Source organism: Apium graveolens, chromosome 7, assembly GCF_009905375.1.
Source record: "Apium graveolens cultivar Ventura chromosome 7, ASM990537v1, whole genome shotgun sequence".
In the NCBI taxonomy this organism is placed as follows: Eukaryota; Viridiplantae; Streptophyta; class Magnoliopsida; order Apiales; family Apiaceae; genus Apium; species Apium graveolens.
The window spans coordinates 190,183,673-190,255,433 of NC_133653.1; the positions used below are offsets into that span (position 1 = coordinate 190,183,673).

Below are 71,761 nucleotides of genomic sequence, written 5' to 3' on the forward strand. Positions count from 1 at the left end.
TTTTGTTAACACAGGGGGTTGAGAAAGGTACCTTTTGATTTCTTCAAATGCGCTTTGGCATTCCGGGCTCCAATTAACTTCTTTCTTATTGGTTGCTCCTTTTAACAGGTCAAAAAAGGGTAGACATCTTTCAGCTAGCTTGGAGATGAATCTTCTGAGTGCTGCTAGTGATCCTGCTAGCTTCTGCACATCTTTTTGTGTTCTGGGGGCCTTCATCTCTTGGATTGCCTTTATCTTTTCTGGGTTGGCCTCAATCCCTCGGTTTCTTATCATGAATCCGAGGAATTTTCCTGCCCCTACTCCGAATGTACATTTTTCTGGATTGAGTCTGAGAGAGTATTTTCTCAAGTTTTCGAAGCATTCTCTCAGGTCTCCTATGTGCCCGGGGATGCTTGTGGATTTTGCAATCATGTCGTCCACATAGGATTCCAGGTTCCTTCCAATCTGGTCCTTGAAGATTTTGTTCATTGCCCTTTGATATGTTGTTCCCGCATTAGTCAATCCGAACGACAGCATTATATAGGCATAGACCGCCCTGTGGGTGATGAAGGCTGTCTTTAGAATGTCTCTGGGATTCATCTTGATCTGGTTGTACCCCGAGTAGGCGTCCATGAAACTTAGCATCACATGCCCAGAGGTTGCATCGATCAATTGATCAATATTTGGCAAGGGGTAGGGGTCTTTGGGGCATGCACTGTTCAAGTCTGTGTAATCGATACACATTCTCCATTTTCCGTTTGGTTTTTTCACCATCACTATATTTGCCAGCCATTCTGGGTACTTGACTTCGCATATTATTCCAGCTTTCAGTAGTTTCTCAATTTCTTCATCGATTGCTTTCTGCCTTTCCGGGGCAAAATTTCTTCTCTTTTGCTTGACTGGCTTTCTCTCTGGGTTGACGTCCAAGCTATGCATTGCTATGGATTCATCCAACCCGGGCATTTCTTTCGGGGTCCAAGCGAATATATCAGAGTACCCTTGGAGTAGTGACACCAGGTCTTTTCTGAAATTAGCCTCGAGCCCGGATCCTATCTTTATCTTTTTTGAAGGATCGCTTGTGCTGATCAGAATTGTTTCTGTTTCAACAGCGGCCTCTATCTTGGATTGATCCGTATCTGATACCATCTTTTGGATCCGAGCCTCTGTGTTCTTTTTCATATAAATCTGAGCCTGGGCTGTCATCTCTTTATTGTTTCTTTCTTCAGTCATTTCTGGGTTGGTTGCTTGCACAGTAGGGTTGGTTTGGTCAATGCCTAGGCCCAATTCAATCCCTTCTGTGACTTGGTTGCTTTTTTGCTCTTCTGAGCCTTGTTTGGTCGCTTTTGGATCTGAGAGGGTCTCTATGACCTGAACTTCTTTTCTCCCATCATCCCTTGATTGTTGGCGATGTTTCTTAATACTTTGCTATTTCCGGAGCACGACAGCCTTTCTCTTGTTGTCTTGATGGGTCTCAGCCATTACCAGAGCCTGGCTATAATATCTTTCAGCTACCTCATAGTCTCCCTTGATTTCTCCTACCCCGGTTGGGGTTGGGAACTTGATTTTCAAATGTGATATGGAGGTTATTGCTTGGATCCGGGTCAAGGCTGAGCGCCCGATTATGCCGTTGTAAGATGAGGGAGTATTGATCACGTAGAACTTAATCACATGGATAACTTGGTTTGGGGCCGATCCAAATATCACTGACAAGTACAAAGTTCCTTGGATCGGGACCAAGTTGTTCCCGAACCCAGACAGAGGGTCCTCTCGGCATTCATTTGAGCGCACGCTCCCTAGCTTCATCCGGTCCACAGTATGCTTGAAGAGTATGTTTACTGAAGATCCATTATCAATCAGCATCCTTCTCACTTCATTGTCAAAGATATCAAGTGTTACCACCAAGGCTTCGTTGTGATTTGGGTTGACCCCTTCATAATCCTTGCTGCTGAATGAGATCATCATCTCCGGGTAGGACTGAATTGAGAATACCTCATCTCCTGAGCCCGGGCTCCTAGGGGGAGAGTGTGAGCCTCCCAGGACCACATTTACCATATTCTTACCTTTTCTTTGCCTTTCCTCTCTCTGATTTTTCTCCCTTGAGATGTATTGATTCAGGTTGCCTTTCTTGACTTGATCTTCAATGAAGTATTTTAGAGAGAGACAATTCTCAGTCTTGTGCCCATGGGTTTCATGATAGTCGCACTGCCTGTTGTAAGGCCTGCTCTCTGGGGGAGTCTGCATTGGCTTTGGAGGATAGTAGAATGGCTTTCCCTTGATCTCCTTCAGTATCTCTTCCCGGGTCATGTTTAGTTGTGTCCACTCTGGCTCTTGCCTAGGCTCCCTTTGCTGCCTAGGGGGACCGGGATCACTTTTGGACTCTGTTTTAGGGCCCAATCTTTGGAATATTGGGGTATTTTGTACAACATTTGTTTGCTGGGTTTGGTTGCTTTGTTTGAACTTTTTCTCCTGATGGTAACCCCCTTTCGGTCGGTCATCAGAAGATTTGTTCCTGTTTCCTCCATTCCGAGTCATTCTCATTGCCTGAAGAACATCCGTTTCTTTTATGAACCGGGCTGCCATAGAATAAGCAGCGGCCAGGCTTTGGGGTTCCTTGTTTATCAATTCCACAATATATCTCTCGTTGTGTTCTGGATCCAGGTTTCTTCGAAATATGCTTAGAGCCTCCTTTTCATCGAGATTCGAAACTTTGTTGATGGCTTCCTGGAACCTCCGCATGTAGGCTGAGAGTGCTTCGTTATCATACTGGCGGATTGTCTCCAGGTGGCACATGTGCATTTCATGTGTTTTATTGGCTCTGAATCTTCTAAGGAAGGCTTCTCTGAATTCTTTCCAGGAGTGGATGCTTCTTGATGGGATTCTGCTGAACCATCTTTGAGCCCCCCCTTTGAGGGTCGAGGCGAAGAATCTGGATTTCGTCAAGTCATTGTAATAATATATCTGAGCTATCTGTTCGAAGTAGTTGAGGTGCTCTTCCAGATCCCCCAGCCCATCGAAAGAATTGAAGTTGTAGTGTTTGAGATTTTTCTATCGGGGGATGGCTTCTAGGGAGTGGCTGAAGGGCGTTAAGGTCTCCCCAACTTCCATCCCGGATTCTTTCTCCATTTTTCTCTAGAGCTCGTAGATCATTTCCTTGAGGTCTTTCTGACCCTCCTCTTCGTCGTCGGAAATGAGTTTTGGGGTAGGGTCCCTCCGAGTTCTTTTTCCTTTTGTTTTAGCTAGGAGCCTCTCCTCCTCCATCTGCATTCTTTTCTGAATTTTTTGCTCCAGCTTTTCCTCCTCTTCTTTTCTTATCTTTTTTCTGATTTCTTCTAACTTTTTCTATCTGGCTGCTTCTGTCTCCTTCTTATTAGGCTCTTTTTGATTCTTTTTTGCCTTAGCCCCAATTCGGTCGAAGACAGATCTCCTGGATTGCTGAGAGTCCCCGGACTCTTCTTGCTCATCATCTTGTTCAAATTCCATCTGAGCCCGGGCTTGTTCATCTCTGTAGAGCCTGATTGCTTCAGCAAGTTCATGGCTTGTTAAGTTAGCCATATGCTCCTCTGCAACTGGAACATTGGTGTACTTGTACTGATTTAGCTCTATGACATTTCTAGCATCCCTGATTGGAGTATGCTGTGTCAGTGGTTGCTCCTGGAAGGTCTCCCTGTCTCCTCCAGGTTCTTGAACTTGAGAGGGGTCTTGATCCTGAATGTGGGTACTGGCGGAGGGCCTACCAGCTGTACTTTTTCCTGCTCTTACCATTACCACAATTGTACAAACAACTGACTAAGATTTGAGGCTACAAATGTGGATCTGAGGTTGCTTTTTTGAATGTTACAAAAATTTTCCAGAATAACAGCAAGCAAACTTTCTGGGTTTTGCTAACAATAATACCAAACAAGAACAGCAGGCTCTTGAACACAAAAGAAAATATGCAAGCTAAAATAGTTCTGGGTTTTAAATCACCAAGACTATTAAACCCCAGGCTTCGAGATTACCAAGATTATCAAACCCTAAACAACTAAAACTTAACAAACAAGAGCGGGCTCACACAAACACGGCCTAAAGCAAGAAGCTCATACAAACATGGCTAAAATGAAAACTCATATTCAAGAAAGGGTTTGGTTGTTTATGTTCTTACAGGTTTGAAAGTGGACTCTCTCAAGAGTTTGCTGATGAAGATGAATCCAGGGGCACCGAGACCCAAGGATGGAGCCCCCTCCTTCTAGCGCCAAATGATAACTCCGGTGAGCGGGCGGCTCCGTCCGACGGCGTTCCTGGATCTTCTGTGCGGGGGTGAGGTGTAGCTGCTGGTTGGGCGCCTTCAAAACAATACCGGAAGGGGGGTTTGGCTCCCACGGCGCCTCCGGTGTGAGAATGAGAACAGGCTTTGGAGAAGATGAAGGGATATATGTTTATGTAATTTAGAGGCTGCTGTGTGTGTATGTTTATATGTGACGGCTACTGTATGTTTTTGAGTATATGAGAGTGTGTGAGTGTAAGAGTAAAAATATTTTCCCACCCCTAAACCCTTCAGTCTTGAGGGTATATATAGCCCCAAGGTAGGGTTTAGGGGTAGTTACCTCTAAATCTGGGCCGTTGGATCTTGGGAGCGGAGGACGCCTGGCTTGGGCGGATTGCTTACACGTGTCCAGGGGAGGACCACCTCCAGAGTGTCCTAACGGCCTCTGACACGCGTCGTGCTTGTCTGGGGTGTTGGTTGTTGATAGCTGTCATAGTCACGTGCCAACGTACCCCTCCTTGGCGGGTTGTGGGATGTGATGTGTTTGCTGAGACCCCCCTTATGGTTGCTGAGATCCGGATCCGGGTATGCAGGTGGATCCGGATCCAGGTACGCAGGTCGATCCGGATCCGGTCAACAGGATAGACCCGGGCCTGGGAGAGGGGGGTCTTGGTAGGTCAGTCGAGCCTGGTATCTTTTAGATCCAGGTTGGATCCTAGCTGGTCTCTTATACCCTATCAGACACCTCTTTTTATTTAATGGAGATTGCTCGGATGCTACTTCATGCAAAAGAAAAGTAAAGCCATTTCATGGTAATAATAACAAAAAAATCATAATTATCTGGTTTCATGAAAGTATAAGTTATTGGCTTCTTAGCATTTATTTGTGTATATTATCAAATGAATCATTATTTTTAAACTCATTTTGACTCCGGAGTTTCAAATAAATTCAAGCAAATATTTTTATTAACATGTAAATTTGTCTCTAACTGCAATAATAATGTCAATTATCATCTTATAGTGCCCAATATATGGTGCTCTTATAATGTTTTTCCAAGCTAAACAAATACAGCCTCCTGAACCAAGGTAAACCGTGTTTAAGCGACAGGCTCTGATTCAGGAGGCATAATCATAAATTCTCCTCCCGTGGGATTCGAACCTGTGACCAAGAGGATAGTTTTCCTCTCTTTAACCAGCTGAGCCAACCCTTACGGGTGCTTATATATTTAAATACAACTGTAAAGTTTAAGATCTAAATTAGTGCGAAAGTTTATACGAACCTAAATTAAAATTTAGTACAAAAAGAAATATATCTTATTTTATAGAGATGTACCAATCATTTCGGTATCACATATCTCAAATAATTTCGTACAAAAAATATAAGTCATGAGACAAACTCTTGACCTCCCGCAAGGTGATAAGAGCTCTATGCATGTCGATTTTAATTTTTTCTTATATTAACATTGTCAAAGCGCAACGGGCAACATCATTAGTTTATTATATATTTTATAATAGAATAATTGGGGGGTTCAATAAGACAATGTATTTCAGTAAAATGACAATTATACCTTTTAATCTATATAAAGACAATTTAACCCTTATCAATTATGTACCCATTTATAACTAAACTTCATTAAAATATAATAATTATTTTATAATAGTACATATATGTCATTCTAAGAAATATATCGGGTGGAGGCTCTCTATAACCAATTCGAGTGTGTAGTGGCCCGATGTACCGAACACGAGAATGTGGTCCAAATTTCCGGCAAGTCATGCCACATGAAAAAGCATATTATTTGATACGATGGACACATATGCATATCACGATTACACGTATCACAGAGCAACGTGTTAGTCAAAGACGATGTATAAGAAGGTGTATCGTGATGTCTTATTTAACAAAGAGAAAAAAGAACAACGTGTTGGATGAGCACAACGACCTAAAAATTCACATTGCCCTTATGTTACGGTTTATCTATTCCTCCTTATTTTTTCCCCCAACCAAATCAAGAAGGTGACTGACTGAATGTTGCATATATATGTCTACATTGATTAAACATAACTGCATACATACATACATATACATCTTCTTCTTTATACATACTTATTTATTTCTATGATATCAGGCATTTAAATTCCTCAATTTCCTATGTGTAATCAACTTTGTGTTTTCGTTTAAATGAACTGTCCCAACGGCAACTTATAAGTTCATCCCTGGAGACCTCGAGCAAAGCAGCAACTGAGCAAGATTTTATATTCTAGAGTAAAGTAGCAGAGTAGCGGGATTAGTACTACTATTGCTTTAGGCACTATTTAGTTTATTTTTTGAATATAAAGTTATCAAGCAATTTTGCAATGTAACTTTAGGTGTGATGATGTTGGTAGTTGTTTATTATTGAAAGTAATTTATGTTATTTTGAATAACGTTAGATATGTTATTGAATGAAATCATGATTTAATTAATTTTTAATTTTTATTTTGCTAGAAATTGTAATTTTTAAATATCATATTTTCATTTGATTCTCATTTTTGAAAATCAGAAAATCTATCGCAAAATAGCAAACTATGTTGTTGTAGGTTGCTATTACAATATCAATATTGATCTTTTATAACAAATAAAGATATGTTAATTTAGAGATATTTTGATTTAGCAATAAATACCTATACTGACTAGTTATGACTCAACATAACTTCGGTATTGCTATACCCTTTTTTTAGCCTATAATAACATCAAATGGGGTCTATAAAGGCACATTTTTCATGTTTCAAGAAGCCATTCATAACGTAGTACCATACACGGCCCATATTTATGAAGAGAATGATTTTGTGTACACCTTATTGACACAACAAAATAATCAAAGGGAGGTTAAAGTAATTGAAGCTACCGGTAAAAGAGATACGCCACGCTAGTTATGAAGGCGTATTGAGTAGATAAGGAGAGCCTTCATTCCACGAAAAGGAAAACAGGGCAAAATACTTCAAATTCTTGACATTTTGATCTCTGATATATCATATAAAAAAATAACAAAATATAATAGTAAATTAATGACATTCAAATAATTATAAGAACAACATAATTTTTTGATATCAAATTTTTTGTGATATGGTATTTTTGTTATCATGTTAATTAATGTAGGTGGTTAATGAAAATAAAAAAATTATCAACAATTAATTGAAGTACATGTAAAGACATATCGAGTAAAGAATATACTATGTTGTATCAAATACTAACTCACAAATTTAGTCACATACAAATCACACATGTGTCTTAAATTTCTACCAAATAAACAAAATACAAAAAAATATTAGATGTTAACCTCAAAACAATTTTGCTTACTTAATTTTTTTAAATCACTCACAAATATGCGAATATTAATGAAAAATTCTTAAAATATTCTAGAACATGCACATAACTCACCCATACTATAAAAATAGTTTTTTTATTGAATGTTAGTGCAATCAAATAAAAAATTATGAATTTTAGTATTTTATGATAATATATCTAGATTTTATAAAGTCTATATACCAATTATTTTTATTTAAATAAATAAAATAACTATCAATTAATAATAAGTAGTGAATAAATTTTTAAAAATCTAAATATATTATCTAAAATAGTAGAATTTAAAATTTTTCATTTGCTTGTGGTATCATTCACGAAAAATGGATACAACTCTTTGAAACTAATTTTTAATCCTTTAAGTACACAATTAGTGATATATGTTTGATATTTATCGAGAGTTTATTTATTAAAATGATATATGCTAAGATTAATGACTAAAGTGATAATATGACCTTCTAACCACTTTATATTTTAATTTCTAATTCAGTTTTAACATATTCTATTGATTGAGAATAATCTTCATTGGCAGTTTATTATAGTGAATATTATTATAAATTTCTTGTAATAAATATATTTTAAGATTTTGTTCATCTTTTTAGGTGAGTGGGCAGTTTCTATTATTGTGGAAATGTGAAAATTTTATGCCATACACGTGTAAAAGTGAGATGGACCTCTTTTCCATAAATCAGATAAGTTTTTTTTATTAGTTTTTATCGGGATATTTCTTTTTCGGCTTTAAAATTTATTTCTAAACTTCCGGGGCATCAATATATAATATTAAGTTTGATGATAAATTTTAACGGAAGCATTCTTTTTGCTACATCGTATTTCAATAAAATTTATTTCACGAGAACACTTTAATATTTAACTCTACTTTTAACATAAATGTACAAGAGAAATTGTAATTGCAGCACGTGATTTAAAAAAATTACACACTTTTTTTTGCTAATGCTGGAAATTATCTTTAAATAGGGAAAAATGATACATACGTATTGGGTAGGAGTATTTGAGCTTACAAAAGTTCATAACCTATAATTGCATACCAATTCATAGCTTTATGTAGCTAGACACAAAGGATTAAGAGTACACATAATGGGTACTGATACAAATTGATTATTGGAAGAAAGGATCTCACTCAAACTCACACAAGACAATTTAGGAGAAGAAATGTATTACTTAAAAAATTACTTGATTACAAATGACTTGGTACAAGGATTTATATAGGACTCCATAGAAAGATCTAGATAACTCTTAGACTCCAATAGACAACACTTGACCAAGATACATGTATCTAGAGATTACATGTACCTACACCAATACATTGAACATAGAAAAATACTAATACATGTACCAAGATTATTCTAGAGACTCCCACACAATTCTATTATTTTAATAGTCAAAAATATATTATTTATTTTTAACACCCCCCTTAATTTTGACTATCCCAAGTAGACTTCGGAATTTGTTGAAGGCGTCACTTTTGAGAGGCTTTGTAAATATGTCACTAATTTGATCTTGGGACTTCACATAATTCAACTCCACTTCACGCCTTTCGATGCATTCCCGAATAAAGTGATATTTTGTATCAATGTGCTTGCTCCGTTCATGAAACACCGGATTTTTGGCCAAAGCTATTGCCGACTTGTTATCAACCAATACTTCCGTGGACTCATTTTGTGGCATGTGGAGCTCTTCCAAAACTCTCCTTAGCCATATAGCTTGACAAACACAAGAACACGCCGCCACATACTCCGCCTCACAAGTGGACAGGGTAACAATGGGTTGTTTCTTTGAACTCCATGAAAAAGATGTGTCACCAATAAAGAATACATATCCGGTGGTACTCTTTCGATCATCAATGTCACCGGCCCAATCACTATCACAATAACCAACAAGTTTGAACTCATTTGAGTAATCATACAACAATCCATAATCCATTGTGCCTTTGAGATAACGAAGAATTCTCTTGGTCGCCTTCATGTGTGTTGTTGTTGGAGCCTCCATATAGCGACTAATAAGTCCAACACTATAGAGTATGTCGGGCCTCGTGCATGTCAAATATCTCAAACTTCCCACAAGACTTTTGAAATATGTAGGATCCACCTTCTCACATTCTTCAAATTTCGACAACTTCGTTCCACATTCAATGGGGATGCTTACGGCTTGACAATTTTCCATCTTGAATTTCTTCAAAATCTCCCTTGTATAGCTTCCTTGTGATATTAGTATTCCATCATCCATTTGCTTTACTTCAATGCCAAGATAATATGACATAAGCCCAATATCGGTCATCTCAAATTCTCTTATCATGTCTTGTTTAAATTTCTCAAATATTCTTGGACTATTTCCCGTGAATATTAAGTCATCCACATACAAGCACGCAAGAAGAAATTCTCCATTTTTAGCAACCTTGGCATATAGAGCATGTTCATGAGGACACTTGTAAAATCCTTGAGCTTGAAAGTATTTATCAAGTCTACTATTCCAAGCCCTCGGCGCTTGTTTCAATCCATACAAGGCCTTCTTTAACTTTAACACTTTTCCTTCTTGTCCTTTTATGATGTATCCCAATCGTTGCTCCACATACACGGTTTCTTCAAGAACACCATTCAAGAAAGCGAACTTCACATCCATTTGATGAATTTTCCATCCATTTTGAGCCGTTAATGAGATGATTAGCCTTATAGTGTCCATTCTTGCAACCGGGGCAAAAACTTCGTCATAATCAACTCCATGTCTTTGATTGTAGCCTTTGGCCACCAATCTTGCCTTATATTTTTCCACCTTACCTTGGACATTCTTCTTCACCTTATAAATCCACTTTACACCAATAGCTTTTTGTCCTTTTGGAAGTGTTGCTAACTCCCATGTGTCATTCTTCTTTATAGACTCAATCTCGTCGTCCATTGCTTTCTTCCACCTTTCATCTTGCACGGCTTCTTTGAAGCTTGTTGGTTCGGTTTCCGCTAGAAGACAAAGAAGTGTTAAGTCGGAAATAGCGGGAACCTCTTCCGTTTCATCGTATATTTCTCCAAGACTTCTATAATGTCTTGGTGGTGTCTCGTCATCATCACTTGAAAAAGATAATGGAGTTTGTCCATCACTTGTTGCTCGTGGTGATGTAGGAGGAGTGATATTTTCTTCACTTTCTTCATCAACAAATGGGAAGAAATTATAATCTTCTTGTGTGTTGCTCCAATCCCATGAGCTCTTTTCGTCAAATACAACATCTCGACTAATAACAATCTTTCCATTGATGGGGTTGTAAAGTTTGTACCCCTTTGCTCTTGCATCATATCCAACAAACACATACTTTTCACTCTTGTAATCCAACTTTGTTCTTAGCTCATCATCGACGTGTGCATAAGCTATGCTTCCAAAAACTCTTAAGTGAGCAATAGATGGTCTCTTTCCTTTCCATGCTTGTTGCGGAGTTATGTCTTTAACACTTCTCGTGGGACATCTATTTGACAAGTAGACGACATAATCTACCGCTTCGGCCCAAAATTCCTTAGGCATATTCTTGCTCTTTAGCATGCTTCGAGCCATGTTAAGAATGCTCCTATTTTTTCTTTCAGCAACTCCATTTTGTTGCGGTGATCTTGGAACCGTTGCGGGTCGTCTAATACCATGAGCTTCACAAAATTGCAAGAACTCCTTTGAATTGAATTCACCTCCTCGATCCGAACGAATGGCTTTTATTTGATACTTGGTCTCTTTTTCAACTTGGGCTTTGAACTTTTTGAAGCATTCAAAAACTTGAGACTTCTCTTTGAGAAAATACACCCATGTCTTGCGGCTAAAATCATCAATGAATAACAAGAAATAGCGATTATTACTAAAAGATAGAGGATTAAAAGGCCCACATACATCGGAGTGAATGAGTTCAAGTGGCTCATTTGCTCTTGACATAGATTCCTTTGGAAAGCTCTTTCTTGATTATTTTCCGAAAAGACATCCTTCACAAATTTGGTTTGGATGGTTGATGTGAGGCAATCTATTCACCATATGCTTCTTTGATAGTGAATTTAGTCCATCAAAGTTCAAGTGCCCAAACCTAAGATGCCAAAGCCAAGAAGAATCTCCAATACAAGCCTTAAGACATTTTGCAACATCATTTTGAATTTTGAGAATAAACATACGATTCTTGGTCATAGGCACCTTTGCAATTAAATTATCATTAGAATCTCTCAAATTGAGAAATCCATCTTTCATGGTGATGGTATAGCCTTTCTCCATTAGTTGCCCCAAACTCATTATATTATTTTTCATGCTAGGCACATAATAAACACTTGAAATAAAATTATGATCTCCATTTTTCAAGCGAATTAAGATGTTACCTTTGCCTTTGATGGGCACTCCCGAAGAGTCTCCAAAAGTGACTTTTCCATTCACTTTCTCATCAAGATCCACGAACAAATTTTTATTGCCACACATATGATAACTTGCGCCGCTATCAAGATACCACAAATTATCTTCAAATTTTACTTCTCCTTTATGCGCTAGAAGCAAAGTGGGCTCATCAACATTGCCTTTATCTTCAACAAAATTAGATTTCTCCTCCACTTGATTTTTTGAAGCGTGACACTCAGAAGCATAATGACCAAATTTTTGACAATTATAGCATTTAACATTTGACTTGCCATACCTTGGTGTAACTCTTCCTCTTCCACGGCCTCTTGAATTTCTTGTCTCGTACAATCTTTCATACTTTTGACTTTCCTCCCTTTGTTGGCCACGACCTCTTCCTTGTCCATATAGAAATCATCTTCCACGTCCTTGTCCAAGACCTCTTTGGCTCCTCATATACCTTCCATTATTATCTTTAAAAGATAACTTTGATTGTAAGGCTTGTTCAATTGGCTCCTTCTTTAACATTTTTTCTTCATGGGCTTGTAATGATCCCATAAGCTCATCAATAGTCATTTCATCTATATCTTTAGCCTCCTCAATTGCCACAACTTTGTAATCAAATTTAGAGTCAAGTGAACGAAGAACTTTTTCAATAACACGAACATCACTTACCTCTTCTCCATTGCTTTTCATTTGATTGACAACGGTCAAGACCCTTGAAAAATAATCCGAGATTGATTCGGATTCTTTCATTCGCAAAGCCTCAAACTCGCCACGAAGTGTTTGTAGCCGAACTCTCTTTACTTTAGCATCGCCACTAAAAGAAGATTTGAAAGTATCCCAAACTTTCTTTGATGTTGTTGCGGAAGCCACTTTTTGTAACATAGAATCATCCAAACATTGATGAATGATCATGATCGCCTTTTGATCCTTCTTTATTTGGGCTTGAAGTTGATCTTTTTGAACTTGATTCAAATTTGCTTCATTTTCGGGCACCTCCAATCCTTTCTCCACAATTTCCCACACATCATTTGCTCTAAGGATCGCCTTCATACGAATGCACCAATTCTCATAATTATCTTTGGTGAACTTTGGCATTTGCCATTGAGACATTCCATTTGCCATGATCTCCTTCTTCTTTACACCACACAAGCCTTCTTTGAAGACAAGTAGAAGTAGAACCTTTGGCTCTGATACCACTTTATTGGAAGAAAGGATCTCACTCAAACTCACACAAGACAATTTAGGAGAAGAAATGTATTACTTGAAAAATTACTTGATTACAAATGACTTGGTACAAGGCTTTATATAGGACTCTATAGAAAAATCTAAATAACTCTTAGACTACAATAGACAACACTTGATCAAAATACATGTATCTAGAGATTACATATACCTACACCAATACATTGAACATAGAAAAATACTAATACATGTACCAAGATTATTCTAGAAACTCCCACACAATTTTATTATTTTAATAGTCAAAAATATATTATTTATTTTTAACATTGATGCTAAAATAGACTGTGAGCACATGCTGCTAAATTAGAGCCCCCGGTTCCTTTCTTGCTCATCAAAATAAAGCCATTTCCGCAGAACCTTCTCCACCTCCACGTTCATAAGTTGATACACTTCTCCCATATTTATGTATTAATTATGATCCATTTGCTTAATTGCTATGACCCCTGACCAATCCCGAAACTGTTAGTCTCTAGAATGTCTTTTGCACCTTGAAAATATTTATTCCTTCCAGACGTGAGATTTACCAAGTTCATAGTGTATTTTTCTCTTTTTTTTTCTTTTTATATAATAGTACGAGTTTAATAATTTTACATAATCTTTTTTATTAAATTATATTATAGAGATAATTTTTTAAACCCCTGAAAATTTTAGAAAAATAGAGAATGTATACAAGTTTAACAAATAGCCATTTTAAAAATACAGTTTTTCATGATAATTTTTGGGAATCGTTATTTCCAGATCAAATTTTTTATTTTCAGAACTCAAAATGTATGAAAAGACAAAAATATCCTGGTATTATTTTTCTTTCTTTATTTTTATTGTCTATGCCTGTCATTTCATGCTTTGATACCTCTGTAAACAAAAAAAATGTGCTCTGGAAATACTGTTTCCCATAGTCCCTATTTTTTTTTGCTTTATTTATAAGTTGTATTATAATATTTGAGTATAAATTAAAAATATTGTTTTTTTATAGAAATATGATTTTTAGCCCCTCTGAAAATGGTTAAAAGAATGCGAATTTTAAATATAATTTATACATCACATTAAATAAATACTATAGATTTATGTCTTTTTCAAAAATTATAAATTTCAATGCTTCTACAATTATTTTTTCAATAATTCAATACATTTAATTAGTTGCATTTATCACATTTAAAATTGATAATATATATATATTAATATTCAAATATAATTTTTTTCATATCAAATCAATATTATAAATTTATATTCTTTTTAGATTATTTATTATTTATTGAAGTAATTTATAGTAGATATTTAGTAATTATTTTGAGAGATATTTATAATATTATGTTTTTTTTAAGTTGATAATTTTGTATTGCATTTGTGCTCTTCACGCCTACACTGCTGCTACCCCACTGATCTCCCTCAACAATGGCGACCCACATCACCAAAAAGCTCATTTCACAACCCCTTTTCACAACCAACTCATACTCCACAACATCAGCAAGCTATGTAGCTTCAAGATTCAGAGACCCAGCTTTCGAAAAACTCATGGACAAATACAAAAACCTCCTCAAAATCTACTCTATTCAAGACCTCATTCTTGCAAACCCCACCATAAACCCACCTTCAATCTCCATTGATTTCCTCACAAGACTCTCCCAAAAGCTCCATCTCAACCGTGGCCCCACAGCTTTTCTCAGAAAATACCCCCACATTTTTGAAATCTTTTATGACCCTGCAAAGTCACAACCTTTATGCAAATTAACACCAAAGGCTGTAGCTTTATATCAAGAAGAGGGGTTTTCTATTGAGGGTTGTTTGTCTGTTGTGATTGATAGGTTGATTAGGATTCTTTCGATGTCTGTGTCGAAAAGGGTGCCTCTTAGAGCTGTTTTTAAGGTTTGGAGGGAGCTTGGATTGCCTGATGATTTCGAGGACTCGGTAATTTCCAAACACCCTCATATTTTTAGGCTTTCGAATAACGTTAGTGAAGTTAATACTCATATGCTTGAACTTGTTAGTGTAGTTGAGAATGGTAGTTTAGTTAGTGCTGTTGAGAATTGGAGAATTTTGGAGGTTTGTAAAGAGGATTGTAGTGTTGATAGGAGTGATATTAGGTTTAGTTTTAAACACGGGTATCCTCCGGGGATGAAGTTGAAGAAGAATTTTAGGGCTAAAGTTAGGGAATGGCAGAGTTTGGAGTATATAGGACCGTATGAGGAAATGGGGGTGAAATCGAAGAGTAAGAGGGGAATCAAGGGTTTGGAGAAGCGGGCGGTTGGGATTGTTCATGAGTTTTTGAGTTTGACGGTTGAGAAAATGGTCGAGGTGGAGAAGATTAGTCATTTTAGGAGTTGGTTTGGGATTGAGTTGAATATAAGGGATTTGTTTTTGGATCATCCGGGGATGTTTTATTTGTCTACAAAAGGGAAGAGACATACTGTTTTTCTGAGAGAAGCGTACGAAAGAGGTTGCTTGATTGATCCTAATCCGGTTTATGTTGTTAGAAGGAAGCTACTTGAACTTGTAGCAATGGGAAAGCGAGGTTTTTCCGGAAATAGTGCAATGTTGAGGACTGGCTATGGGAATGAGAGTGAATCGGACGAGGAAGATAGTGATTGAGTTAAGTACTCTACATTTGAGGAAAATGGCTACAATTTTGATGGTAATAGTTGTTATTTCGCCATATGGCCATTGGTATACTAAGTTTAATTATGTCAGCAGTCTTTGACCAGCTTTCAGCAGCATGTAATCAGCTATTAAGTTGGATGAACAGTACATTGCTGATTGTAAAATCAGTGTCTTGTGTGTTGGTCTGGATATGATCTATAAACAAATTAGCAAATTAAGTTGCAGAGCTCAGGAGAACAGAGTGAAGGCTGTTCAGAGGTTATTAGCTCTCTCTTCCAACCTCTCACATTCTCTTGTTTGTATGCCTGTTTGTCTGGTATATTATGGATGTTGGCATTTAAGGTTTTTTTTTTAATCTTATTTAGTTATTGCGTAGTTGAATTTTTCAAGTAATGACTTTACTCTGCAAAAATTGGCACACCTGCAAGTGAAGTTAGGCATTAATCTGCAGTATGATGCAATTTTGTTTGTTTATTTTGAGCCATAATGAATAAGGATCTTCCTTTTGATTTATTTGCTAAACTTGATTAACTTTGATAAGTATAACCTTGGGTAAAGAAAATGTACGTAAAGTGGACATCATCAAGTTGAAGGACATACATTAGTAATTTGATTGAAATACCCAATTAAGAATCCTATTACATAAATCTGATCCCCTTATTTGGGAGATTTCTCTGCCTTTTATCCATTTAGAAGAAAAGTACGGCAATTTGTACCACTAATGACCTGTTAAGAAAGATACCCAAGAAGCTTATTTCGAGAAAGTGAAAGTCCACAATACAGGACCCAGCTGGAGTGTTACAAGTAATACACCTGGTCAACAACAAAGTGTCCAGGTGGTTCCTTTTCGTCATTATTACAAGAGACGCAGTCAAAATAAGCAAGCCAGAATTATGGGAGAAGATTCTGTTTGATTGCAGATTTTTAGTTGGGCTAATTACAGATTTCTAGCTTCATAAAAGTAGCAGATTTATTGCTAATTGATGCAGATTTTCAGGCTATTTGTTAGAAGCAGAATTATTGCTAGCATTAGTTTTTTCCTTGTAAGTATTTAAAGGTTCATTGAGAAATAAGAAAGAGGGGAAAAATATTCCTTATCAAATATCAAATGAGATCAGTGAGCTCTCTCTAATTGAGCTCTCAGTATTTTCCTATTCTTTGCAATTAAGCAAACATAGGGAGAGGTAGGAAGAATAAGAATAACACCCCCTTAAGGGAAAGAATCGACCAAGACTTCACTGTAAAAGGTCCCGTAACTCGATCCAGAACTCAGGCGCCTATCAAATTGGTATCAGAGCCAGTAGTTATGGGGGAACAACGCACTTTGCAACAACAATTTGAGGAATTCCTTAATGTCTACAAATCAGAGCAAGTAGCGCACCAAGCAAGACATCAGCACATGACTGCTCAACTGGAACAACTTGCGAAGACTGTGCATTCTCGTGGACATGACCGAGAATCAACTGGAGGAAGCTCCCAACGAACACCTCGAGAACCCAGAAATCAATCTGACAAGACCAACACAGATGGAAACAACTTCGTGCCTAGATATACAAAACTAGATTTTCCTCGTTATGATGGCACTGTTGATCCGTTGGTGTGGCTAAGCTGTTGCGATAACTTTTTTCACCATCAGAGGACTATAGAAGAGGACAAAGTAGTGTTGGCTTCGTTCCACCTTGAAGGAGATGCACAATTGTGGTATCTGAAGCTAAAAAGAGATCGACCAAATATATTTTGGGATGATTTCAAGAACCAATGTCACTTGAGGTTTGGGCCTCCAATCAGAAGCAGTAAACTGGGAGAGCTATCTAAATTAAAACAAACAGAAACAGTTAAGGCATATCAGAGGCAATTTGAAAGACTTTCTGCGCAAACCACATCTCTGACCATTGAACAGGAGAAAGAGATATTCATTAGCGGTTTGAGGGAAGCCATAGCAGTTGAAGTTGAGCTTCACAACCCACCAGATTTGACCACAGCCATGAGCCTGGCCCGACTTTATGAGCGGCGTACTGGAAAGGGGAAGGAAGATGTTGCCCAACCTCGTAAAAGTCATGTCACTTTTTCTGGTGCAGGAGGTCCTAAAACTCCTTTTATTAAAAGGCTCTCGCGAGTAGAAATGGAGGAACGCAGGTCTAAGGGATTGTGTTTTAACTGTGATGAACAATATGAAGTTGGACACAAGTGTAAACAGTTGTTTTGGTTAGAAGGTTTTGACGAGGAAGGTGTACCGGAAACTGACCCAAAAATCTCATTCCACGCAATTTCAGGAACACTGAACAATCAGACGATGCAAGTAGAGGGAAGCATAAATGGGCACCCCTCGGTGGTCCTCATTGATTCAGGATCTACTCATAGTTTTGTGAACGAATCTCAAATGCATCAGCTTCAAATCAAAGTTGAACCCAAGGAAAACCTTCGAGTCATGGTAGCAAATGGAGAGAAATTGAATAGCCCGGGATTTTGCAGAGAGCTTCCAATACAAGTGGGTAATCAAAAATTTTCTTTTGATTTATTTTTACTTCCTTTATGTGGGTTTGGTGCTGTATTAGGTGTCAATTGGCTCAAGACATTGGGGCCAATATGTTGGGATTTTGCAACAATGAAGATGAAATTTAATTGGAACGGTAAACAAGTAGAGTTGCATGGTCTTATGGATCCCGCTCAAAAGTCAGAACCATCTCTCTCAACTATGAAATTAGAAGCGGAACGAGAGCTGAATTTGAAGCAATTGTGCTCAGAATTTCATGGCATATTTAAGACACCAGTTGGTCTACCCCCTCCTCGTGTATGTGATCACAGAATATCACTGGAACCCGGATCAGGCCCAGTAGTGGTGAGACCTTACCGCTACCCACATATGCAGAAAGATGAAATTGAAGTGCAGTGCGAAGAGATGCTAAAACAGGGAATAATCAGACCAAGCAATTCTCCTTATTCATCTCCAGTTTTGCTTGTTAAGAAGGCAGACAATTCGTGGCGATTTTGTGTTGATTATCGTGTCTTGAATGCTCAAACAATTAAGGATAAATTCCCAATCCCAGTCATTGATGAACTTCTTGAAGAATTATACGGCTCAACATACTTCTCAAAGCTGGATTTAAAATCTGGATACCACCAAGTTCGCATGCACCTACCTGATGTGGAGGAAACAGCATTTCGGACGCATCATGGGCATTTTGAGTTTCCGGTGTTGCCATTTGGACTTACCAATGCGCCCTCTACATTCCAAGCTTTAATGAATGAAGTATTCCAGCCTTATCTTCGTAAGTTTGTTCTTGTTTTCTTCGACGACATACTCGTCTATAGCCGCACATGGGCTGACCATTTAAACCATTTACGAATGGTTTTTTCTGTCTTACAACAAAATGAGTTGTTTTTAAAGGAATCTAAATGCTCATTGGCTCAATCTAAGATCTCTTATCTTGGCCATATTATATCAGCAGAGGGAGTGATGGCAGATGCTGAAAAGATTGAGGCTATGACTCAATGGCCTAAACCAACAACTATTCGAGCTCTTAGAGGATTCCTCGGCCTAACCGGTTACTTTAGAAAGTTCGTACATAATTATGGCTTGATTGCAGCACCTTTAACCAATATGTTGCGGAAGAACTCCTTCACCTGGACTAGAGAATCAATGGCTGCATTTGAACACTTAAAGCGTGCCATGACAACGACCCCGGTATTGGCATTACCCAATTTTGAAAAAGACTTTTTTGTTGAATGTGATGCTTCTGATTATGGAATGGGGGCGGTGTTACAACAAGAAGGCAGACCCATTGCCTTTTACAGCAAACCAATGGCTCAACGACACATCAAGCTCCCGGCTTATGAAAAGGAACTCATTGCGCTTTCACAAGCTATTCGGCATTGGAGACCTTATTTATGGGGAAGAAAATTCATAATCCGTACAGATCATTTCAGTCTCAAATATCTACTTGATCAACGAATCAGTACATCCCCTCAACAACACTGGATAAGCAAACTCTTGGGTTACGATTTTCAAGTGGAGTATAAGGCAGGCAGGGAGAATCGAGTGGCAGTTGCCTTGTCGCGAAGAGATGACAATGTCGGACTGATTGCAGCAATTTCTGGGCCACAACTAGAACTTTTCAAAGCCTTGATGGAGGAGGTAGAAACTACCCAACCATTGCAGTCCATTATCAACAATATCAAGTTGGGAAAATTGCCACCACAATGGTCATATAATAATGGACTGATATTCTACAAAAAGAGAGCATATTTGGATTCTAATTCCCCTCTCATCCAAGTTGTTATTTCAGCGCTGCATAACCAAGGCCACGAAGGATACCAAAAGACTCTATTTCGCATAGCATCTGACTTTTATTGGTCTGGAATGAAGAAAAATATCCAAGATTTCATCAGGTGTTGTGCAATTTGTCAAAAGAACAAATCTGAGCATTTACAACCAGCTGGTTTGCTACAACCTTTGCAAGTTCCCTTGCAAGTATGGGCTGATATTTCAATGGATTTCATTGATGCCTTGCCTCCTTCATTTGGGAAATCTGTTTTGCTAGTCGTGGTGGATCGCTTTTCAAAGTATGCGCACTTTATTCCCATGTCTCACCCATATTCTGCAATCTCAGTGGCAAAAATGTTTTTTGATCATATATTCAAGTTGCATGGCCTGCCAGAAACAATTGTGAGTGATAGAGATGTCATTTTTACAAGCTCCTTTTGGACAGAACTCTTCAAATTGAGTGGAACAAAGTTAACTTTTAGTTCAGCCTATCACCCACAGAGTGACGGGCAAACAGAAGTCGTTAATCGCACCATTGAAGTCTACTTACGCTGTTTTACCAGTGATCAGCCCCGCAAATGGATGCAATGGATTTCTTGGGCTGAGTATTGCTATAATACTAGCTATCATTCTTCTCTGAAAACAACTCCTTTTGAAGTCGTTTATGGGAGAGCACCACCTCGCCTTCTAAATTATTGTTCTGGGCTAAGTCGAGTGGAAGCTGTGGAGCAGGAACTCAAAACTCGAGACCAGATTGTATCGGGAATTCGTGATAGACTATTGCAAGCCCAAGATATCATGAAGAATAACTATGATAAATCTCACAGAGAAGTGCACTTTGAAGTCCGTGATCTGGTGTTGCTGAAGTTACAACCTTATCGACAACTATCTCTAGCGTCTAACAGGAACAAAAAACTCTCTCCTCGATATTATGGCCCATTTACCATACAAGCAAAAATTGGGACTGTAGCTTATCGTCTTCAACTTCCTCAAGCAGTCAAAATACACCCAGTTTTTCATGTCTCCTGTTTAAAAAAATTTCAAGGATCTATTGATGAGACATCACTTACGTATCCAGATATTCACGAAGGGGAAGTTCTGCCAAGCCCAAAAGCTGTACTGGACAAAAAGATTATTGCAGGAGAGTATCATATTCTAATTCATTGGGATGGCTTATCTCCTTCTGAAGCGTCATGGGAATCAGCTCAACTTATTGAGAAACAATATCCAACATTCGCGCTTGAGGTCAAACGCTTTTTGGAGGAAAGGAGTAATGTTACAAGTAATACACCTGGTCAACAACAAAGTGTCCAGGTGGTTCCTTTTCGTCATTATTACAAGAGACGCAGTCAAAATAAGCAAGCTAGAATTATGGGAGAAGATTCTGTTTGATTGCAGATTTTTAGTTGGGCTAATTACAGATTTCTAGCTTCATAAAAGTAGCAGATTTATTGCTAATTGATGCAGATTTTCAGGCTATTTGTTAGAAGCAGAATTATTGCTAGTAGCTGCTGATTATTAGTTTTTTCCTTGTAAGTATTTAAAGGTTCATTGAGAAATAAGAAAGAGGGGAAAAATATTCCTTATCAAATATCAAATGAGATCAGTGAGCTCTCTCTAACTGAGCTCTCAGTATTTTCCTATTGTTTGCAATTAAGCAAACATAGGGAGAGGTAGGAAGAATAAGAATAACACCCCCTTAAGGGAAAGAATCGACCAAGACTTCACTGTAAAAGGTCCCGTAACTCGATCCAGAACTCAGGCGCCTATCATGGAGCTTCCGCACCAATAATCCTCTTTAAGAAAATCTACATGCATAGCTTTTTATCTCGCTTTAGGCACACTACTGAATAACTCTATTCAGACTCTATTGCAGCAAGTACAACAAGTAATTGAAGTAAGACAGACTTTTCTAAATGCCTAGAAACATTGATGTTATGTTAGCTCTTGATAGCTATTCCAAGACCAGTTGCATGGGCATTGGGCTACTTGATATGATTGAAAACTTTAACCATGGTTTGTGTTATCTCATTGATTCTCACTACAATGAAGAATGCTTCGTATTTATAATAATTGATTATATGACTAAACAATAGACATCCCACCACCTCTAACAATTCCTTGTAGTAGCCAGTTAGCCACTGACTGCACTGCCCTTGCTCAATCTTGATAGTCTGTATTTCAGAGTACTCTCAAAAGAAAAGATATAATGTGAAGTTCAATTAACCTAAAAAGTTCGATGCATAGAATATTCACTTTTAAATGAACCAAATCTGGCTGAGAAAAATAACCCGATAACTATAAGGTACCAGATCAGAGCAACGGATGCATAGTATTCACAAGTTCTTTTTAATTTTTTCAATGCATCAGATTACAAGTATGGAGAGGGGGAATTGAGAGGGTGGGGGGATTAAATTCTAGATCTCATATAGCACTACAATAAACTGCACTCGATTAATGGTGTATTTATGTGTTAACTTCTTGTGCTCGGATATAAGTATTAAAGTTCTTCCATTTAATTTTTTTATTGTTATAAATGTTTCTCCATCTTCATTTCTATAGTTGAAGTTTGATATTGGTTCGTATTCAAGTTGAATTTTGAAATTTAATATCCAAAATGTCTTTATCCGAAGAACTTAATACCCAACTCATATCAAATGCGGTAATAAATGAATGAACCAATGAACAATACCTGAGCATGTTGCCTTCATTTTTTACTCTTGCATATAGGCTTTGCCTGCATGCGGTGATTCTTTATCACCTATTTTGAGGGCCTTCCCCCCCCCCCCCCCCCCCCATTGTCTATCTTTTTAAGATTCCCCTCCTGTTTTCACCACATACATCCTATATGTAATATGATAGAAGGAAATTTATCATTTATTGCTAAGGACCTTTTTCTATCACTAGAGATTATGGTGCAATGCATATATTATAGCTTTTATAACTGCCAAGATTAATTTCATCTTTCAACTGCATTAATGGTTCTTGCCTAATTTTGTTTTGTGGACGATGAAAGTTTTGTATTGTGGAAAAAGAAAGTTAAAACTTAATTTTGAATCATTTTATATATCAAGTAATGTTTACTAGATTTTGTGTAGCAAGAGAAAATTAAAACCAAGAAGCTTTCCTGATTGAAATCAAACAGCTTTTTTTTTTGTACATTTCTGCTCAAACAGTACTCTACTTTTGCAAGAAACAAATCACCATGCCTTATGGTAACCGCTTACCAAATACATTTCAGTACTATAGTTATAACTTGTAAACTATAACTCTGTCACTCTGTGTGTGTAAGGATTGAAAGGATAGCACAATTAGCAAATTTTGCCTATTGGCTATTAGACTTCTGTTACAATCTCAAATTTGTAAATTAAAATATCGAAATTTTAAATCAGTGTTGATACTTGATTTGATTTAATTTTTTAATTTGATAAATGAGTAAGCTGCTATGTTTGATCCTGGTGAATATTTTAGGTTTTTTTCTATTCCTTGTAATTATAATTTTATAATATTTTGCATCTTCAGGGAAAAGTGGACTCAGGGGAACCCGTAGCCCTGGCAGAGGAAACTGAACAATGAAAGAATTGTAGTTTCAGTCTTTCAGAGTTCAGCTGAACTGTAAAACAAAATTTCTCTGGTATGGATGCAGTCAAGACGGACATATATCCCTTTTTTTTAATTTGTGTGTGGGCGAAAGATGGCCAGTTTTGCTTGTATTGGTCTACCTATCTGGGCTAGTTTAAGTATTGAACAGACTTCAACGAACTAATCAGGCGGGTTATCTGCATGCAGTATCACAGACCATGTAATAGGCGACCATTTCGTGTTGTTTTCGATCATGTACCTTGTAAACCAACTCGACCATGTTTGTGTTGAGAAAAACTCACTAACAAGTATAGCAACATAGAGGCAAGTGTATAAAGAATTTAACAAGTTTAGGTCAAGATCACAGTTAACAAAACAAAACATGCAGGTAAACAAAATCAGTAACTGAAATAACGTAGAGAGAAAGAAAGATGTACCCGAAACCATAGCTTTCAACAGTGACTGAAATAAAGGTTTACAGATACAAAACGCCAAGAAAATGATTACAGCTGAGTCACCAGGCCTTGCTCGAAGTCCTGGCTGCTCTTGAAGAGATTATTGCCCCCTACCTGCTGCGTTTGGGATGTGCGCAATATCTCCACTAGGATAAAACAGCTCGGAGTTTATGTTAACAGCAGCAACAAAACCTCCACTTCGACCAGCACCTCAGTCGCCGGAAAATATCAGCACTTCAGTTCTTGTGGGAGAGAAATGCAGAGAGGTTGAAGAGAAGAGATGAGAATGTAGTATGTTGTCTATTTTTATTCATTCAGTTTAGCCTCTATTTATAGGAGAGGAAAAATGAAACTGTCAACACACTTAATGTCTGAATTAAACTGCTTCATTAATAAAAAAATAAAAACTGATCAGATTTTGAATTCATAAACTGATCAGCTTTTGAATTTAAATTATTTGTAACAGCTTTTCACATTAACACCCACATTATTATCAGAACTTAAGTTAAGTTCTGATTTAACTCATCAGTACTTAAGTTCTGATTCTGATATCAGAACTTGTTAAGTTCTGATTTTATTCATCAGTTCTTAAGTTCTGATTCTAATATCAGAACTTGTTACAGATCAGATTATTTGCAAGTTCAATATATTTAGACTACTTAGCCTATTTCAGAACCCATCCCAATAATCCAATCACCGATAAATAAATTCGAATTAAAATAATTCTCAAATAAATAAAATCCTCGCCCAGGTCGCCTCGCGTACGCGAGACGCCGAGACATTCGCCCTCCGACCCGACCCGGTCCGGTCCGGTCCGGTGCGGTGCGGTGCGTGGCGGGGCGGGGCGGGCGCGTGTGTGTGTGTGCGCGCGTGAAGCACACAACAACACAATGGACCATCACACACCTTAGTAGTTGTATACTACTCATGTGGGTAATACCATATAAAGCACACAACCCCCTTTATTTATTTCAATGTGGGACAAACATTCTCAAATTTTCCAAGCTTTTCCAAGCTACTTTCAACTCTCATTTCATATGGATTTCATTAAGAAAATTCTTAAAACCATACATGAAAATTTAAGTTCAAATATCATTGAACAATTTCCAATCATTAGATTTTAGGATTAATATCAAGAACATAATTTAATTAAGCTCTAAAATCCTAATTTTCTAACAATCCCCCACAAATCCATACAGAAATGTGATCAATTTCCCATCATGACTTGTTTTTCAGAGTCGGTACCCTTCCGGGTTTGAACCCTCCTAATTCCTCTACTTCAATGGCTATCGGACTCAGATGGAATGTTTCACCTTGAATCTTAATCCGTTTAGTATAACCAAATTCCATAGACGACGACAAGTCAAAGGTTATGGTGCCAATCTACGGCTTTGAGACATTAATGGTCATGTCTCGATCCTGTTCGTCGAATGCTTCAAGGATTAACCCTATCCTCTAATTGCGACCACACAATTACATTCGCTTAGCTGGGCATCTCCAGAGATATACTGCCTCTATCTCGTCAAATGACTTGATCCCATTCAGATTTTCAACACTCTTGCTTTTCTGGCAGTGTCAGTACCTTCTAGGTTTACAGGGGATAGACTCAGATACTATAGTATCATCTATGTAGCAAAGGTACTACCAACTCATCCTTACAGCTTGTTATTACCCATTGAATACACTTCGAGGGATCTCCTCTCATGTGTATTGGGTTCCCACTGTTGATGAATTATGATGGGTTGACAATCCCATCCCCAACCTTGACTTAAGGACCACTGCAGGTTCCAGTCCTTTAGTAAGAGGATCAGCTATATTATTCTGAGTTCCTATGAACTCTATAGCTATGATCCTATCAGTCACTAAACCCCTTATAGACTTGAGTCTAACTTGGATGTGTCTCTTAGTTTTAGCATTATGCTTTTTACTGCTAATCTTGTCGATAGTTGTTCGACTATCACAGTGAATAGCAATAGCAGGGAGCGGTCTGCTTACTACAGGTATTGCAGACATAAGTCCGTGTAACCATTCAGCCTCCGTCCCTGTGGCATCAAGTGCACACAACTCAGCCTCAAAAGTAGACCGAGTAACAATAGTCTGTCTGCTTGACTTCCAGGATATTGCTCCACCAGCCAAGGTGAACACGTATCCAGTCACTCCATTGGAACCAGACTTCTTAGCTATCCAACTTGCATCACTGTACCCTTCAAGCACACCAGGAAATCTCCTGTAGTGTAAACTAAGGTACATTGTGCCTTTTAGATATCTAAGTACTCTATCAAGAGCATCCCAATGAGTTCTGTTTGGACAGCTTGTATATCTCGCCAATTTAGACACAGAATATGAAATATCTGGTCTAGTACAGTTAGCAAGATACTGCAAGCTCCCAATAATCTGAGAATACCTTAACTGAGACACAGGCACTCCTGAAGTATTCTTGACAAGGGCAACTTTCGAATCATAAGGTGTACTAGCGATTCTACACTGTGAATAACCATATTTCTCAAGTATAGATTTCTCTATATAATGAGATTGAGTCAAGGTTATTCCTTCAGTGGACTGAATCAATTTGATTCCAAGAATCACACTTGCCTCACCCATATCCTTCATTTCAAAATGCCTTTTCAAGAATTCTTTAGTCTCGTTAATAATCTCAATATTGGTTCCAAACAATAAAATATCATCCACATATAGGCACAAGATAACACACTCATTACCTTTAACTTTAGTGTAGACACACTTATCACTTTCATTAATCTTATAACTGAAAGGCAATATAGTTTCATCAAATTTTTTATGCCAATCTCTGGGAGCTTGTTTCAAGCCATAGATGGACTTGATCAACTTACATACTTTCCTTTCATTGCCTGATGCAACAAATCCATCAGGCTGATCCATATAAATCTCTTCCTCAAGTTCACCATGAAGAAAAGCCGTCTTTACATCCATCTGATGAATGATAAGACCATGGACTGAAGCCAATGCTATAAGCATTCGGATTGTTACAATTCTTGCAACCGGAGAGTATATATCAAAATAATCAATTCCTTCCTTTTGCTTAAAACCCTTAGCTACCAGTCTAGCTTTGTACTTATCTATTGAGCCGTCAGGGTTCAATTTCCTTTTAAAGACCCATTTGCACCCAATAGTAGAACACCCAGGAGGGAGATCAACCAACTCCCATGTTCCATTGGAAACAATAGAGTCAATTTCACTCTTGACAGCGCCCTTCCAGTGCCTTGACTCAGAAGAATCCATAGCTTGCCGGAAAGTTAAAGGTTCGTCCTCGATATTGTAAGTGATGAAATCACCTCCAAAATCCTTGACTATTTTTGCACGCTTACTTCTCCTTGGTTCCTCTAATTCCTTAGGAATAGAGCAACTACTAGGTTCCGCCCCCACATTTGTCATCTTTTTCACATGATCAGGAATAGAACTTGATGTGTGAGTAGGATCTTCCTCAGAAGTCGTTTCAGGTATTCCAGTCTTCATAGGGTAGACATCCTCAAAGAATGCCGCATCTCGAAATTCAACTATCGTGTTTGCCACTATACCATCTATGTCAGATTTTAACACTAAAAATCTCATAGCTGTAGTGGTTTCAAGATAGCCCAGAAAGATACAGTCAACAGTCTTTGGACCTAGTTTATTTCTCTTGTGTTCAGGAACAAGCACCTTAGCAAGGCACCCCCACACACGAAGATACTTAAGACTAGTCATCCTGCCTTTCCATAACTCCAAGGGTGTTTTATCCATGTGTTTCAGAGGGACTCTATTCAAAATATGGCAAGCCGTATTTAGAGCCTCTCCCCACATGTATTTAGGTAACCCAGAGTTAATAAGCATACTATTAATCATATCTTTAAATGTTCTGTTCTTTCGCTCAGCAACCCCATTAGACTCAGGTGTGTATGGTGGAGTAACTTCATGAACTATACCATTGTTTGCACAAAATTCATTAAAAGCATTACTCGTATACTCACCACCTCTATCAGATCTCAATCTTTTAAGTAACTTACTAGTTTGTTTTTCTACTTCAGTTTTATATATAATGAATTTACTAAGTGCTTCATCCTTATGTCTAAGTAAATAAACATAACAATATCTACTACTATCATCTATAAAAGTAATGAAGTATCTAAACTGGTCCTTGGTCAACACACCACCAAATTCACAAATATCAGTGTGTACTAAATCTAACAAGTCTGAATCCCTAACAACGTTATGAAAAGGTTTCCTTATCTGTTTAGCAGACACACATACTTGACATTTAGAATTCTTTTCTATGGTATATTTTGGAATCAACTCTAAGTTCATCATGTTCTTAAGAGCACCAAAGTTTAAATGACCTAGTCTAGCATGCCATATATTTGAGGATTCAATACAATTAACAGTAGGAATAACATTATTATTCAAACTTCCCAAAACGGGATCCGCATTAATAACAAATAAACTATTTGACAAGTAACCCTTGCCAAAGAATGTACCAGTGTGAATAAGAACTACTTTATTACACTTGAACGAAATTTCAAAACCACTAGAAACTAAACAGCTTCCACTTATTATATTTCTACGCATGTCGGGAACATGATGCACTCTCGTCAGAGATAGAATACGTCCTGAAGGGAACTTCAGATCCACGTTTCCAACTCCATGTACTTGAGCAGCACTAGCATTCCCCATCTTCACAGTCAGGCTATGACTCTGTTGATAAGATACAAATAAACTAATATCAGCACAAATATGTACATTAGCTCCAGTATCTATCAACCATTCATTTGACAGATAGGTAGAAAATATCACAGGGTTGTAGGATACATACCGGTCAACGTTGGTTTCAGAAGCCGTAGCCTCACCAACAACCATGTTCACTACAGGCCCACTTGCGGTTCCAAGCACAACATTTGCTTGTGCTACCTCGGTTTTCTTCGCTTTCTTCGTCGAGCAGTCCTTACTCCAGTGCCCAACCTGCCCACAAGACCAGCATGGTTTGTTTGCCTTGGGTTTCTTGGCCTTGTCCTTGTCACTCTTAGGTTTATTACTATTAGCTTTCTTAGCAAAAGCCTTCCTTTTTTGTCCTACAGTTGCTATGTTTACCTTCGAGGTACCGTGTTCAGTTGGCATCACATGTCCCTGTTTGGACTTGTGTTGTTCTTGTACCGAGATGTCCAGCATAAGGTTGGTCCAGGTGATCTCTCCTTTCTGTCTTTTCAGGGAGAGAGAGAACTCTTCCCAAGACTTCGGGAGTTTTTCAATCACACTCATCACCTTGAACTTCTCCGGGAGATTCATTCCAGACTCCTTCAAAGCATGCACTATCATCTCGAACTCATGCACCTGCTCAGTCATGGACTTATTGTCCACCAGCTTGAACTCGAGGAACCTTGCCACAGAATACTTTTCTAGACCTTGTGAGTCAGTATTATGTGTCTGGTCCAGCTTCTCCCATAAGAGTTTTGCAGAGTAGGCATCAGAAGAATAGATATCAAACAAAGTGTTTGTTAGTGCCGCAAGAATGGCCGCTCTAGCCACTCCATCCTTCTCAGCCCACTTCGCAAAAGCCTTAACTGTGTCAGCCTTCTCTTGATCCACTACTGGTTTCTCATATTCCACAACCGACCACAGACCCTTTATAGTCAACCACAGCTTCATCCTTTTCTGCCAGCGAGAAAAGCCAATGCCACCATTGAATTTCTCCGGTAAACCGGTTAGTTCAACAGCCTGTGGGAAACTATAGGTGGTCCAATCAATGGCCCCAGCAGTTACACCCGAACTGCTACCACCACCAACGATAACCTCACTTTCGTTAACCATTATGCTAAATTCTAAATAACTAATAATCTCTTCAAGAATGTTGAGAAAAACTCACTAACAAGTATAGCAACATAGAGGCAAGTGTATAAAGAATTTAACAAGTTTAGGCCAAGACCACAGTTAACAAAACAAAACATGCAGGTAAACAAAATCAGTAACTGAAATAACGTAGAGAGAAAGAAAGATGTACCCGAAACCATAGCTTTCAACAGTGACTGAAATAAAGGTTTACAGATACAAAACGCCAAGAAAATGATTACAGCTGAGTCACCAGGCCTTGCTCGAAGTCCTGGCTGCTCTTGAAGAGATTATTGCCCCCTACCTGCTGCGTTTGGGATGTGCGCAATATCTCCACCAGGATAAAACAGCTCGGAGTTTATGTTAACAGCAGCAACAAAACCTCCACTTCGACCAGCACCTCAGTCGCCGGAAAATATCAGCACTTCAGTTCTTGTGGGAGAGAAATGCAGAGAGGTTGAAGAGAAGAGATGAGAATGTAGTGTGCGCAATATCTCCACCAGGATAAAACAGCTCGGAGTTTATGTTAACAGCAGCAACAAAACCTCCACTTCGACCAGCACCTCAGTCGCCGGAAAATATCAGCACTTCAGTTCTTGTGGGAGAGAAATGCAGAGAGGTTGAAGAGAAGAGATGAGAATGTAGTGTGTTGTCTATTTCTATTCATTCAGTTTAGCCTCTATTTATAGGAGAGGAAAAATGAAACTGTCAACACACTTAATGTCTGAATTAAACTGCTTCATTAATAAAAAAATAAAAACTGATCAGATTTTGAATTTAAATTATTTGTAACAGTTTTTCACATTAACACCCACATTATTATCAGAACTTAAGTTAAGTTCTGATTTAACTCATCAGTACTTAAGTTCTGACAACAACACAATGGACCATCACACACCTTAGTAGTTGTATACTACTCATGTGGGTAATACCATATAAAGCACACAACCCCCTTTATTTATTTCAATGTGGGACAAACATTCTCAAATTTTCCAAACTTTTCCAAGCTACTTTCAACTCTCATTTCATATGGATTTCATTAAGAAAATTCTTAAAACCATACATGAAAATTTAAGTTCAAATATCATTGAACAATTTCCAATCATTAGATTTTAGGATTAACATTAAGAACATAATTTAATTAAGCTCTAAAATCCTAATTTTCTAACGGTTTGTACCGAATATAAATATATCAACATCTGAGAGTTGTTTATTAGAGACATTTGAACTTCTGTGTTTCTTCTGGAAGCGCTGCATCTGCAAGCTAGGAACTCTCTGGTCGAAATACGACTCCTTCGTCAAAGTTGATATCCAGTAAAATCATTGCCCAGTCCAGTGATGAAGTGTATTCTTGGTTAAAACTCGCTGGAAATCGCCAATAAGTGGAAAATTAATGGATGTGCATATGAATGTGATGTGGCTCTGAACTCTATGGCCATTAAAACTAGTTAACAACTCCATTTTTCATACTTTCTAAGTTTATTACTCGAATAAAATATATAATCATGTTGAAAGGCAAGTTATTATTGAGAAAATAAGCGTAAAAGTGATATCCAAGTTGCAACATATTAATTTTGATATCAATAAATAATTAACTTCGAGAGCTCAACCTGGGAAATATAATTCATTTTCTACCATAATTCCGTTACATGTCAAAAGTTTGTTAACCATCACAAACTAGAAAGATAACGTAGGAGTTACTAATTATATCTCACTTTTTTTTTATTAATTAGACTTATATGCCTATAATTGAGTATTTGTTCTTAATCTAATAAATCTAGCGATAATCCCCATCTCATCATGCTCAATCATGGCCATGGCCTTCTTAGGATTTATAGAATGCCTGTGCTTGCTCTAGAGCATTCAGGAACTCAAATGTCATACCAGCATAGTATAAAAGACAAACTGGCAACGGAAGCATTACTGGAACCATCTCATGCATCCCTTTTCTTTTCTTGAAACATCTTCAAATAATTCATTTCCCACCATTTAAATTAAAATTTGATTCAATCATCCCCTACAGTTTAATCCCTACCATCAGCCAAGACACTGGCATTTTCAAGCCATATAACTATAAACCAGTGATCAAACATTCTTAATACAAACATGTCCCCTGCTCTTTCTCTGTTCCAGCCTTGCTTTCCCATATGCACAATTCATGGCCTTACAGATAATTCCCATGCATCACCAACACCCAACAGCAAGAACAGATATCCCGGTTTACACATTAACACGAAACTCAACCGGAGAGATCTTTTGAATCGAGTCGGTCTCACATTTATTGGTGGAGCTATAGTTCAGCAGCCTGCAAGAGCTCAAGTAGAGAACACGAAGGATGCTACTTCAAGTAGAATGTCATATTCAAGATTTTTGCAGTACCTTGATGCTGGTGCTGTCAATAAAGTGGACTTGTTTGAGAATGGGACTGTGGTGATCGCGGAGATAATGATTCCTGAACTCAATAAGAGTCAGAGAGTTAAGATACAGTTACCTGGATTGCCGCAAGAGTTGTTGAGGAAACTCAAAGACAAAGATGTTGATTTTGCAGCTCATCCCATGGAAATGAATGTATCAGCTGTGTTTCTTGACTTGTTAGGGAATTTGGCTTTTCCCTTGTATTTGATTGGCAGCTTACTGATCAGAACTCCTATGAATTCACCTGGAGGAGGTCCTAACTTTCCGTTGGATTAGGAAGGTATGACAATCACACACACACGCACTCACATTTGTATGGGATTTGCATTCCATGAGATTGTTAAACCACAGAAGGTACATCAGATGACAGTAAAGACTTATGCAACTTCAACTTTTTCAACTGCAAAACACCAAACATACATGTCAAGTTGGCAGTTGCTACGTCTGGCACAACTCCGTCGGATACAGAACCTTTCGCACTAAAGAATGGATATGATACACTTAACTAACAGAATTTTGTTTGCCTATGCCAACAGAAGTAAAGCTAAATTTGAGATGGAACCCAACACTAGGGTGGCCTTTGATGATGTAGCTGGAGTTGAAGAAGCAAAGCAAGATTTACAAGAAATTGTCGAGTTCCTTAAAATTCCAGAAAAGTTTGCTGCAGTTAGTGCAAAGATTCCAAAAGGAGTACTTTTAGTTGGGCCAGCTGGGACTGGCAAGACATTGCTGGCTCGAGCCATAGCTGGAGAAGCAGGAGTGCCATTCTTTTCACTTTCAGGTTCTGAGTTTGTTGAGATGTTTGTAGGAGTGGGGGCTTCCAGGGTAAGAGACTTATTCAATAAGGCAAAAATGAACAGTCCTTGCTTGGTTTTTATAGATGAGATAGATGCTGTTGGAAGGCAAAGAGGAACTGGCATTGGCGGGGGTAACGACGAGAGAGAGCAAACCTTAAATCAGTTGCTCACTGAAATTGATGGTTTTAGTGGTGATAGTGGAGTGATTGTCATTGCGGCAACAAACAGACCCGAAATTCTTGACCCTGCTCTTCTTAGACCAGGAAGGTTTGACAGGCAGGTTGGTTCTCCTTTTCCTAATCACCTTAACGGAGCTGTAGTCTCTCTAGGAAATTTTTTCTTCTTAATCAAACACACAAAATAAGATGATGATAAATTTTTATGGTAGATCATACTCTGAAATTAGATATGCATATGTATTTTCTGGCTTGATCAAAGGAGAAATGTATCTTTAACTATGAAATTGAGGCAAGTATTTGAAGTATGTGGATCAGCAATGCACACTATCTTGATCCTGAAAACCAATTGTGTGTACGTGTTATGCTGTCTAAGGTCATTTACTTTACAATATTTGAGGGGAAGCTTGGTGTTTGTCTTGCATAGGTAACAGTTGGACTATCAGATGTAAGAGGAAGAGAAGCAATCCTAAAAGTTCATAGTAACAACAAGAGGCTTGACAAAGATGTGTCTCTGGCTGTTATCGCTATGCGAACGCCTGGGTTTAGTGGTGCTGATCTAGCTAATCTCATGAATGAGGCTGCAATTCTTGCTGGTCGGAGGGTAAAAAATAGGATAACATCAAAGGAAATAGATGATTGGATTGACAGAATAGTGGCAGGAATGGAAGGAACCAAGATGACTGATGGAAAGAGCAAGATTCTGGTGGCTTATCATGAAATTGGGCATGCTGTTTGTTCGTGAGTGAATCATCTTATATTATTCACAATCATAATAACATGCCTCAAATTCCGCAGGGTTGTGCCTAGAATCAGATTCTTAGGTTTCTAATCGAGTTTCAATTTTGCAGGACATTAACCCCCGGCCATGACCCAGTGCAAAAGGTCACCTTAATCCCTCGAGGCCAGGCTCGTGGTCTGACATGGTTCATACCTAACGAAGACCTCACACTTCTCTCAAAACAACAACTATTTGCTAGGATAGTTAGTGGCCTTGGTGGTGGAGCAGCTGAAGAAGTTATATTTGGTGAATCAGAAATCACTACAGGGGCAGCCGAGGACCTGCAGCAGATAACTTGGATAGCAAGACAGGTGATTTCCATTGAAAATTTGCTTATGATATATCTCCTTGTAAGGAAATAGTTAGGAGGAGTCTACTTGAAATTATAAAACAAAGCAGTACAGTAACAGACTTAATGATTTGACTCTACTTGATCACCAGATGGTAACAATGTATGGTATGTCAGAGATAGGGCCTTGGGCATTAAGTTAACTGAGGCACAGAGCAGTGATGTGGTACTGAGGATGCTAGTGAGAAATTCAATGTCAGAGAAGCTCGCAAAAGATATAGATACAAATATAAGAAGTATAGTCGAGAGCGCATACCAAATTGCAAGAAACCATATAAGGGGCAACAGAGAAGCCATTGATAAACTAGTACAAGTGCTACTTGACAAGGAGACGCTAACTGGGGAAGAGTTTAGAGCAATCCTTTCAGAATTTCCTGATATATCGAGTCATAAAGCTCATAGAAGCCTTTCTCGTGAAATGAACAAGGTCTAATGTAGAACATAGGGCTGGAGTTGCTGAGACAACTCCATCTAAATTATGTGTACAGTCATTCGAAGCAACATTATTATAACATGAGCACACACTATTGAACCATGTACAGAAGCCTATTTGCGCCTGGTTTCAGATTAAATGTGCTACCATTGTTGTGTTCACAATACTACTATATTATGCTAATTCCTGCAACTTAAGACTGTGTTCAGACTTCAGAGTACTGCTATATTGTGCCACTTCTGCAACTTAAGACAATAAACCCTATTAGCTATGCAAACTTGATGATAGTCACTTCATCAGTTCTACATGCAAGAACAATGCATCGTACTATGGCATTTAAACAATACCTGAGAATTAGCCAGAGTAGCGCAATCAGAAGAAGCAAATAAGTAATTTGCCTGTACCAAAACAGGACGGGCACTGGCCCCGCCAAAATTGTAGTTTCAGGCAACTGGTGTCAAATGTAAACATCATTATGCACAATTTAATTAGAACAAGCATAAGTAGAAAAGACTAATGGTTTGAGAATATGATTGATGCAAGTACAACTGCTACTGCTTCATTTGTGCTATTAAGACATGTATATGCATGCCCAATACTGCAACAATCACTAAGACCGTTAAGAAATTTTACATGGGATATTTGTCTGACAGAAAGAAAGCTAATAATACTCAAGAAGATAACTGATTCAAGTGATATGTACTCTTCCCATTCGGGGTTGGGGAGGGGGCATGTATCTATTTAATGGGGAAAAAGGAGGAGACAATCATATGCAATTTGGGACCGGAAGAAACAAGAAGCCGTGCTGAGACAATACTCTAGAGAGTTAAGATCCTAAGAAACCATCAACTTTAGTATTTGTTTTCCTCGAGAGAAATTTCATGCAAATAGGTGGGTTTATTCCCGCTAATGCTAGTATGGAACTGGGTAAAGTCCATATCCCATCTCCACAAATTAATCCTGAAGCTACAGCAGGGCCAAATGCATCAGCTTTTGTCTTGTTTAGTTTTTGCCAAACAAATAGTATCAGGCTTCCAACGCACATGTCAATGGCAAAGTAACCCCCAAGAAAAAATGGAATAGCCATTGCCATTGGAAGTGGAATATACTTTGATCGCTTCTTTCCCACTGCATCTCTAATGGCATTGACAACAATGGCAGCGGCAAAGAACACATAGCAAAGCTTGAGACAGTTCTTTGGTAATGCTGAAAATCCTTCAACCCCCAAAATTGACATGTTGCGATATACAAGTGCATAAGGGGCTGGGTACTCTGAACCAGGGACTCCAAGATTATTGAAGGCCTTGTAGAAGAGCCAAAAGACACATGGGGATATTACACAACCCATAGCAGTTCCAATAATTTGGCTCACAAACATTGACCTAGGTGAAGCCAGGGTCATATAACCTGTTTTGAAGTCCTGCATCAGGTCAGATGCAGTGGAGACGATGTTCATCATAACTCCACAAGCTGCCAATCCCGCAAGAACACCACCATGTGAAGCTCCTGCCCATGCCCCAATTGTAAAGATAGCAAGCTTTCCATAGGTAGAAGCCAGGGACCAATCGGTGAGACCAGTACCATAAGAATTGCAAAAGGCTAGTACTGGTGCAAAAATGTATATGACAGCAGCATGGTACCACTTTAGATGTGGAAAGATATGAGGAAGAGTTGCAGCAGATATAATAGCAACAGTGACATAACCAGCCACTGCAAACCACGTTGGGATTTGGTCCTTGAGGAACATCTGGGTTCTACGCTCATCATCATATGACAGAGATGGAGTTTCTGTGGAAGACTGACCAGCTTCTACTGGTAACGTTTCAGGTTTTTTCATCCGAATTTGGCGAGACAATCCAAATAAAGTATGACCCAAGACTTTTAAGAAATTATAGAGACCATCACCAAGGATCATGGCTATGGCTATGAATACCTGAAAAGGAAGATTGAAAGGTGGGTAAAATATAGCATGCCTTTTCGTGTATGCTTAAAATAACAACGAAAGAAAATTACCTTGTAACCTTGCAAACCATTGAGACTGCTTGGGCTAAGGTCTGCAGGGTACCAATGCCCCTTCCTGTCCTCGATGAGAGGCCACATTATACCCCAAGAAATAATTGCTCCAAGTAGTAATGAAACATTGATCAGATATGGACAAATCATTCCCACACCAACATAAGTTGCTGAGAAGTCAAAGAAAAACCTACAGATTTTTTATATAGAACGATAAAAACTGTCAGGACTCAAATAGGAACAATACAGGATGATTAAAACAATAGATCTTGATATTTAACATGTACAAACACACTTTGAACTTTAAAAAAAACGATTGCTCAAACAATATCAATAATTTATCTGTTTCACCCTTACTTCAAATTAATTCAAAACTAAGAGGCACAAGATTCTTAGATTAGCTCACAATTACATACTTGTTTCTATAAGCTTCAAGTCCAAACGTAGGGAACTCTTTGAATCCACAGGCATCGCCAGCAGTGAAGAACCACTGGAAGAAACCCCACACGAAGCTGAATGAGAAAAATTTTCCCAGAGCTTTAACTTGTTTTCTGCAGTGAATTGATGAAAAGGAGATTGTGAAAATTAAATTGAACATTTCAAGTATATACTGGGATTAATACAGGATATATGATAACATCCTCACTTAGCTAGCCTGGCTCCTTGAGGAGTGTGGAAGCTGTTTATTAGGTGAGCAGTCGCAGTGCCACTTGGGTAAATCAGTTTGAAGTCTATGATCATTATCTGCAAAAATTTAAAAAGAAGCGAACTAAGACACTGACAAATTTAGTGCAAGTTTCATTTAGTCTCGCTTTATAAATTGGAACTTTCCATGAATGTAAGCATCATGCTTTGCCGCAATTAAAATACTCAAAGATGGCAATGATCAAAATGTAATAGAACTACTTTGCAACACTTATCTAAGCATTTGGTGGATTTATTCTTTCAATAGGATACTTGTATTTCTAATTTCTGCAATGAAAGAGTGCTGGATCGCACAAAACCTGTATGTGTACCTTTCGAAGTGGCACCACAGAGAATAGTCCAAGAAAACTAACAACAAATAGAAATCCAATCATCCAATGTAGCTGAGGATTTTTTATATTTTGTGCAGCATTAGCTTCGGTTGATTGTTTTGCTACAATCTCACTCATGCCAAACAGGTAGCTACCAAAGCCTCCTGTTAATTAAAACATCATAAGAAGTAGGTTTAACAAGTTAAATGCTAATATTTTAGTCTGTTAATGCACAATGCAACATGTCTAACGGAATTTATGAAGGTAAAGCAAGAGGTGACATTCATAGACGAAGAGGTACTAGGCCAGACTGATAATCTCATACAGTCTACAACCAAAATTTTATTTTACAGAACACGTTTAAAGATATTTCTTAAGTTTCAGTTTATTTCGTTTGAACCTTAGGTTACTATGTATTAACCCGGTGTACTATGCTGTCTAAATATCATTACGGATTCAAAAGATACGTATAAAAATATAGACGATACAATCTTGAAGATAATGTGCCAACAGTAGCAGACAGAAAACTACCAACATTAAAAAAATAGTGTGGCGACATTTTCAAATGGAGAAGCGCCAGTTCTGATAATAAATTCACTTATGAGTTATGAAGGACACACCCCTGAGGAGCCACATAATTTGATGGTCACCACACCACTAATTCGATTCACAAGAGCAGCCATGGAACATGCACTACTGTCATGCCAAATTATTGTTTGGCACTACTTTATTGGTTTTAAGGCAGTATTTCTCTAAACATATTTACCTCAAAATTTAAGTGTCTATACATCTTGCACCAATATAGCAGTACTTAGTGAATTCCTACAACCTCAGAAACTGTCAATATATAACTGAAAACATACTGGCCTCCCTGTCAAAAATGTAAAATCTTGTACTTTTTTCGGTTTATTTTTTTAAATGAAAAAATAAATTAAAATTTTTAAATTAGGAAAATGCCAAAACCAGTGTGTATTTTTGAGCAGATGAGTACACTTTTGAAGTAAAAAACTCTAATTTCTGTTATTCAAATCATAAGGACCAAAAATGCATGACCTCAAATAATGGAACAATGGGCCCTATCCTTCTAAATATATATGCACAAACAAAAATCTGGAAATCCTTACACGAAACCATTATCAATTTGTTTTTGTCATCCTACTTACTAAAGCCTTATCCATTGTACATGACTGATAATTTCATCATGTACATCCAAGTTATCATTTATAGGCCAATGGTAGGCACTATATAACACAGGGTTTTCTTTCCAATTTTTCCTTCTCTTGCATTCGTTAACTACTATAATTTTTTTAAAATATATAAGCATTAAACAATAAAAAATTTAGCACACTTATAAATATATAGAGAACTAATTTAGACTTAGAAAGTGAGTATTGTTCTTTAACAAAAAAAACATAACAAAAAATTGCAGACACATTGGTCCTACGGTCTCAATTCGACTTGTAAATAAATAATCTACGGACATTGGTTTAAATGTGAACATGTCTGATAATAAATTAGCAGAACCACCAAATCAAATCATAGAGTACCATTAAAACATAAAATATTAGCACTAATAAAGTTACGGGTTCTCCTAAAACCTAAAATTGTCGGCCCCAGAAAACGTTAAAAACGTCTCAACTGGATCATATATTATATTCTAATGATGCATAAAAAAGAGGAAAGTGTACCGGAGAAAGCGATGCCGGAAGTGGCAACAACGCAGGTCTGAATGACAGTATTCTCCTGTCTAGTAAACGGCTGTTTCAACAACCCACTTCTGCTCAAAAAGGTAGTCCACGTCTTGACAAAAAAGAAGCCAAGAAGGCCAGCAGAAACATTTAAAGAAGGAATAATACCAGTAGTCAAGTTAAGTTTCATGACAATAAAAGTGAACAAGATGCCGAGAAAAAGGCTGACGACAAAAGCACGGAGAGTGAGCTGGTTTTGCCAGGAGGGGACTTGTTTGGACTCGAACATCATTTCTACTGACTCTCTGTAGTCTTCGTCGTTGTCGGCTGTTGTGTACTTGGGCTTTTGTGGGGCTTCGTCGGTAATGCGTTGGGTGGCCATGGCGGGGGTGGAGGAGAGTGTGGTCAGGGGAGGGGGTGTGGTTTTCGAGGTGGTTCTCGAAATGATGAAATGTCGTGGTTATTAAAGGTAGGTATAGTATTGTTTGGTGTTTTTTGTATCGGGAGTGGAGAAAATGGAGCGATTCTGACAGGACTAGACTAGGACACTAGGGGGACGCTAGCCTAATTAACGGACTCATACTACAGAGAAATGGTCTTTTCTTTAGAATAAGCGAACGGCCCCACTGCTTCCTTAAGAAAAAAGTTAATTTCAACCACTATAACCAAAACTCAGCTCGCTTCCCTTATGCACCGGTCACTGGCATGGTTGTAAAAATCGGAAATCGGTACTAATCGGTAAAGCTACCGATTAGGGATTAATTGGTAATACGGAGATTAATCGGTGTAAAAATCGGATATATTTTTAATATTAAATTAAAAATATTTAAATAAAAATATAAGAAAATGGGCTTATTAGTATGGTTTGTAAACTTGTCCAAATGTGGCTCATACCACTACCACATCTACAATTATATATTAGTAAACCCCCTCAACTATCTTCCTCATCTCTGTATCTAGGTATCTATCCTATCACTTTTCTTTAGCCGCCTTTACCATCTTCCCCAGTAAACCACCTAAACCACCATTTTTGTATCATTCAAAACTTAAGAGCATCTCGTTGTTTATTCTTCCGGAATCACCATTACATTCAATCACTCTGTTTATATATCTCGTGATAAAGCATCATCATTACATGCAATCAATCAAGGATTACATAACACACACCCTACACACACATATGGCGTTTGATTTGTGCGGATCGATGATTAAGATTGAAAACTCTGCTTATTTCGGACCCAATTTTTGATTTTCAACCGATTTTGATCCAGGTTTGACCGGATTTTGACCGGATTTCTCAGAAAACATTTTTCCGGCCGTTTTCACTGAATTTGATCGGTAGCCCGCCGTTTGACGATTAATCGGCCGATTAATCGTCAAAATCGGCGATTTTTACAACCATGGTCACTAGTATAGGTGTCACGGGGTCAGATTTTCAACCCTGAATTCTCTAATCTGTGCAGCCTACTCAGTCGCCCACCAACACGCCCAAGCAGTCAGCCTTTTGAGAGGTTGTCGCCCAGCAGCCCCGGCAGCACCAGCAACCCCAGCAAACCCAAACACAGCGGATATGATATTGAATCAATGCACAACAGGAACCAATCGTGTGTGCTAAGTGTGTCTAATTACCAAGCAAATGTAAGACACAACAGATTACGAGCCTGAATACCAACCTTCTATTGACCAATAATATAAGGATACAACTCGATTATGCTTACAGACTTAGTTTACTACCTAGCATAATAATACAACCCAACATATGTTTACAGACTTTTCCCTACTGCCGAACATATGGATACATGTTTTGTGCATACAAGCCAACATGCATGATTACATTCTCACAATGCCTATCTATATATATATGAGCCTGGTCCCGGCCCCAGCAGCCCCAACGGCCACAACAGGCCCAGCAGCCCCAACTGCTGGTAGTTACAAGTGATTCCCTAATTTTGAATGCCTTCAATCAGTTATTTCCCACCAAGTCTTGAACCATAACTGCAAGGTAGTTATCCCAACCACCCACTAGTGTATATTCCAACACTTATGCATATATATAGTGCATATATATCTCAGCCCCCATGTGTCACACATGTGCCTACGGTTTTGACCATGCCTTAGTCATCTTGGACTCCCAACTGAGCTCCCAGCTCAGTGTCACCCATATTTAGACCAACCAGCAATCCCACATAAACACAGCAGCTCAAGTCTGCGTTGCCGCCTGGCGACTAGTCCGTGTCACCGCCTGGCGCCCAATCTGAGTCCCCGCCTGGCGACTAGTCCGTGTCGCCGCCAGGCGCTCAATCTGAGTCCCCGCCTGGCGACTAGTCCGTGTCGCTGCCAGGTGAATCTCGATCCCAAAATGAAATCTAGCCTAAGGGTCTTACAAACCCTCCCACACCTCCTGAGTTTGATGTCCTCATCAAATCAGCAGCAACTATGAGAAGTCCGTCTCCCCTAGTAGCGAAACCAACGCCTATGAACCAATGCTGCAAATCCGACTACGGTTCCTGCCACTGTCAAACCCAGTCAGCTATCACCAGTTGATTAGATTAACCTCCAAGGTTTCTCCCCTTTAGTCACCAAAATTCAGATGATCATGTGTAATCGCACAGTCGCCTACACATCCAATATCATCCTGACTTAAGTTCCAGCAGCGTCTACCACCCTTAGAGACATTGACTTAGGCCCCCTTTCAGAAAAATACCAAGTTTGTTGCCTTGTAGAGATGCGTCGGCAAAAATAATCTGATCCCAAATATAATGTCGCCAACCAGCACTTGAACAGTCCACAACTTCTGCATTTTCTTCTTACCCTTGTCAAACCAATAGGAACCCAGCCATCTCAAATCATGAACATGTTTCAACCATGATCATATTCCTCCAAGTCACTTCAATCCATATGAGCGACCAAAGGCCAACATAGCCCAGCAATGTTAACTATCCAAAAGCCAACATAACCAAAATCCAAGATCAGCGCTCTTCCCTTAACAAGACCTGTCCCCGGAAGAATCATATACCCATGATGCACGCCAATCGCCATAAACAAATCAGCCACCATCGATCTGCACACCACATAACCGTGGTTAGTGTTTCCAACACTTGTCACCAAATCTGTAACATAGTCCAGCCCTCATCGCTGAACCTTCACGCCAATGCCCCCACGCTGCGCCACAGTCACCATGACTGCCTCAAAAATCAGATGCGCCTCCACCAAAGAGAGATGACTTTTGTGCAATTCTTGCACTTTTCCCACCTTGAACAGAAGTTTCAAGCCCAGAGTGATCTCCATCATCACCCAACGAAATATCTCCAGCATCTCGCCTTGATAACTCCAAGTAAAACTCAACTCATTCTACTTCGCTTAACCAACGATCAGCCAACATCCCAACTCGAAAAGAGATCTCCTTGAACCTTCTCTCTATGGAGTCGTACTGATCCCCAAGAGCATTTTTAAAGTCACCAAGATCATACTTCATGGCCCTGCATTTCCTTATCAATGGCACCAAATTTCTGACCATGGACTCGCCCAACACTTTTTTGAAATCCAGCAAAATCAACTTTCCTCCCACATGATCCAGTCATCATGTCAAATCCCAAACTGATCAACGCAGCGACTTGTCACGGGGTCATATTTTCAACCCTGAATTCTCTGATCCGTCCGGCCTACTCAGTTGCCCACCAATGCGCCCAAGCAGTCAGCCTTCCGAGAGGTTGTCGCCCAGCAGCCCCGGCAGCACCAACAACCCCAGCAAACCCAAGCACAACGGATATGATATTCAACCAACGCACAACAGGAACCAATCGTGTGTGCTAAGTGTGTCTAATTACCAAGCAAATGTAAGAACAACAGATTACGAGCCTGAATGCATAACCTTCTATTGACCAACAATATAGGGATACAACTCGATTATGCTTACAGACTTAGGTTACTGCCTAGCATAATAATACAACCCAACATATGTTTACAGACTTTTCCATACTGCCTAACATATGGATACATTTTTTTTTCATACAAGCCAATATGCATGATTACATTCTCACAATGCCTATCTATATATATAGGAGCCTGGTCCCGGCCCCCAACAGCCACAACAGGCCCAACAGCCCCAACTGCTGGCAGTTACAAGCGGTTCCCTGATTTTGAATTCCTCCAATCAGTTATTTCCCATCAAGTCTTGAACCATAACTGCAAGGTACTTATCCCAACCACCCACTAGTGCATATTCCAGCAGTTATGCATATATATAGTGTATATATATCTCAGCCCCCATGTGCCTACGGTTTTGACCATGCCTTAGTCATCTTGGACTCCCAACTTTTCTCCCAACTCAGTATCGCCCACATTTAGACCAACCAGCAATCCCACACAAACACAGCAGCTCAAGTTTGCGTTGCCACCTGACGACTAGTCCGTGTCACCGCCTGGCGCCCAATCTGAGTCCCCACCTGGAAACTAGTCCGTGTCGCCGTTTGGCGCTCAATCTGAGTCCCCGCCTGGCGTCTAGTCTGTGTCGCCGCCAGGTGAATCTCGATCCAAAAATGAAATCCAGCCTAAGGGTCTTACAATAGGCCTCTACAATACACTAACATCTGCTTTTATGTGAGTAGCTGGATTTTAATTTGGTTGGAATTTATGTGCATAATATAAAAGAATGAATCGATTAAATTTTTAACTTTAATTTTTAGATAATTTATCAAAAATATTCATATTATCGAATTTATTTCAAAATATAATAAACTTTATATATATATTTGCAACATATGTTACCCGAATTAACATATGAGATAAAAAAAGTTACATATAAACTCGCAATGTATTCTTGTAAAAATAATTGCAACTTGAATATAAAGCTTATAAAATATACATGTATTATAAACTTATTTAAGTAAAAGGAAACTAAGAAATAAATTAGGCAGGGAAATATTTTTCACTTTCCTGGGACTTATTTGATAACTCATGAGCGGAATGAAAGGAACTAAACTTGTAATACCCAAAATTTGGCATTGGATTAATGCGGGTCGAACACGGGATAATTAAAATCAAAATTGGTATTGCGTTGCAAAAAGAGGGCATCTAGACGCGTCCATGATGTCTAGGACGTGTCCACTATGGTGAGAGTACTTACTAGAGTGATCTTTTTGGCAAAGGAGATTAAAGACGCGTCCATGTAAGTAGGGCGCGCCCACTTGTTGTGGAAATGTTTATCAAACATAATTCCGTGGTAAGGAGGTTTTGGAAGCACCTACCTGGTGTAGAACGTGTCTAGGGTGGTACGACGCGCCCACCATGATGGAGGTATCTAGCAATTGTGGTCTTTTAACAATGAAGGTTGGAGTACGCGCCCAGAGGCTTAGAACGCGTCCTGTCACTGTGAAATGCTATGAGAGGTAGTAGTTGAGAAAACAATACAGGCTTCATGAAGGTCAAGATGCGCCCAATGTCTTAGGACGCGTCCTACGTGTGGTCAGTGCATTCTCATGAGGAAAGCTTAAGATAAAGCATACATGAAAAAGGGTAATGGATAATTATTTCTACTAACGTATTTGTTTCAGGTACTCTTTGAAGAATTCCCTCCTTGAGACGGTCAAGGAGGGGGATGTCCATGAAAAGCTAGAAGGCCTCTAGGGGTATGCCTGATGATTCAAGGCCTCCTCCTGTATTCAACGGGTGTCCTCGTTGGGGATGCGGGGTTAACTTCGGTTTGTGCTTTGGGAACTCTGTTCTTGTATTCAACGGGTGTCCTCGTTGGAGAACTTTGGAGTCATCCTGCACTTTGCACCCAGGAGCTTGGGATCATCTGTCCAGTTATCTGGTGGGTTATCCTCATTCGGGGGAAAGGGACGCGTCCGGCATTTGGGGTGAACCGTGGCTATACCTGCGTCCGTAAATCAAGGGAGATAGCTGTAGCAGGGTGTTATCCTTGCCCAGGGAGATGCACTATCCGTGAAGTCCTACGATTATGAAAGAGCCTTGGGCCTTCGTGGTTGGGCCTCATAGTTGGACATTCCTAAAGCTAGCGGAAGATGGATTCTTGATGGGCTTCTACCGGGTCTAGGAATAAGAAGTCTAAGCCTATTAGATTTATTATTCCCAAAGAACTACGTCAGGCTTGATCCCTATATAAAGGGTACGTAGAAACATTGAGAGGGTAAGAAGTTGAGAGCTGATACGAGAGCCACCACTTACTCTGATCAATCTCAGCCTAAAATAACCACAAACTACCACACACCGCTTGATTTTCTGGCGAAGAACCACCGTCATAGATCTTAATTCCGGCGAGAAACCTCAACCTTTGTTGTTACCAGATTCCTCCGTCAACAAATTGGCGCTAGAAAAAGGGGGCTGATTAAGATCGTAATATTGGGAGGAAAAGATGACTTACAATCATGATGGAAGTTCTTATGATGGAAGTGATAGAAGATCTGAAGGAGAGGGCGAGGGAGGCTACACTCCCCACGAACCCTACGTGCCCATAAATATGGCAGATCCCCCGAGAGCTCCAGATGTGGGAGGAACACCTCCAATTCTCATCAGCAACGCTGATATCTTAGAGCAATTGTACTGTATGGGGGATACACTTAACAGTTTTCAGTCAAGACTGAATACAGTGGAGCATCACAGGACGAGGAGGGGTCATCGTTTACCCGTCATGGCCACGCCATGGGAAAAGCACCCGTAGTTGAGAGGGATGCCCAAGCCAGCAGAGAAAACCCGCGAATCACTCCGCGGTGTTTGGAATATTCTGATGATATAGAACCTATTGTGGAGCTTGTCAACGAGGACACGGATGGTAGAGCAAGGCCTCATCCCGGTAATCAAGATACACCACATCCATACAGGTCTGGAAGTACAATGGACGAGCATCGTCCTGCGGAAAATATTTAAAACCCAGATGAGGAAAGAAGAGATTTTTCGACTCCGAAGAGAAGGCTTGGCATAAGTTTGGGAGATGATGATTTGAGAATGTTGTTGGTGGAAAGGCAGAAAGAAAGAAGCGCTGGAGACACGAGGCCCCGTGATACAACGTGTGTGCCCCCTACAGACCGAGCATGAGCGTGCCCCTCCGCGAGGAAGGTTTGGAAACTATGGCTGAGGCTATCAGGGGAATGGACGAGGAAGGATGAGATATCATCATGGAAGGGTGCCATATAATGGATGAAGAGATGACGCGCCCTCTATAGGAGAACCCCTCGTCATTGTTCATATAGCTTCCCACAGTGTTAAGGGTAGTGGAACCAGGACGCGTTTGCATGACCTTGACATCGCTCAAGGTCAAGAAAGGTTGCAAAATAATGAAAAAATACCACGACGCGATCAGGAGGAACCTCATGCGAAAGGGAATGCTCAAAATCGAGATGGAAACATACCACAGCCGCAACCTCAGGGCGAGGGGCGGCAAGATCCACCGGTACACCCGGGGGGTAACCAAGGGGAACAACCCATCGTCCAAACTATTCCTGGGGTAGGGACGTTCAACGTGAATGATCTTAAGAGGTTGCTCAACCATCTTGAAGGAGGTAGGGTTACAACGATTGCACAAGCTCCATCCTCTTTTATTGCTGTTGTGAGGGAAACGCAGCTGCCTGCAGGATACAGGAACACAACCAATGACTTGCGTTTTCATGGGAACTCCGACCCCGTGAAATTCCTGGGGCGTTTTAACATTGAAATGGATGTATATCAAGTACCTGATTTGGCATGATGCCATCTCCTGGCAGCCACCTTTAGAAAAGGTGCTCAATAATGGTTCCAAAAACTTGGTCCAGGGGTGATCACATCTTGGGAACAGATGAAAACCTTGTTTCTAACTCAGTTCCAGGCTGCAGTAAAATATACGCCACCGGTTACCACGTTGGCCAATGTGAAACAGAAAGAAGGGGAAAGTTTTACCTCATACTTTAAAAGGTTCAATGCAGAGTCTACTTTGGTGAGGGACGCAACTGAAGAGATACTGAAAATACTCCTTATAGTTGGTCTGCTTGTAGGAACAGATTTCAGGAAACACCTGCAAGGAAAGGATCCTGTGTCATTGGCAGATGTACTTGCGCAGGCGGAATCCTTCAAAGTGATTGAACATTTACTTGCTGAAACAAAGAAGAATAATAACACCCACAACTCCAAGGGGCAAGCTAATAGGAGAGACAGGTCCGTAAGCCCAGATTACCGGCGGAATGCCCGAAGTCCTAAAAGGGTGAATACCGTGAACACGCAGAGAGAATGAAGTCCACCATCAAACTATAAAAAGAGGGTGAGCAATTACACTCCACTAGCAGCATCTATTGATCACATCTTTGAGGTGAATAAGGACAGAGGAATCTTCAAGAAATCAGACCGTTTGACTTCATGGCAGAGTAGAGACAAGAAGAAGTATTGTGATTACCATGAGTCCACCGGTCATGACACCCACGAGTGTCATCACCTAAAAGATGAAATTGAAGAATTGATCAAGGCTAGATAACTGGGAGAATGGATTGACAAGGTAAAATGACGCATGGGAAGTGATGACAAGGGGAAAGATGAAAGGCAGCCCCCGCGGGCGGAAGACGTTGAAAAGGCAACGGAGGTTAAGTTCCAAAGAGCTGGCAGTATCGGGGTAATTTTTGGAGGACACCCCTTTGTCGGTGATAGTAATCGGGCGTTGGAAACAAATGCAAGAGAGGCACGACATCCACCACTCACCAATATTCATAGCTTGGAAGATGGACCTCCAAAAATATTCAAAAGGGAATCAACTGACATTAAGTTCATGGAAAGAGAGCCAAGATGGGTACATCATCCCCATAACGATGCGCTGGTGATAACTATGCTTATTGGGGCAATGAACGTGCATCGCGTCTTCTTGGACAACGGAAGCTCTATGAACATCCTGTATTACAGCACATACAAAAAATTGGGTTTTCCAGATAGTGACATGAATTTTAAAGACGCCCACGTCTACGGCTTTACTGGAGGGGCTATAAGAGTCATGGGTTCGGTTAGGCTTCCTGTCACAATCGGGGAAGGGGCTCTATATGTCACTTAAGTGATAGACTTTAAAGTGCTGGATCAGGACTCCGCGCACAACGTGTTGGTGGGCAGACCTTGGTTGCGAGCGTTCAGGGTGATAACCTCGATACATCACTTGATGATAAAGTTCCCAACGCCTAACGGAGTGGGTAGTCTGAGAGGATCGCAATACGAGTCACGCGACTGCTATCACAAGGCTGTTAAAGAATTTTGCAGGAGAAGGTATGAGGGAAAAGGTCTTCCATTTGAGGATGCGGAGGATATTCAGACAAAACCAAGTGGGGAGGTTTATGCCCATTATTTTGTGGAAGGTCCAGAGGAAGAAGGAACTCATGCTACCGAGACCCCCGTTTTGACGTCGAGGATTGTTTCGAGGATCCGTAGGGTGGAAGAAGTCGTGGTAAACCATATAGAGGGGATCATGCAAAAGGAGGTCAACGGAGAAAAGTTAGAAGGAAGAAGTGAGATTTTACAAAGTATCGAAAGTAGCCTCAAAATGGATGCTCCTCAAAACGAGGACGCGCCCTTGAAGAATGAGAAGGGAATTCAGGTTGATGCTCCTCAAAACGAGGACGCGCCCTTCACCCCGCATTGCATAAAGCCATGCCTTGTTCTAAGGTGGATGCTCCCACACATGGGGACGCGCCCTCGAATACAAGAATGGAGGTCGAGGACCCCCGGGACTTTGATTTTGATCTAGATCCTAGGATCCCTATGCCTGCCGAGAAAACGGGGTCGGTCGAAGACACAATATCTGTTTCGGTCGATGAGGATGACCCAAACAAGGTTTTGAAGGTGGGATATCAGCTAAGTGATGAAATGAGGGAAAGACTTACCCAATTTCTGGTTAAAAATCTCGATGTCTTCGTATGGAGTCATTCAGACATGGTAAATCGACCCAGGGGTAATGTGTCATCGGTTAAACATCTTCCCTAATTACACGAGCATATGATAAAAATGTCGCCCCGTGAGCGGGGAAAGGGCGATAGCATTAAAGGAAGAGGTGGACCGATTGTTGGAAGTGGGGTTAATCAAAGAATCTTACTACCCCGAGTGGCTCGCAAATCTGGTGCTCGTAAAAAAGCCGAATGGGAAGTGGAGGGCATGTGTGGATTTCACATATCTCAATAAGGCTTGCCCGAAGGACAGCTTTCCGCTCCCACGAATTGATCGGTGGGTTGACGCGACTGCAGGGCATGCCTTATTAAGCTTTATGGATCCCTATTCTGGTTACAATCAAATTCCCATGTATGGTCCCGATCAGGAGCATACATCCTTCATCACTGAAAGGGGGCTATACTGCTATATAGGGATGCCGTTTGGATTGATCAACGCTGGCGCGACCTACCAGCGGTTGGTAAACATGATGTTCAAAAACCAGATTGGGAAAACCATGAAGGTATATGTGGATGATATGTTGGTAAAATCCAAGGAGGCAAATGACCATATCAGGCACTTGATGGAAATGTTTGACATCCTGAGGAGTTTTCGCATGAAGTTGAATCCACAAAAGTGTGTGTTTGGCATGGAGTCGGGCAAGTTTCTTGGGTTCATCGTCAACTATAGGGGAATTGAAGCCAACCTCGCGAAGATCAAGGCATTGGTGGATATGAAATCACCCACCAATGTGAAATAAGTGCATAGTTTAACTGGGAGGATCGCGTTGAATCGTTTTGTTTCCAAATCATCCGATAGATGCAAGGAATTCTTTAAGGCAATTAAGTTGGAAAGGAAAGACTTCGTGTGGACACCAGGATGTGAAGAGGCTTTTAGGAGGATCAAGGAACTACTGGGAAACCCTCCCATATTGTCGAAACCATTAGATGGAGAATCTCTAATACTGTACCTTGCAGTGTCTGAGTATTCAATCAGCGCTGTGCTGGTAAGAGAGGAGGATGAGCAACAATTACTAGTGTATTATGTGAGCAAGAAATTGCACGATGCTGAGACTCGCTACACAAATATGGAGAAGTTGGTTTATGCCTTGATCTTTGCGTCAAGGAAGTTACGGCCATACTTCCAGGCCCATAGAATTGAAGTCCGTACAGCATATCCGCTGCGGCAAGTCCTTCACAAACCAGAATCATCGGGGAGAATGTTGAAATGGGCTGTGGAGTTGGGAAAGTTTGACTTGGAATACATGCCCCGTACAGCAATTAAAGGACAAGCCTTAGCCGATTTCTTGTTGGAATTTGATTTTGCTGTTGATGATAAGGCTTTGGTAGTGCTCCAGCCCCCTCATAATGAGGAATTTTTGGAAGAGTTCCCACATCCCTGGTGGATCTTGTATGTAGATGGGGCAATTAACAATGGAGGAGCATGTGCGGGCATAGTACTCGTGTCTCCGGAAGGCCATCATCTGATGAGTGCAATTCACTTCAAATTTTATGCAACAAATAATGATGCGGAGTATGAAGCATTGATTAATGGCCTAAAGATTGCTTTAGAAATGGGAGTGCGAAACCTAATTGCGAGGAGCGACTCGGAGCTGGTGGTAAATAAGGTGAATGGGGGATTTCAAGCGCGAGGACCGCGAACGGAACTATACTTAAGGTGCACGCAGCGCCTGATTGGAAGGTTCAAAGAGGTTAGGCTGGAATACATACCTTGGGAAAAGAATAGCAACGCGGGATGCCCTGGAAAAAATGGGATCCCAGTAAGAGGCAGTTTTGTTGGGATTTATACCCTTAGAAATCCAGGAAATTCCTAGTATCCCGGAGGTGGAGGCGATGCAAATAGATGAAGCTCCCAAGGAAACATGGATGACACCCATTCTTGCCTACATTCACAAGAGAACACTCATTGAGGATAAGTTCAATGCTCGTCGACTCCACTACCAGGCTGCAAGGTATGTGGTGTACGATGAAGTTCTATATACGAGAGGTTTCAATCAACCGCTACTCAGATGCGTCGATGAAGAAGAAGGAAATTATATCCTAAGGGAGGTTCATGAAGGAATTTATGGTAATCACCCGGGGGTAACTCGTTGGCGATAAAAATTTTACGCCAAGGTTATTATTGGCCAACTATGAAGGAGGACGCTGTAAATTTCGTCAGAGCCTGCGGTCGCTGCCAACGCTTTGTGAATTACTCGTCTATGCCAGCGACACTCTTGACACCTATGGTAAGCCCATGGACATTCACCATTTGGGGAATTGATCTTATTGGAGAATTATCTAAGGCTAAAGGAGATGTCAAATATGCAGTGGTCGCGGTTGATTACTTTACTAAATGGGTGGAAGTTATGCCGTTGGCGACTATGACCGCAAAGAAAATCAAAGATTTTGTCTTCAACTCCATCGTGTGCAGGTTTGGAATCCCTTACAAGCTTGTGTCTGACAATGTAAAACAGTTTGACAGCAAGGAGTTATGACAACTATGTGAGGATCTGAAAGTTAAGAAGGAGTTTGTAGCGGTCTATCATCCTCAAAGCAATGGGTAGACAGATGTTGTGAATAAAATAATAAAGCATACCCTCAAGACCAAACTGGAAGAGCGCAAAGGGAATTGGCCTGACGAACTCCTAAAAGTGATGTGGTCCTATAACACTACTCTGCGATCTACTATGGGAGAAACTCCGTTTATGCTGACTTACAGTTATGAAGATATGGTCCCTGTGGAAGTTGGTTCAGGGTCGCTTCGTAGAGATCGTTACGCGGAGGAAGATGCAGAGGTTAATCAAAGGCTTCATTTGGATCTTTTGGAAGAAACAAGGGAAAATTCCCAGTTGAGACTTGCGGCATATCAACAGCGTGCTGCAAGGTATTACAACAAGAAGGTAAAGGGACAGCTGCTGAAGGTAGGAGATTTGGTGCTTAAGAAGGTAATGCCAAACACAAAGAATCCCCAGCATGGAGTGTTTGGATCTAATTGGGAAGGACCATAAAGGATAAAAGCAATCTTGTGGAAAGGGACTTATAACCTTGAGGATTTGGAAGGAAACCTGGTTCCGCGAGCGTGGAACGTGGAACATCTCCGAAAGTATTATCATTAAGGCGCGTCTTTGGCCCCTTACATATCTTTTTTATTACATACTTAGGGTTGTGCCCAGATTATAGTCTAGAAGCAATAAAATTCCTCCTAGCCTAGGGGGTAGTGCATGTAGTACTTACCTTAGAACTAGTTAAAGGATCATTTTTTTCGAATAAATTCTCCACAGAGCATAATAGTCGTGGGACTGGTGCACTTTTGACACCAGAGCGCAGTATTAATAAAAACTTTGAAAAATTCCAAAGGCTGTTTGTTTGATTTGTTTGGTTATGTGACGCGTCCTAATCACAGGGTGCGCCCTGAGAATGAGTTCTTTATGCATATTTATAGAGAAAACACTAAAGAAATCCAAGTAAAAAATGGAAAATGGGACGCGTCTGGGGTCTAAGGACGCGCCCAAGTAACCTTGGTTGATGCTCCTTTAATTTTTTGCTCCAATTTTGGCACTTCATAACTAAAAACAAGAACGCGTCCCTACTAAGGACGCGTTCAGCCTGATATGTTAAAAATATTATCTTCAAAAATAAAGGGTAGACGCATCAAAACACTAGGACGCGCCCCTCATGTATTGTGCCTTACCTAAATACAAAGGTACAACATGATATCATGTTTGGGAAAAATATACCATTCAGAAAATTCAAAACAGTCTAAGAAAATGGATTATTAAAGACGCGTCCAAGCAGCGGGATGCGCCCTATGGCGTATGATGCTAGAATAAAATTAACACATAGTACAGGAAAAAACAACAAGATCTAAAAGGCGACGCGTCCTCAGCTTAGGACGCGCCCACTATAGGTAAACAAGATGGTCAGGAAAACACAGCATGCATGAAAATAATTAAAGGAGAGAAATTTCATGAAAAGTACAAACATACGAAGTTCAAAGATAATCATTACAACTTGCAAGGCTTGAAAGGGCCTGCACCCTTAAGATAGTTCAAATAAAAAGTTCATGAATAAACATAAGACGCGCCCTAAGCAGGAGGCGCGTCCTGGGGCTTGTCCTGGTTGTTTGGAGGAGGAGGCTGAAGTGGAGAAGGCGTTGGGGACGCGTCATCCTCTTTTAATCCAAGGATGATCCTCTTGTTTTTGATGATCATTTCCAAAAGTTTGATCTTGTCCTCAGCCTGGATTTTAGCAGTGTCGGTGACAGCAAGACGCGCCCTGAGTCTAGCAGCCATGTTGGCACTTTGCCTCGCGTGCAAATGGAGCTCGGCTGCGGCTCTCACCATGGATTGCTCTGTTTGTTCTTCTATCCTGAAAGTCCAGCCTCGAACTTCATTTTCAGTGAAGTCGCCAGCCGAGGACGTGCCCAGATATCTGAGAACAAAGGATTGTTCATCTGGAACTATCTTCTGACGCTTTAAGGGCGCGTCCTCCTCATCAGGGATGTCTGACACTGCTGTGTCAATGATCTTTGGTGGAGGGGGAGGAGTGACAGTAGGTAAGGGGTCTTTAACCTTTGGATCAGGCTTAACAGGAGTTTGCTTCCTGGCTATCAGCTTTTTGGTGGCCCCAATAACAAATCCTTTTGGAAGAGAAGTCATATATGTGACATAAACATGGAAAAACGTTAGCCGAATAATGTAGACGCGTCTTGATAGCAAGACACGCCGAGAAAAAAATTTATAGATTGTCAATGCATGTATAGATGTCAAGTAAAATGCATATAAAGGCATGAAGAATGCATGTATATATGTCAAACAAAGCGACGGTGATGCGTCCAAAACTTATGACGCGTCCTATCTAGAGGACACATCAACTATAACATGGACTATGAGGAAAGTATAAATTTGACATAATAACATCAATCATAAATATTATAAGAAGACGCGCCATAATATTAAGGCGTGCCCAAAACGAAAACATGGATGTGGGAAACATTTACAAATCAGATTAAGTTAAAATTATGCATGTAAGAGAAAGGGTGAACATACGCATGACGTGTCATAGACGTATGACGCGTCCTATCCCCAAAGGTTCTTACCTTGCTCTAAATCCACTTGTCTACTGATGTCCAGTTGGACAAGTTCTGTTACATTGAGCCCTCTAGCTTTCTCAGAAGAAGTAAGGACAGATTTTCCATTGTAAAAGTCACGGTATTTGCAAATGGAACCAATCCTTGCAGACAAAGCCCCAATCTTTTTGAGATTGGCCTCCGTGATCATATCCTTAAGGTTGAAGTGCTTCTCAGCATACTTCAACACCTTCTCTACTCTCTTTTTCTTCCTTCCTGTCAGTTCCTTCTGAGTTCTTTTATCTAAGGAAGAAAGAGAAGGGTTATAATATATATATATATATACAAAAATAAAAGTAAGTAATGGAAGATAAGACGCGTCCTGTAGAAGAGGACGTGTCCTGATAGTGTTTCTTACTTGGCTCTAAATTAAAGCGCACACGAGTTCTCTTCACATCGTAAATGTAGAAAAATGGTTCCTTCTAGTCTCGTTCATGGCTGATTTTACCTTCATTAATCCCGTTGTTGTTTAACCATTTATTGACAACCAATAAATGGTACCCTGGGATAGACTTCCTGATGCTGAAGAAATAGCTGAATTCTTTCATTAAGGGCGCGCCCAACCCCAAATTATGATACATAATGTACAAGACCCATGCTAATTTGTATGAGTTCGGGGAAAGTTGGACTGGAGCCACATCATACCACTTCAAAATTTTCTTGATGTACGGGTGCAAGGCAGGCCCACACCCAAGGAAATGAGTTTTGGAGTGAGGACCATCCTTGGGATCCTTAGATTCTCCATGTTAAAGATGTGGGGTCTCATCATCCTAAAAGGACGCACCCAGATGCCCTCCATGTCGTAATAACTCATCGTCCACCCAATCTCCAGATCTGTTGCAGTAGATTTCATGCCAACACAAGCTAATTTATTTTCTCTCTTCCTCTAGACGTTCTTCTCTGTTTTCGGGAGATCTCCAAGTTCCTTCTAGTCAAAATCAAGTTCTACGTCACTTGGTTCCCAGTGCTCTAATGGACATACGGATTGTTGAGGGGAGATGGGATATTTGTCGGGCTGAGAAATTATGTTCTCAAATTCACCCTCACTATGAGGGGAGGGCGCGTCCTGAAAAAGAGACGTGTCCCCAACAGGAGATGCATTTGAAGGAGACGGGGACGCGTCCTCGTTCGAGGTGACCTTGTATTGAGTAGGGTTGATTTCATCATCAGTCCAATCCTCGATTGCTAACCTTCTGTTAAGGATTGAAGTTCTTTTTTGTTTTAATCCTTTATTTTTCATCCTAGAGCTTATGGGGACATGATCCATAGAGTTTGGACTGGAATCTGACATTATTGAGGTTTTTAATTTAAGGGACTCGAAGATGCGTGTTTCTGCTTTGAGAAAGGAATTTGTCCTATGGAGCTCAGGAAGTTCGGGTGTGAAAGAGGTAGAAGGTGGGGAATAAATCCCAAGATGTTTGTTGAGGACCTTGAATGGATGTAAAGGTGATGAAGAAGACGCGTCCTCCAGCCGAAAAAAGAAGGAAGAAGATCTTGAGGACGCGTCTATTGTTAAAAACTGAAAATATGTAAAAACAAGGGAAAAGAGAAGGTGTCGTGAAGACGCGTCCTAAAATTCTATCGAAGGAAATGTACTAAGGTGACGCGTCCTAGATGGACATTGCGTCTAACAACTTTTTGTTGGGAACTCAAAACGGTGATAAAAATAAGTAGGACGCGCCCTGACTTGTAGACGCGTCAAAAATGGTTACAATGCAATGGAATTCTAATTGGTAATAATCAATTTGGGGGAAACTCACTTAAAACCCTAAGAACGTTTAATTCAAAATCAAAAAGCAAAACATGATGTTTTTTGCATATACATACACTAATATATTTAGAAGAAAATGAAAACAGTAAAGTGAGAAGGGGGAACACGAACGGTCTTTTGCTCATTACAGTGGATTTATTCGATGAAATGAAGAAATGAAAGAAGATTTGTGTACCTTGGAACTCGGGGATTTGATCGACTGTGAAAATTCAGAGAATGATCGGTTAAATCGCCAGATTTCTGAACTTGAAATTTTTGCTTGAACGGCGGCGACGACGGTTGTTGAGAGAGAATAAAATGATGATGTAAGTTCTGTTTTGGGGGTATTTATAGAAAAGAAGATGGATTACGTGTACACCAACTGTCACGCAATGGTCAATTTTGTGAATGTAAATCTTGGGCGCGTCCAGGGTTCAGGACGCGTCCTGATGTTTAACAAGGGGGCAATCCAAATTTTTGCTGGTGGTTTTTGAGTAAAAATTCCAGTTTTGTTTTCAACTGTAAATGAAATTTTGTTATACCCAAAATTTGGCATTGGATTAATGCGGGTCAAACGCGGGATAATTAAAGTCAAAATTGGTATTGCGTTACAAAAGAGGGCATCTAGATGCGTCCATGATGTCTAGGACGTGTCCACTATGGTGAGAGTGCTTACTAGAGTGATCTTTTTGGCAAAGGAGATTGAAGACGCATCCATGTAGGTAGGGCGTGCCCACTTGTTGTGGAAATGTTTATCAAGCATAATTCCGTGGTAAGGAGGTTTTGGAAGTACCCACCTGGTGTAGAACGTGTCTAGGGTGGTAGGACGCGCCCACCATGGTGGAGGTATCTAGCAATTGTGGTCTTTTAGCAATGAAGGTTGGAGTACGCGCCCAGAGGCTTAGGACGCGTCCTGTCATTGTGAAATGCTATGAGAGGTAGTAGTTGAGAAAACAATACATGCTTCATGAAGGTCAAGACGCACCCAATGTCTTAGGACGCGTCCTACGTGTGGTCAGTGCATTCTCATGAGGAAAGCTTAGGACAAAGCATGCATGGAAAGGGTATTTCTATTAACGTATTTGTTGCAAGTACTCTTTGAAAAATTCCCTACTTGAGACGGTCAAGGAGGGGGATGTCCGTGAAAAGCTAGAAGGCCTCCATGGGTATGCCTGATGATTGAAGGCCTCCTCCTGTATTCAACGGGTGTCGTTGTTGGGGATGCGGGGTTAACTTCAGTGTGTGTTTTGGGAACTCTGTTCTTGTATTCAACGGGTGTCCTCGTTGGAAAACTTTGGAGTCATCCTGCACTTTGCACCCAAGAGCTTAGGATCACATGTCTTGTTATCTGGTGGGTTATCCTCATTCGGGGGACAGGGACGCGTCCGACATTTGGGGTGAACCGTGGTTATACTTGCGTCCGTAAATCAAGGGAGATAGCTGTAGCCGGGTGTTATCCTTGCGCAGGGAGATGCACTATCCGTGAAGTCCTACGATTACGGACGAGCCTTGGGCCTTTGCGGTTGGACCTCATAGTTGGACATTCCTAAAGCTAGCGCAAGATGAATTCTGGATGGGTTTCTACCGGGTCTAGGAATAAGAAGTCTAAAACCATTAGATTTCTTATTCCCCAAGAACTACGTCAGGCTTGATCCCTATATAAAGGGTATGTAGGCATATTGAGAGTGTAAAAAGTTGAGAGCTGATACGAGAGCCCTCATTTACTCTCATCAATCTCAGGCTAAAACAACCACAAACCACCATACACCGCTTGATTTTCCGGCGAACAACCACAATCATAGATCTTAATTCCGGCGAGAAATCTCAATTTTTGTTGTTACCAAATTCCTCCGTCAACAGAACTGAACGAGACATAATAGAATGGTTAGGACCGTTTAATTGTAACATAAAACTTCTGGATGACTCAAAATTTACCTGGGCGAATGGGCTACAAAAACTTGGCCGATCGTTTCATGAAACTCAAAGTTACAATAACTCTAACTCTTTGGCCCTTTTCATTAGTATTATTTATTATTTGGTCAAAATAATTTTTTAATTATACAACAAAAATAATGTTTTAGTAAACTTGAATAAGTCATTAGTACTTGTATTATATTATATGCTAGGCTTACGAGTTTTCAAATTTCAGTTTGTAATTTTATTTATATAATATCAACGTATTATATACTTATATAGTAATATTAATAAAATAATATTTTCCAAATAACTTTTCAAATTACATTATATACTAAACAATATTTTATATACCTTCTTACATTTTTTTAAAAATATTATAATTATCTTATACATATTAGTCATTCAGATTTATCAAACAATTTTACAGATATTCATTCGAATGATTCAAAAATTGACTGATCCAAAAATTTTATTCATTCGGAATATATGATTCAGATTAACAAATGAAGGCCTTATAAAAGTAATTAAAAGTTTTAAATATTGTCCGTCAAATAAAAGGAATAATACATTGTTTTTGGCAAGCAAAATTGGCGTCATTGTAGGGAGATTCAACGTGCACAACACAAGTTTCCCACCAAAATCTATCAATTCATCGCCCACCACTGGCATTTAGGAAAGCCTAAATCAAGTTCATAACCACAAGATTGATTGAGGATAAGCAAGCCTTGACTTCCAAGTCAAAACTCTTCAATGTAATCACCCAATTCCATAAAATTGAGGATCAAAGCCATCACGTCACGTCACTAGTAGTAACAATTCATCGTAAATTTGGACAAACACTAATTATCCACAAAACTGAAACTGGCCCTTAGCCTGATCATGAAACAAGTTTCAAACTTTGGTAATAGAGTTCATCTTCTTTTTCCGCTAGCTGTCTAAGACTCCGAGGCTAAATCCAACACTAATCTAAACATCCAAATTTAGGGCATATTACCCCAAATTCTATTTCAAATGTTGATTCAAATTTGGATCAACTGAATAGTAGTGATCTAAATTATTTAGTGATCCAAATTTGGATCATTTGATTTAATATAAAATAATGGTTTTGTTATTTGTAATTTATGATATTTTAAATTGATTTTTGATTATTTAATTATATAATTAATAACATAATATAATTAATAGTTAACAAAATCTATTTTTAAAATAAAACTTAAAATAATTAGAAAACATAATTTAATTAAAATTTAAAAATAAAAAATAAAGAGACACATATTGCACTTAAAAATGCATTAATTGAGCATTTATGAGAAAGAATATACTAATTCGAAAAATTAGTGTGTATCAATGATATTTTGTATATTAATTATTGCAATACATGTGTTTTTCGTGAAGTGCACAATTTTAATATTTTTATGTGTATTAATTTTTTTTTTGATTTAATTAATTTATGAAATGTTATATAATTTGTCAATAATGATTAAATGATAAATTTAAAATAAAATTGTTTAATATGATATTTATATATTAATATATATAAAAGTATTTTGGATAAATTATTTGGATTACTGTGGGAGTTGGTCAATTGGTGATCGAAATTTGGAATTTTGGATCAAACGGTTGAAGATGGCGTAAAGAGTACCGGAGTATATCTTACTTCTCCAGTCAACAAAGGCAGTTGATGTCTTACTGATCAAAATTGTACTGGTATCGCTGCTAATAATAACTGGGCTAATTCAAGAATGGCGGTGGCCTGCCCCGCAATTTATTCTAATTTATAATGTTTCTGGATTCTTCAATTTGTTGAATTTCTTCTCAGACTTTCTGATTTTTGTTCTGAAATTATTATATTCCTGGAATGCTGTCAGTATTCTATTTTTAGCGTAAGTTTCTTCTTATATTGATTGCATGCATATACCTAAGTAAATTTTGTAGATTATTATAACTATGATGCAACAAATTTTATATCCAAATTTTGGATGTAGTAAAATAATTTAATATTATAATTTACAAATTTGTATATTACTATATGTTTGCAGAACCAACCACATGAATTCATCAAAATAAAGTTTGATAACATCTGTACAAGGTGTCAATCGTGTCATTATGATTATGGGACGGGCATGCAGATCGGAGTAAAGGACTGTGCAAACTTTTAAGCATGAAACACTATCCAGTATTGATGTGTATTTCCTGATTAATGATCTTGTGCAGATGTAATTACGAAACATCGTATTCATCTCCATATTTAAAAAGAAAATATGGACTAAAACTTATTGCTAGGATTCGGATAATATGATATGACCCATCTCAAAATAAATGACAATCTATTCTTTATGAGCAACCTAAAACTAGTGTATTTACTCCCTGTAGAGGGCCAAATCTGGGTTTAACCACCTGCTATCAACAGCCACCATGGCCAATTAACCTACCTTTAATCAGCCCATTTCTAATTTCTTAAACAATGTAACTTATAAATTAAAGTTGGAAATTGCCATAACAGTTATATGAACACAGTAACTTAGAGCAAATCCAACAGTGTGCTAGTAGTTTCCTTATAAATATAATAAAATAATAACTCTTAGTAAGTCATGACATGATTTTATATTTCAACTCCAACAATGATCTTTAGACCCATCCCTAATTATTATTATAATAATAAATTTGAAAAAGATATGAACAAAAAGTAGAAGAAAGAGAAAGAAAAAAAGTGGAAGAAAGAGTGAGAAATGAATATTTTATTAACAAAAATGATATAAAGAATAACTAGTTGTTCCTTAAAGATAAGGTATGAAGGTGATGTATTAGTAATTTAAGGAATTGGAGTGCAAATTTAAGCCAAGTTTCTTATATTTGAAGTTAAAGCCCATTTAAGGAGGCTGTTGTGTTGGACTTGCTCTTATAAGTTATTTAGGTGTTTGGATAATTTTATATATATATTACTTATAAGTTGATAATGTGCTTGGTAAATTATAACTTACAAGTTATTCTTTTAAAAAAAAACTTATAAGTTATAATTTAAAAAAATAAAATGTAAATGACAAATTATATGAATTAATAATTTTAATACATAAATATAAAATTAATAAAGAAAAAAATTTAAAAATAAAGATAATGACCCCGGATAAAACTATATAATATATACTATTCGTCTTGACGAAAATAGAAGTATATTACTGATCCGGGTTAAAACAACTAAAACAACATAACATATATACTTTAATCTGGATTAAAATAAAATAATTTGGACATTACACGGATTTCAAACTAGTTAACAAATGAATCTTAGGTGACACTTGTTTAACATAAATATTCAAAAGAAGTAGAATGATTTCAAGAATGTACATTAGGGTCACTTTCTACGTTTAGGCCATACGAGGGTGTAAATGCTCATAAACATGACGCTGCCAAACAGGTCCGAAAAAATTGAATCTGTCATTTTACCCTCCAATGAAGCTTATATGAACTCCCAAACAGGCACAATATTACAAGTACTACATTGTAACTGCTAATGCACCGACAATCATTCTGCCATCGCAAGAGCAAAAAAATAAGAGAGCAACTGCAGATTTCAAAAGAATTCTCATAAAAGAAATAAGTCAGCACAAGGAAAATCAGCCCAGCACGAGGGCTGTTAATGATTCTGGTAATGAAGATTACAAGCTTTGGAGAGCTCAAGGAAAGTACAGTATGAGAAGCACCTAAAGCAAGAAACTAAGGGATCCCCATGGATATGATGTGTTTTTATTAAGAAAACCTCAAAATTCTGGCCAACTAATAAGAGCAAAGTCTGTCTGTATACGGGCAGTAAGGGGAAAGTCCAGCATATATATCTGCAAATAATTTATAATTATTGCATTATTAGTATCATTGCAAATACGACGTCAATGCTTTTAATTATAGCATCAAGCAATCAGCTGAAACATTAGTGGTCAAGTGCCCAATGTTAGGCAGCTTGGGGATAAGGTGCAAATGAATGGGCTAAGTCGTTTATCTAAATGTTAGATAAATACCTTCATATATGTATAATTCTACCAAAACGTAGGATCCCCCCAAATACCTTCCCAGTTGTGATCAAACTATTGAAAAGGAGGTTACTGAAAGCCAAAACATCAAGTTGTGACCTCGAACAACTCAATCAACATCTCTAACTCCTGCATTTGATAAGATATTTTAGCTACTTTAGTTCATTTACATATACCTAATTATAGTGCTAAAAGTTATTCAGTCAGTTCCCTACATCCAATCTGGCCACTTATATGTAGCTTCAGATCCTGATTTACTCCATCAGGCAAGAATTGCTACCTATGTTATATCCACATATCATAACCAGTCTGGACTTCGGATATCTACAAATTGACTACACCGGTAGATTCATTCAGCGTGAACACATTCCAATCCCATAATAAATCACATATTAGCATCATAACTGTAGACACAATAAAAGCTGGTACCAAAAGTTCTAAAAAAACATTCCTCTGGGGCATGAGGCAGACAAAACTAAAAAAGAAATAGAAAGAATAGTTAGAGCTAATATAATTATATACTTGAACTGTAAACAACAGAACATTATTTCATCCTCATTATTTCATCCTCAGGCATAACTCTCCATTCCATTTGGAGATATTCTATAAAAAAAAGGAACCATGAATGGAATATATTGTCGTCTCTGACTAAACCAAACCGTTTGTAATCTGTTCAGCTTAGTTCGGTTTTCCTAATACTCGATTTGGTTTCGGTTCGAAGATTTCCTAAACCAAAGATTTCAGTTCACTTTGGGCAGTCCAGTTTGGGTCGGCACTCTAAAACCGCCCAAACTGACCGATGCTCAGCCCTGGTCAGGGTTTTTGCTGCAACTCTATTAGGTTATAGGTTTTAAAGATCGAGTTTAATCTTCTTCTAAAACAAATATCTAAGGACTCCTTTATGCCTTTTCCCGCATATGATCGAATTCAAAAACGTTTACTCAGTGTCAAGAAATGAGAATCCTACTGTTTTAATTCTACCATTGCAAATCTTAAACTGGAGAAAGTCACTAGTATACCCCGCGGATAGGTAAAGACTAGCAAGATTTTTCTGTTTAATGCACATATAAGCGTCAAGTGTACAATTAGCAAATATAGAAAGTAGCATTTGCATAATTGCATTTACAAGTTCTATAGGATTACTAAATAACAATATTACATCCACCAAAATTTAACCCATGAAACCTCATACGACAATATTAAGAGCATACAAACCTCATCTCGAACCATTAACTCCTTAACCTGATCAACAATCCTAAACTCAATAAGGCCTTGTTGTCGCGCCAAGAATCCCAGCAAGCGAGCCCAACACCGCAAATGCCAAAAGGGGACTAACATCCAAAGTATCAAACAGCGGAGGAATAATATTTCTAAACAAATTCAAATAAGGATCACACAAGTCCCTAATAGCTGACAATGGCTGACGATCCCACGGAATATTCGGAAACCAACTAAGCAACACCCTAACCATCAATACAGCACTATAAATCTCAAGCCATTTCGACATTCCAGCTGCCACAACAGTCAATGGAGTGTTCAACGCCCTCGGGCCCGTATTAATCGCAGCGAAAAACAAAGGCCCAATTGAGCAAACCAAACTTTCCTGAACATTCTTGATACCCAAAAGCTCATCTTGACTAGGAATTGCACAAATGCCCTTTAAAAAAATTCCGATTTTTTCGGAAAAAAGCCTTGAAACTGAGAGAGTGAGGGCTAATAAAGATGTGACAGTGCGAGTTGACTCAGTGAGCTGAGAGTGAGTTGGGTTTTGAGTGGGTGATGAAGAAGCAAGAATCTTGGATTTTCTTGAAATTGGGGAAGTGGGTATTTGGGTAAAGGGGGATAAAGGATGGGGTATAGATACATGGAGTGTGTGTATATGTTTTGGGTAAGGAGAATGGAGAGATGATGAGGTGGGTTTGTAACGATGGGAAGAATCGAAGGCGGGGTTTAAGAGGATTAGGGTTTGAGCGGCCATGGCTAACAAAACAAGAAGAGAAGCTCGGTTTGTTGTTCCAAACGATTTCTGATCTTTTTGATAAATGGCTGTTTCTAGACTTTTGTGTTTTGTTTCGATAAATATAAATTTGAGGGTCATAATATAAGCGTGAACCAGCCTAAATCCCTCTGCAACGCCCGGGTCTGTTCATGTAATTATATAATTTCTCGCACCAATTTGTATATGTATTCAAATAATTTTATAACTAATAAAATTAGGATAAACAATACTATTTTGTTTTAATCTTATTCTCGAAACAATTTTTTATCTTGAAAATATAATATTTAAACGCAAAATCAAATATATACCGGACCCAATTACTCACACCATAAATTGGTCCAAAAAAACTATTAATTTGGTATACATTAATTATAAACTAATACTCTAATTTTTATCAATTTAGGATGTTACAAATACTCAACATTCTCGTCGAGCATGCAAACACATTTACGGAACCCGATGGACGTCCTCGTAAAACCCCCGATCATATTTACAATCATACTTAGAGAACCTACGAAGTGCCTCTATCTTTTCGGTCGGGGAGACCTCTGAAATTATTTAAAAGATCCAAGTCACAACTGAATGTATACCGGATCCAACAATACATTACATGTCAGTCCAAAATAGTTAGTAATTTGGTATACATTAGTTGTAAAATTGTCCAAATAAATAACCCGAATACTTTCATTTACAGATAAAAACCTAAACATACATTAACTTGTGTGATTTAACGAAATAACAACAAAGTTCTAAAATAAAAAATATATTATGTATGTAATATTATATCATTACATTTCGAGCATAGTTATATATATTTCTATTGAAATCCCAAATTCACTTTGAATTTGATAAATGCGTTACTTGTGAAGTATGTGTTCGTGCATATCCTATGGATATACCTGTTATAGATCGGAAGTTGGAAACAAATATTAAAAAACGATTTCTTAATTACAATATTGATTTCAGAATCTGTATATTTTGTGATAATTGGGTTGAGTATTGTCTAACAAATTATTTATTAATGAACGAAGAATCAAAACTTTCTACATATGATCGTCACGAATTGATATGTATATAATACTATATCATTAACACATCATACATTAACCTTCCGTAAACATCAATTCTAGAATTATTTTACCTTATACATTTTCCCCAAAAAATCTTTAATTGCATTAATTACGTAATTATACAGTCTGTAAAATTTTATAAATAATGTTTACTTTTTTCTTAATACTAAATAATATTTTTAATTTTTTTTATTATATGATATATATATATATATAATTATGTATAATAATATTAAATTGATTTGTTAGGCCTTAAATCAACTATAGAGTGGGTGATTACAGTTTAAACAATCAAATCGATTTAAACAACTCAACAGAAAGAACAGTTTTTATATTAATGAATAAAAACTAATTACAATACTCTCTCAAAGAATGAATAGATATTTTTGAGAGCTGCTAGATTATATAAATGTGTTAGATAATGAATACAACACAAAAAGGGGTGAATATGTTTTAGATAATTGTAAAGCTTTTTGAATGTTTGTTACTTGGTGAACAAAGCAGATAAGAAATGTAGCAATATTATGTTAACTGAAAATAAACAGTGCAAACAATATTTCAAAACTCACTTAATTTTCTATTAAAATCAAGTTAGTGTTTTGCTATAAATCATGGGTTCTTGTAAGTAAAGAACTCAACTTCTTTCTTGAGAGAGTTACTCTATTTGATACTTTTAAAAGCAAAGAACTAGTGTTTACTTTATAGATTAGTAAACACAGGTTTACACAGCATGCAATAGAATGAACTAAACCCAACTTTAAATTATCTCTAAAACTTTCCATTTCTGGCTTAGTGTATTGTTGAGTGGCATTTAAAACACTTTATAAAGCTCTATTAAGCTTTGAATTGGTGTATTTGTACTCAAGTTGTTGGTGTTTTAATGTGTTTTCTAGTGTTTTTGCATTCCAGGTAGAGCTGTAAACGAACCGAGTTGTTCGTGAACAGTTCGTGATCGGCTCGTTAAGAGCTCGGTTCGGCTCGGCTCGACTCGTTAAGAGATCGAACTCGAGCTCGATAAAAAAAAAGTTCGTTAAGCAAAACGAGCTCGAACCGAGCTTAAGGTTGCCCGACTCGAGATCGGCTCGAGATCGGCTCGAGATCGCTAGCTCGAGATCGGCTCGAGATCGCTAGCTCGAGATCGGTTCGTTAAAAGCTCGAAAAAACTATATATTTTGTGATTTATATTTATTTACATTCTTCAGGTTTTTTTTAATTAAATTTTTAATACACATTTTTCAGTCAAAAACAAGAATGTTTGTAACACTTGGTCAAAAACTGATGGTCTGATACTGATGAAAGACATAAAAAGTACTTAAAAGTTTCATAACTTAAAGCCTTCAAAAATATTACAATTTAAAAAATAAAAACACAAAGTTGTCCAAGTCCAAGGCTTGAACCAGTTGTAGTCTTCATTCTTTAAACTTGAGAGGCCCAAAACATTCTGATTTCTGCATATCTGGAAGGTGAATCCAAAACATTCTATAATATTACATAAAACAGAGTTCAAACATGTAACCCTCAACATAATTATTCAGTCAAGCATATTTATTCAGAAGCGAAATGGGCTTTTAGCATATCAGTCCAGATTGAGCAGTAAACATTAACTGATTAAGTGAACAAGTTAATTTTATGACTCCATCCTTCCACATTTTATCAAAGCAGGTGAATGATATAATCATTGAAACTAGACAATGCATATAAATTTATGAAATATTCATTAGCAGAATGGTAGTAGCAAAAGATAAGCAACCATTTATAACGAAGGGGTAAATGTATTATACCATGACCAGGGATGACGAAACTTGAGTCCTTGACACCAGCATCGCGTTTTATCATAGACTCCAAGTGGTCACCAAAAAGAGATCCAAAATAGTCCAGAAAACCAAAAGCTACAGCACTGCCAAAGAAAATATATAAATGCAAATATAATGTCTTTAATGAGAAACAAGTGAAAATATATCAATAATCTGGAATAAAGATGCTTGACTAAAATAAGAAAACCTAGAATAATAACAATTTAACATCAATAATCTATTAGAAAACCCCTCGTTTAACAGCCATGTTAATACATAACCATGTCAGCTTCTCAATTACTTAGCTAACATTAACAATACCCTATTCTTAGATCATAATACACAGTTTGTCGAAGAACTGCTCACTTTATACAGAGGGCCTTATTGCCACCTAAATATACTCAGACCAATTTAACAACATATAGTTTATGTAATCCAGCCACCACAAAGCAGCTTCTGGCAAAATAGTATGAGACATTACAATGTGGATCACATCAAAAATTCTAAATGAGTACTTGTGTAAACACTAAACTTAAAATAAATATACTCATCAAAAGCACATTTCTGTTGGAGCTTCAGAGTGCAGCTTCAAAGCTAATGGATCAGAAATCAGAATCATATGATAAATATCACTATATATAAATCTCAGCATTTACCATGTATGTTTGGACAGCTGCAAATTATTTAGGACCACTAGACCAGCTATAAATTAAGTACCCTATTGTAATTTTACAAAGTTCAGTTTGCAGGGATCGGACAGCTATACTTTTCAAGATTACCCTAACATATATTATTCTAAATGATAAATCTCATTGCTATACACTTTCCAGACCACTAAATAAACAAAAAAGAAGTCCCTAACAGAAGAATACGCATCTAAACAAGTTTGTTTGACATTTCATTCAAGATATGTTAAGATTAATTGAAAATTCATTCCAGACCAGTGTCACAGATTATAAATATAATTCAATTGGTGTTTGACATTCCAGGTTCCAGTTCTATGTGGAAAAGTACAGAAAGCTATATAATTCACCAAAAGTACAGATTACTTGCAGATGTGTATGACCAAAAGTACAGAGAGTTATATACTTATATTATTAGTAGCATATACCTTGAATTCAATGAACTAAGACGCACCGTCAATCTAAATGTATGACCACATCCTTGTCCTCCTTCTGCAAACAAGTTAAAATGGGAAACAATTTACACATGGTAGAATCATGAATCGAGGGGGCAAAAAATGTAAGAAATATTATAATATATATATATATAATAATACCTGTTGTTTAGATTTTTTCAGTCCATAGAGCTCACGCACCCAGTCAGCACCACAAAGCAACATTTCAACAGTTTCAGGTTTTAAACAAGACCTATGAGGTTCGATCACTCTACCTCCAGCACTGAAACTAGACTCTAACACAACAGTGCTTATAGGTATACTCAACACATCACATGCCATCTTCGATAAAATAGGAAATTTTGAAGAATTGCCTTTCCACCAAGCTAGAACATCAAATTTCGAAGTCGGGGCAATAATTTTCTCACTAAGATATTCTTCCAATTCTGACTTTGTTGGCTCCACAATTCCACCACTCTCCCTAATAAAACTTTCATAATCATTCATGCCTTGTGGTGTCTGAGTCTGACCTTGTTCATTCATGAAATTAGTATCGGAAGAAGATACTTGACTTGTTTCGTTCTTTTCCAAACTAATTTCCCTCTCTGCAAAGCAATATTCTTGATAAAGTTCAGTCAAAGAATTTGTTAAATAGGTCAGATTTTTTTCTGATTCTCCTGCCATTAGATAAAGGGTAGGAAAGCAAAAGGTTGGAAGCTTCATCTTAAACCGTGGATCCATAACAACACCGATTGACATTATTAGATTAGTTTCCCCCAATATTTATCAAACTTCAATTTCATCTCTCGTGCCATCTCTCGAATATGAAAATTCGAGTGAATTATCATCTTGTCTATTACTTGCTTAACCAATCTGATTTCTGACAAAAATAAGTTAGAGGTCAGATATTGAGTCCCGGAAACAACCTTCGTTACATCACAAAAAACCTCAAGAAAAGAACATACACCTTCCACTCTTTCCCAATCTTCTTGACCAGGCACATAATCCCTAAACCCCCCATCAGATGTGGCATACATTGTGAAAACTTCTTTAAACTGAAGTGCACATGACAACATATTATATGTGGAGTTCCAACGAGTCGAAACATCTAGAATCAGTTTTTTATATTTAATGCTTAAAGCCAAACTAATTTCAGCGAATTTAATTCTCCGACCCTCCGAGGCAGCCACATATTTAACCCCATCACGTACTTTCCCAACAATTTCATCTATCGGATCTAACCCATCCTTGACACATAAATTTAAAATATGTGCACAACAGCGAGCATGAAACAATTTACCATCAATTAATAATTTCTTTCTAAAACTAAAAGTTTGTTTCAAATTTCTTAAAGCAACATCGTTAGCCTTGGCATTATCCACGGTAATTGTACCAATTTTATCAACTATGCCCCACTCATTCAAGCACTTAAATAAAGCCTCTGAAATCACATATCCTGTATGTGGGGGAGGAACATTACAGAAGTTAAGAACTCTCATATTGAGGTTCCAATTGGAATCAATCCAATGACCAGTTACAACCATGTGTCCTAGTTTCTGATGAGATGAAGTCCACATATCAGTTGTAATATTTATCTTCCTAATAGATTTGAAAATTTCTTTTAACTTTCTTTTCTCAATTTCATAGGTACTGAAACAATCCTTCTTAACTGTTTGCCTACTTATCTTTTCCCAAAATTGTAATATCCGGGATATAACGTATAATTATTTTTACTATTAAATAATTAATATGTGTGTTCAGTATCTATTCTGTGAGTTAATTGTTAAGTGATATATGTACTTGAATATTCAAAAATAATATTAATTGAGTATTTTAATTTTTATATGTCCAAAATAAAATATAGATAATTGTCATATCTTCCTAATTATTTTTATGTTGATTTATAGATTTATAAGAATCATATGAAATTTTTAAAATCTTTTTCCGGGTAATTAAAATTTATTTTATAAAAACGGGAACCAACCGACGTCAACCGTTGTTACGTTTTCGGAACCCGAAACTCTTCCGAGAACTCCTTCCTAACCTAATTGTAATATTCCGAGCATTTTCCATGTTTCGACTTTTTCGATCCGGCGTACGGTTTGTCCTGCGCGGGTCCCGGCACAATATTTTCGATACAATATTCGTTTCGGTAAATTAATAAAACCCGTATTTTCGATAAACGGGAGCTTTTTATTAAACTATCCCAATTATCACTTCGTAGTACGTGTAACTGGGTGCTGAGACCAAGACCGCAGTACAAGCTGTACTGATTTGGATAATTATCCCGAAAACCGATACCGTTTGGATCAGTTTTTATAAATAAACGTACCATTTTATATCTGGAATGATCCAACGGGATACTAATTTTCCGTAATTATAAATAGCCTTTTACCGTATTTTATTTCGTATAAAAATCATTTGCAGACAGATAATTATATAATTTTACAGAGAAAAATCTTATATTCATAAACTGTTCTAAGAATCAAACAGCAAAACGAAGGCGTTACCGATCTCTGTTTTCAAAGCTTGAGTAACCAAAACGAAGGATTTGAGGTGTTCTATCAGATTCTGAGCTTTGTTTCACTGCAGAATCAAAGGTTTAATTTCTAAAAATTTATTTATTTTCGAATTTAATTTATTAAAAATATGAATTTTTGTTCGGATGATTGTTTGTATGATTTGATGATTGCATGTTGTAGAGCTTGTTTTCCTGATGATTTTCATATGTCATACGTCTGATTTGGAGTTCAATAACATGTTCAAATTTGAGTTTGATTTTCGAATTTTAAAATTAGGGTTTATAACCCGTATGAATGTTCTTAATTGAAATTTGGGGGTTTCTTATTCTGTGATAGATTGATGTTGTGTTATAGTGGGTTGTGTTCTCTGTGAAATTAGCAATCCAGTCGTATAAGTTTCATGAACCAACGAGGTCTGTAGAGAAGGGAGTTGTGTTTTGAATATTTTCGATGTTCGCCGGAAACCGGCGATGTTCTTGGCCAATTTCCGGCCAAAACATGAATGATTATAATGATTTGATTGCATGAATATGTTCCTGGTGAGGTGTAGTTGTGATCTGGACAGTTTGGTGGCCTGAGGTGGCCGGAATCGTGTTCTCCGGCCACACTCCGGCGAAGTCGACGGCGGGGTTGGTAAAATTGCAAACAGGCCCCTGTAGTTTTAAAAACGATGCAGTTAGGTCCCTGAAGTTTCCAGACTTTGCAAAAATAGGATTCCTGTTTTAAAAATGTTTAAAAATCATATTTCCCATTTATTTTTATTATAAAAATTCGTTTTTAATTTCTGAAAATTCTAAAAATTATTATTTTAATTCCGAAAATTATTTTTAATTCACAAATAAATCTGAATTAATTAGTTAATTAATTTCAGTTAATTTTTAATTGATTAATTAGTCAATTAATTCGAAAATTAATTGATTAATTGATTTAATTAATTATTCATTGATTTTTAATTAATTATTTAATTAGATTTAATTATTAAAAATGATTTAAAA

The 71,761-nt window shown here is 38.3% G+C and overlaps 7 protein-coding genes across 9 annotated transcripts; 4 read left to right on the plus strand and 3 right to left on the minus strand.

Moving 5' to 3' along the window:
- Positions 1–14,517: 14,517 nt before the first annotated feature.
- LOC141675068 (protein ROOT PRIMORDIUM DEFECTIVE 1) lies at positions 14,518–24,255 on the plus strand. The gene is made up of 2 exons (XM_074481781.1): positions 14,518–16,018; positions 23,547–24,255. The coding sequence occupies exon 1, from the start codon at positions 14,558–14,560 to the stop codon at positions 15,749–15,751; it is 1,194 nt and encodes a 397-aa protein (XP_074337882.1). The 5' UTR covers positions 14,518–14,557; the 3' UTR covers positions 15,752–16,018; positions 23,547–24,255.
- A 7,527-nt stretch (positions 24,256–31,782) lies between these two features.
- On the plus strand, positions 31,783–34,852 carry LOC141670455 (ATP-dependent zinc metalloprotease FTSH 6, chloroplastic-like). The gene is given in 7 exon segments (XM_074476297.1): positions 31,783–32,573; positions 32,576–32,588; positions 32,845–33,385; positions 33,709–34,022; positions 34,133–34,373; positions 34,504–34,549; positions 34,552–34,852. Coding segments are annotated over 7 exon segments (2,022 nt in total). The 5' UTR covers positions 31,783–31,999; the 3' UTR covers positions 34,845–34,852.
- A 496-nt stretch (positions 34,853–35,348) lies between these two features.
- Positions 35,349–40,135, minus strand: LOC141670454 (putative metal-nicotianamine transporter YSL7). Of its 2 annotated transcripts, XM_074476296.1 has the most exons (7): positions 39,775–39,915; positions 39,562–39,673; positions 37,874–38,037; positions 37,504–37,601; positions 37,274–37,408; positions 36,858–37,047; positions 35,349–36,777 (listed from the first exon to the last, which is right to left on the minus strand). In XM_074476296.1, exons 3-7 carry the CDS (start codon positions 38,009–38,011, stop codon positions 35,671–35,673), a joined length of 1,668 nt encoding a protein of 555 aa, XP_074332397.1. In that variant the 5' UTR covers positions 38,012–38,037; positions 39,562–39,673; positions 39,775–39,915; the 3' UTR covers positions 35,349–35,670. The 2 variants fall into 2 exon arrangements, with proteins under 2 accessions (XP_074332397.1, XP_074332396.1); XM_074476295.1 differs by having other exon boundaries at positions 39,562–40,135.
- A 9,389-nt stretch (positions 40,136–49,524) lies between these two features.
- On the plus strand, positions 49,525–51,563 carry LOC141674277 (uncharacterized). The gene is made up of 3 exons (XM_074480999.1): positions 49,525–49,673; positions 50,263–51,154; positions 51,267–51,563. The coding sequence occupies exons 1-3, from the start codon at positions 49,525–49,527 to the stop codon at positions 51,561–51,563; spliced, it is 1,338 nt and encodes a 445-aa protein (XP_074337100.1).
- A 569-nt stretch (positions 51,564–52,132) lies between these two features.
- Positions 52,133–52,453, plus strand: LOC141674278 (uncharacterized). Its single transcript, XM_074481000.1, has one exon. It carries the CDS (start codon positions 52,133–52,135, stop codon positions 52,451–52,453), a length of 321 nt encoding a protein of 106 aa, XP_074337101.1.
- A 9,350-nt stretch (positions 52,454–61,803) lies between these two features.
- LOC141672252 (ylmG homolog protein 1-2, chloroplastic-like) lies at positions 61,804–64,351 on the minus strand. Of its 2 annotated transcripts, XR_012555421.1 has the most exons (3): positions 63,481–64,351; positions 62,254–62,394; positions 61,804–62,073 (listed from the first exon to the last, which is right to left on the minus strand). XR_012555421.1 is itself a non-coding variant. In XM_074478809.1 (2 exons), exon 1 carries the CDS (start codon positions 64,241–64,243, stop codon positions 63,527–63,529), a length of 717 nt encoding a protein of 238 aa, XP_074334910.1. In that variant the 5' UTR covers positions 64,244–64,351; the 3' UTR covers positions 61,804–62,073; positions 63,481–63,526. The 2 variants fall into 2 exon arrangements, 1 of the variants encoding a protein (XP_074334910.1); XM_074478809.1 differs by lacking the exon at positions 62,254–62,394.
- A 3,915-nt stretch (positions 64,352–68,266) lies between these two features.
- Positions 68,267–69,788, minus strand: LOC141674279 (zinc finger BED domain-containing protein RICESLEEPER 2-like). The gene is made up of 3 exons (XM_074481001.1): positions 69,212–69,788; positions 68,407–68,849; positions 68,267–68,302 (listed from the first exon to the last, which is right to left on the minus strand). The coding sequence occupies exons 1-3, from the start codon at positions 69,786–69,788 to the stop codon at positions 68,267–68,269; spliced, it is 1,056 nt and encodes a 351-aa protein (XP_074337102.1).
- Between the last annotated feature and the right edge of the window lie 1,973 nt (positions 69,789–71,761).

Excerpts from the sequence above, each read along its gene's own strand:
- LOC141675068 (XM_074481781.1), top strand. The coding sequence starts at position 14,558 with ATGGCGACCCACATCACCAAAAAGCTCATTTCACAACCCCTTTTCACA.
- LOC141670454 (XM_074476295.1), bottom strand. The coding sequence starts at position 39,943 with ATGGCCACCCAACGCATTACCGACGAAGCCCCACAAAAGCCCAAGTAC. Across the intron at positions 37,602-37,873 it reads CTGTGGTGCCACTTCGAAAG|ATAATGATCATAGACTTCAA; the intron begins GTACACATACAG and ends AAATTTTTGCAG. Across the intron at positions 37,048-37,273 it reads CTTGAAGCTTATAGAAACAA|GTTTTTCTTTGACTTCTCAG; the intron begins GTATGTAATTGT and ends AAAAATCTGTAG.
- LOC141674277 (XM_074480999.1), top strand. The coding sequence starts at position 49,525 with ATGTCGCCCCGTGAGCGGGGAAAGGGCGATAGCATTAAAGGAAGAGGT. Across the intron at positions 49,674-50,262 it reads GAATGGGAAGTGGAGGGCAT|ATGCAAGGAATTCTTTAAGG; the intron begins GTGTGGATTTCA and ends ATCATCCGATAG. Across the intron at positions 51,155-51,266 it reads TGATTGGAAGGTTCAAAGAG|GAAATTCCTAGTATCCCGGA; the intron begins GTTAGGCTGGAA and ends TTAGAAATCCAG.
- LOC141674278 (XM_074481000.1), top strand. The coding sequence starts at position 52,133 with ATGGGAGAAACTCCGTTTATGCTGACTTACAGTTATGAAGATATGGTC.
- LOC141672252 (XM_074478809.1), bottom strand. The coding sequence starts at position 64,243 with ATGGCCGCTCAAACCCTAATCCTCTTAAACCCCGCCTTCGATTCTTCC.
- LOC141674279 (XM_074481001.1), bottom strand. The coding sequence starts at position 69,788 with ATGGTTGTAACTGGTCATTGGATTGATTCCAATTGGAACCTCAATATG. Across the intron at positions 68,850-69,211 it reads AGATTGGGAAAGAGTGGAAG|AGAGGGAAATTAGTTTGGAA; the intron begins GTGTATGTTCTT and ends ATTGCTTTGCAG. Across the intron at positions 68,303-68,406 it reads TGAAAAAATCTAAACAACAG|AAGGAGGACAAGGATGTGGT; the intron begins GTATTATTATAT and ends ACTTGTTTGCAG.